At 35.5% G+C, this 72,089-nt stretch overlaps 2 protein-coding genes across 2 annotated transcripts; one reads left to right on the plus strand and one right to left on the minus strand.

Moving 5' to 3' along the window:
• Positions 1 to 14,175: 14,175 nt before the first annotated feature.
• LOC100368580 (squalene synthase-like) lies at positions 14,176 to 36,828 on the minus strand. Its single transcript, XM_085500046.1, has 8 exons — positions 36,581 to 36,828; positions 35,609 to 35,706; positions 34,140 to 34,323; positions 31,681 to 31,809; positions 28,200 to 28,391; positions 26,979 to 27,155; positions 14,939 to 15,091; positions 14,176 to 14,667 (listed from the first exon to the last, which is right to left on the minus strand). Exons 1-8 carry the CDS (start codon positions 36,677 to 36,679, stop codon positions 14,464 to 14,466), a joined length of 1,236 nt encoding a protein of 411 aa, XP_085356172.1. The 5' UTR covers positions 36,680 to 36,828; the 3' UTR covers positions 14,176 to 14,463.
• Positions 36,829 to 51,318: 14,490 nt separating this feature from the next.
• LOC100372735 (uncharacterized) lies at positions 51,319 to 60,428 on the plus strand. The gene is made up of 3 exons (XM_085500047.1): positions 51,319 to 51,331; positions 56,775 to 57,383; positions 57,671 to 60,428. Exons 2-3 carry the CDS (start codon positions 56,796 to 56,798, stop codon positions 58,856 to 58,858), a joined length of 1,776 nt encoding a protein of 591 aa, XP_085356173.1. The 5' UTR covers positions 51,319 to 51,331; positions 56,775 to 56,795; the 3' UTR covers positions 58,859 to 60,428.
• The last annotated feature ends 11,661 nt before the right edge of the window (positions 60,429 to 72,089 follow it).

The raw sequence follows: 72,089 nt of genomic DNA on the forward strand, positions 1-72,089 counted from the left end.
TGTGTGTTAACAGACCCACACAATTGACCATGTATTTTATAATGTATTTAAAAAGCCAAACATTGTAAATACTGTATCGTTTATGCTTGTGTGTTAACAGACTCACACAATTGACCATGTATTTTAAAATGTATTAAAAAAGCCAGACATTGTAAATACTGTATCGTTTATGCTTGTGTGTGTGTTAACGGGCCCACACAATTGACCATGTATTTTAAAATGTATTAAAAAAACGAAACATTGTAAATACTGTATCGTTTATGCTTGTGTGTGTGACAACAGACCCACACAATTGACCATGTATTTTAAAATGTATTAAAAAGCCAAACATTGTAAATACGGTATCGTTTATGCTTGTATGTGTGTTAACGGACCCACACAATTGACCATGTATTTTAAAATGTATTAAAAAGCCAAACATTGTAAATACTGTATCGTTTATGCTTGTGTGTGTGTGACAACAGACCCACACAATTGACCATGTATTTTAAAATGTATTAAAAAAGCCAAACATTGTAAATACTGTATCGTGCATGCTTGTGTGTGTGTGCCAACAGACCCACACAATTGACTATGTATTTTAAAATGTATTAAAAAAGCCAAACATTGTAAATACTGTATCGTTTATGCTTGTGTGTTAACAGACCCACACAATTGACCATGTATTTTAAAATGTATTAAAAAGCCAAACATTGTATACACTGTATCGTTTATGCTTGTGTGTTAACAGACCCACACAATTGACCATGTATTTTAAAATGTATTAAAAAGCCAAACATTGTAAATACTGTATCGTTTATGCTTGTGTGTTAATAGACCCACACAATTGACCATGTATTTTAAAATGTATTTAAAAAGCCAAACACTGTAAATACTGTATCGTTTATGCTAGTGTGTTAACAGACCCACACAACTGACCATGTATTTTAAAATGTATTAAAAAAGCCAGACATTGTAAATACTGTATCGTTTATGCTTGTGTGTGTGTTAACAGGCCCACACAATTGAACATGTATTTTAAAATGTATCAAAAAAGCCAAACATTGCAAATACTGTATCGTGTATGCTTGTGTGTTAACAGACCCACACAATTGACCATGTATTTTAAAATGTATTTAAAAAGCCAAACATTGTAAATACTGTATCGTTTATGCTTGTGTGTTAACAGACCCACACAATTGACCATGTATTTTAAAATGTATTATAAAAGCCAAACATTGTAAATACTGTATCGTTTATGCTTGTATGTGTGTTAACAGACCCACACAATTGACCATGTATTTTAAAATGTATTAAAAAAGCCAGACATTGTAAATACTGTATCGTTTATGCTTGTGTGTGTGTTAACGGGCCCACACAATTGACCGTGTATTTTAAAATGTATTAAAAAAACCAAACATTGTAAATACTGTATCGTTTATGCTTGTGTGTGTGTGACAACAGACCCACACAATTGACCATGTATTTTAAAATGTATTAAAAAGCCAAACATTGTAAATACGGTATCGTTTATGCTTGTATGTGTGTTAACGGACTCACACAATTGACCATGTATTTTAAAATGTATTAAAAAGCCAAACATTGTAAATACTGTATCGTTTATGCTTGTGTGTGTGTGACAACAGACCCACACAATTGACCATGTATTTTAAAATGTATTAAAAAAGCTAAACATTGTAAATACTGTATCGTGCATGCTTGTGTGTGTGTGACAACAGACCCACACAATTGACCATGTATTTTAAAATGTATTTAAAAAGCCAAACATTGTAAATACTGTATCGTGCATGCTTGTGTGTGTGTGACAACAGACCCACACAATTGACAATGTATTTTAAAATGTATTAAAAAAGCCAAACATTGTAAATACTGTATCGTTTATGCTTGTGTGTTAACAGACTCATCACACAATTGACCATGTATTTTAAAACGTATTAAAAAGCCAAACATTGTATATACTGTATCGTTTATGCTTGTGTGTTAACAGACCCACACAATTGACCATGTATTTTAAAATGTATTAAAAAGCCAAACATTGTAAATACTGTATCGTTTATGCTTCTGTGTTAACAGACCCACACAATTGACCATGTATTTTAAAATGTATTAAAAAAGCCAAACATTGTAAATACTGTATCGTGCATGCGTGTGTGTTAACAGACCCACACAATTGACCATGTATTTTAAAATGTATTAAAAAAGCCAAACATTGTAAATACTGTATCGTGCATGCGTGTGTGTTAACAGACCCACACAATTGACCATGTATTTTAAAATGTATTAAAAAGCCAAACATTGTAAATACTGTATCGTTTATGCTTGTGTGTTAACAGACCCACACAATTGACCATGTATTTTAAAATGTATTTAAACAGCCAAACATTGTAAATACTGTATCGTTTATGCTAGTGTGTTAACAGACCCACACAATTGACCATGTATTTTAAAATGTATTTAAAAAGCCAAACATTGTAAATACTGTATCGTGCATGCGTGTGTGTTAACAGACCCACACAATTGACCATGTATTTTAAAATGTATTAAAAAGCCAAACATTGTAAATACTGTATCGTTTATGCTTGTGTGTTAACAGACCCACACAATTGACCATGTATTTTAAAATGTATTTAAAAAGCCAAACATTGTAAATACTGTATCGTTTATGCTTGTGTGTTAACAGACCCACACAATTGACCATGTATTTTATAATGTATTTAAAAAGCCAAACATTGTAAATACTGTATCGTTTATGCTTGTGTGTTAACAGACTCACACAATTGACCATGTATTTTAAAATGTATTAAAAAAGCCAGACATTGTAAATACTGTATCGTTTATGCTTGTGTGTGTGTTAACAGGCCCACGCAATTGACCATGTATTTTAAAATGTATCAAAAAAGCCAAACATTGCAAATACTGTATCGTTTATGCTTGTGTATGTGTGTTGGCAGACCCACACAATTGACCATGTATTTTAAAATGTATTTAAAAAGCCAAACATTGTAAATACTGTATCGTTTATGCTTGTGTGTTAACAGACCCACACAATTGACCATGTATTTTAAAATGTATTAAAAAAGCCAGACATTGTAAATACTGTATCGTTTATGCTTGTGTGTGTGTTAACGGGCCCACACAATTGACCATGTATTTTAAAATGTATTAAAAAAGCCAAACATTGTAAATACTGTATCGTTTATGCTTGTGTGGCAACAGACCCAGACAATTGACCATGTATTTTAAAATGTATTAAAAAAGCCAAACATTGTAAATACTGTATCGTTTATGCTTGTGTGTGTGTTAACAGACCCAGACAATTGACCATGCATTTTAAAATGTATTAAAAAAGCCAAACATTGTAAATACTGTATCGTTTATGCTTGTATGTGTGACAACAGACCCACACAATTGACCATGTATTTTAAAATGTCTTAAAAAAGCCAAACATTGTATATACTGTATCGTTTATGCTTGTGTATGTGTGTTAACAGACCCACACAATTGACCATGTATTTTAAAATGTATTAAAAAGCCAAACATTGTAAATACTGTATCGTACTGTCTACCAAGATAACTGTTCCGAGTATCGTCAATATTATGTTGCAACTACACGTGGTGCATGATGTATCCGGGTTTACAATATATACTCATGTGTATAGAACAAGTTCATGGCAACTATTTCCGGTAGTGCCCAAGACGTATAATAGAATGAATGATTGGGGAGACGATGATGTCACTTTTTTGATGTCAATTATTAATATCTAGAATTAAGCGAATAATAAATATAGTCGCCAACAAAATCTATCCCAGCGGCGGCGGCACGGGGAGGGGTGGGCAGAGGACCCTCGTAAATCAAGCTGAAATCGTTTGTATCAGCAAAATTTGCCCCTCAAAATGCAGAAAATAGCGTTTCAGAGGGTATAGATTTCAAAATTTTCAAGCGGGAGCATACCCCCGGACCCCCTAGTAAGGTCAGGGCAGATCTCGTCCCTCCATGCACAATTTCGTACCACCGCCTCTGTATCCAACAGGTATAGGTTCTTTCAATTTTCATATTTTTTAATTGTTATTTTTGCTAGATTATGAGTATTTTTTTAATAATTTCGCCGTTATTGGGGTTGTTTTTATGCCTTGGTCACCTTAGCTACGTCATATCACAGTCCCTCAACACCTGTGGTCAGATGTAGTTAAGGCGACCAAGATATAAAAAAAACAATAATAGCATTTCTGAATCAAATCACGAAAGAAACTGACATACACCTGTAACACGTCGCGTGTGGTGTTCATAATATCGAGTTTTAGTACAATCTGAGCACGTCTGAGAAATGATGTCGGAATTACGAACACACAGACGCAATCTAAAACGTAAGTCTTTATTTTAAGCTTCGTGCGATAGAGACTAAAACTTTACTAGGGTATTCATAAACTACAGTGTTACATCTATTTTATTCCGTCTTCACATTGGTAATACACTCTTCAAGTACCCCTTGTACTAATGACCATCCTGTATCACATAACCCCTATATTTTACACTCTCTCCCCAAACTATGTATGTTATGTATGGAACAGATAATGAAATAATTATCCATCGCCATGTAAGTTTAGAATTGTGTTCGCAAAACAAAAAGTCAGATCATTTTCAATCGGTGTGTTGTGCTGAACGCTGGGTTGTATACTAGTAGTACATAACTATTTAAGTATAGTTTGGATGGCAGCGCGGAGTTTACGCGACTGTCAGTACTTGGTGGTCGCCGACAAGAATCCAAGGAAACTATTTAAGTATAGTTTGGATGACAGCGCGGAGTTTACGCGACTGTTGTAGGAGTTTATTCAATGTTCTCTACTTGGTGGTCGCCGACAAGAACCCTGAAGGAATCTTGAAGTCAAGTTCACCACGAACAGCAAGAATAGAAATGTAATCAATTTCACTTCTTGTAATTCCGCAACAAGTTTGGGTCAGTGTGTTTTAAACTATCCATCTAGGAAGGCCAATGAATTAGCAATATCCCATCATGCACTAGGTACTGATTCAGAATGAATACCACCTGGATGTGGGTATTTAATGATTTCAACCTCTTACAATTACACTCTATGCTCCAACCAAGGTCTTGTTTACTATCCATATAACTGTCATAGGAAAAAGTCGATTACGTCACACGGAACTTGTTATAATTCCCATTGATAACGCTTGCATTTTCTCATGTTGTATGTGGGTGTCATAGTCACCGCATTGTTACACACAACAATACATGATAGAAAAGCTTTTAACACCTCCGTGCTATGTAGTGATGTAACGGACACATTACCAGTAACACGGCCATTCATTACACACTAAATGTGACAATTCATTAATGTATTTCTACACAGTTTATTGGGCGTGACGTGTCGAAATAGAATCCAATCTGATCCTTCATTTTCAATCATGTGATACTCTGTATCTGTATCACGTGATTTGTGGTATATATAAAGTTAGTTCTTCTCGCCAGATAACACAAAGCTACATTTTAAATACCGAAATTACCTCAATTCTTCAAGGACTGCATCACAACTGGACTCTACAATGTAGAGGTCACTCCTCTAGAACATTATCTTTCTGTTTATTACATCTCGTAAATGTAATAAAAAATACAGATACAACCAGTATGTTGCTCGTCCACATTGTAATTTGAAATCACAGGAATTCTAACCTGTGCGTCACCCTGCAGAGTTTACAACTCCTGCAACTGAGAACCATACAACGTAACTTCAACCAGTTATTATCTGATCACTAGTTGCTGACCCCATGAGCTAGACTTGAAGATCACGGACTCTCGCAAATAAAAAAAAAAAACACCCATTTGCATTATATCTAGATTAACTGGCCTTCACTGTGCAACCAAAATATAATATTATTTTGGCACCGTATCAATACTTGGCACAACTGTTTTCAACTTCACTAGTAGGCATGATCATCACTTTCATTTTATATGTAAAACCTCGTTGCCAGGGCAGGCACATACAACAGCTAACATTGACTATTGCCTCTACCAAAGTCATTTAGAGTTTTATTATTTAGATTTCAAATTTCCAAAAAAATTTATATTTAATTTTAGAACACACCTCCAAATGCCCCACAGAGTCACAGAATCACTACTACCCTGATTTTGTCACCATAATTAGACATTTTCGTACCCCGATTTTGTTCATTTTAGAAAAAAATCATGACTGTGGCATTTTCTATACCCAGTGAAAATTATGACCGCAAAACTTCAATTGTCATTGAACTCTCCTAGAGGGACCATCATGCTATGGGTTAGGAGTGGATCGTACCTATACACCATCTCAAATCTATGTATTTTGGCAAGACCCTGAAACTCACATTGATGAATCAGTCACTGAAAAATCCACCTCCATCATATATATTCCAATACCTTTTTTGCTTTATCAAGACAACACTATTGTAAATTCCTCATTTCACTCTCGCCTTCATTTTCAGTAATCTCCATCTCAGATGAACACATTCCAACAAATCAAAAACATTACAATATCTTACTATTCCCTAAGAATATATAATAATAATAACTTTATTGCATCCTTATAAATACCAGTTAATAGCAATGAAGATTAGTTGTGATAACTACTACTACAAAAAGAAAGTTAGTTGTTAATAGGATAAAGCAAGTGTTACATATCAAATGGCATTTTCATTCCTTGATTGAAATGTGTTATGAATATAGATGCCAATCTTTTTTATTATTACATCATCTTTTGAAGTCATCAAGAAATTAAATTTCTGGAGATCATCCTGTGTTTCTTGTGGAAATGTAGTCTTGTATGATTTGTTGGTGTATTATATTGTGGACATATCATAACAAAGTGCAGTTCATCTTCTATTTCATTCTGTGTACATTGTTTGCAAATTCTATTTTCAGTAGGTATTTTTGGTTGCATATGCCTCCTTTTTTTCTATTGCTAAATTGTGATTACTAGACTGAAATTTTGTCATTGAAATTCTTCGTTTTAAATTCAACACATCCAAGTATTTTTCAAAATTATAAGAGTCTTTGAATTTTTCATAAGTTCTCAGCTTTGTTTTTTCAGCTATATTTTTTCTCCAGAAAATTTTGTTTGACAACTTTGCCAATTTGCTGTATGTTTTGTTAACAAATCATTCTGTTGTTCTCGTGAAAAAAAATCATGTCAATTCATGTTATATGATTTCAACACTTTTTATATTATGATTTACTTCCCAGGTTTCAAAGAATAAAACTTCATGATTGTTTTGTTTTGTTTAATGAATTACGTTTTTAATCAAATAATACATGTATAGCTCCTTACTTTAGCCAATGCCAGACAATGTAACTGTTTTTATTAAGTATCCTTTTAACAGAGTCTGACAGGAAATCTAATGCTGCTCAGACAATCTAGTACTATTAGTGTAATTACGAAATTTGTTGCCCGCTGTAATATCTACAGTACTGAAAACAGTAAGGTTGGAAATGCACAAAAATATGTGTTCTCTCACGTCTTGTTCTTATACATGTGCAGAGGAATCTGATACATACAAGTATGCAGGATACTGAATGCAATGGTCATCCATAGATAAATAATATTTTCAGTTAACTATATAATTTGAGTGCGCATGCGTGAGTAGTAGAAACATCGGTACCGATCTGCTCCACCAAAATAAGAAAAAATCTATCGAAAACCTCATCAACCAGAAAAATGTAATACACCATGGCAAGTAATAAGACCAGCTACAAGAACAAAGATAGAAGAGTAGACCAAATGATATCAGGATCGACCAGAAATACAAGGCGAACAACACCGGACCGAGGAGAGGAACAAGATGGCGGTACGGAAAGCGGCAATAGCCAGCAAGATCTTAAAACACTCGTGAACCTGCCTACAGAACAAAAAATAACGATAATCCTAAAGAAAATCTTCGAAATAAAGTCTGATGTCGAGCAGATCGCACCATTAACTAAGAAAATAGAAGAGATGGAAGGAAGAGTGAAAGATATAGAAACATCGATCGAAAATGTCCACGAGAAAATGGAAGAAATTACGAAAGACACAGCCACCAAACATGAATTGACTGAATTAGAAGAAAAACTACGAGAAGCCGAAAAAGAAATAGAAAGACTAAAATGGAAACAAGACGATCAAGAAAATAGAGGAAGACGGATGAATATTAATTTCAGAAACATACCAGAGGGGTCAGAACAAGGAAGCAAGGGATGTATAGAATTTATACGAACATTTATGGAACAACACATGGGGTTAGAATCAGTAAAGAACATAGCGCTACAGAGGGCGCACAGAGACCCGCCATTTTTGAACCCGTCGAAAGGAAAAACAACAAACAACAGACCAATAAAAGTGGCATTTGTAAATGCAGGCGAGGCCAGAAATATACTTATGTCGGCACCACGCATTCTGAGAAATCACCCATATAAAGGTAATCATATATTTATCACTGATGACGTCAGCTTAACAGTGCAAGCCGAACGAAGACGTCTACTCGAGTACAAGAAGCAGTTGAAGGCTGAACAACCCCAAAAACGATGTTTTGTGGCTTGGCGTGTACCCGCTACATTAATGGTCGAAGGGGACGACGGCAAGATGAAGCAGATGACAGTTAAGGACATTAAATGAGTAATACTACATTAAATGGAACTAAAATTGATTTGAGCTTCGATGAGGTTTACATGTGAGTAACTGTCATTTTGGGGCCGGAGGTAAGATAGGTGTTTTTTTGTAAGTAATTTGTTTCTACCAACATGGTAACACCTGCACTCCACCTTTTGGTTAACTCAATCTCTTGTTATGTATTTATGTGTGGATTATTTGTTTTAGCTTTTATATGTTTTTATTTAAGTTATGTTGTTGTTATACTTCAAAAATGGGCAAAATATTTCAACTTGAAACCTGATTATATGTATAATTATGTGATTGATGGAACTTAGTATTTTAACCTTCAATGCCAGGGGGTTGCGGGATTACAAGAAAAGGAAAAAGATTTCAATCTGGCTGAACAAGAAAAACGCTAACCTAATTTTATTACAAGAAACACATAGCACCCCATCAGATGAACAGTTTTGGTCATTACAATTCAAAGGCCAGTGCTGGTTCGCCCATGGTACAAGCGCTAGCAGGGGGGTGATGGTGATAGCTAAAGATTTGAATTTATCCATTAAAAAATGCATTATTGACCGGGAGGATGGTAGGTATGTTCTGCTCCATGCTGTATGTGGTGGAAGATCCTTTATAATTTTAAACACATATGCTCCTAACAGAGAAATAGAACATAACCACTTTTTGTCACAAATTGACCAGTTGCTGTTGGACAATCCCTTTGAACCACAAAGCGAGATAATTTGGGGAGGGGATCTAAATTTTGCAATGAACTTAAAATTAGATAGAGGAGGAGGTAACCCCAAATTTTGGCAAAAATCAGCAAACCAAATGAACGACATTATGGAAAAATACAATGTAGTAGATATCTGGCGTCTATTGAACCCAGAGGTACAGCGATTCACATGGCGGAGAGGTAAACCTTATGTAATACAAAGTAGGCTAGATTACATTTTCATATCGAATGACCTGCAAAGCCTGGTGAATAAAGTTGAGATTATTCCAGGAGTGCAATCAGACCATTCTGCAGTTCAACTTATACTTAACTTAGTCGAATTAAATCGAGGTCCATCACACTGGAAATTCAATGCTAGCCTTGTAAATGACGAAGTCTTTGTAAAAAGTTTAACAGAAAAAATTTCAGTGTGGAAAATGGAAGTAGAAAACAAGGACAAGGGACTTATTTGGGACTACATAAAATATAAAACAAGAGAATTCTCTATAAAATACTGTAAAAAAAAGGCCAAAAGCCGTAAAGATAAAATTAAAGAATGTGAAAAGGAAATTATACTCCTGGAAAAATTATGTTGCAACACCCCAACTGAAAATAATTTAAATAATTTAGAGGAAGCCAGACATGAACTAGAAAAAGGATACAACTACATCACAGAAGGGCAAATAATTAGATCTAGAGCAAGCTGGTATGAAAAAGGCGAAAAGAATAATAAATACTTCCTGGGTTTATTAAAAACAAAAAAAAGTAGATCGGTTATAACGCGACTTAAAAAGAACAATAGAACTATAGAAAATCATAAAGAGGTACTTCTGGAAATAAAATCATTTTATGAAGATCTCTATAGGGCAATCACTAAAGAGAACCCAAACCTGCAGGAATTTTTAAATGACAAAATACCCAAACTGGAGGAAAAATCAAAAAATGTTTGTGAGGGACTACTATCCATTGGGGAGGTATTCAATGTGTTGAAATCACTTCCAAAAAATAAGAGCCCGGGAAATGATGGATTGACTTCAGAGTTCTACAAGACCTTTTGGCCCATAGTGGGAAAAATGGTTGTTGATTCCCTAAATTCTGGGTACCATAAAGGGGAATTCTCAGTCTCACAACGTCAAGGTATAATAACTTTAATTGAAAAACAAGGGAGAGACCAACAGCAACTTAAAAACTGGCGGCCAATCACACTTTTAAACGTGGACATGAAACTTGCATCAAAATGTTTAGCAAAAAGAGTTGAACAAATCTTGCTGGAGATAATTGGTTTATCTCAGGTTGCTTTTGTGAAGGGAAGAATAGCAGGAGATTATATAAGACTGATAGACGAAATTTACAACTATACACTGGAGCAGGGTTTGCCTGGCATCTTGTTGGCAATAGACTTTGAAAAGGCCTTCGACACCGTCAATTGGAAATTTCTTTTACATGTTTTAGAAAAATTTGGATTTGGGGAAAATTTCAGTAGATGGGTCAAAGTAATGTACACAAACATTCAAAGCAGCATAATGAATAATGGTTATAGCACAGGATATTTTGAAGTCCAAAGAGGGGTGAGACAAGGGGACCCTTTGTCGCCAGCTTTATTTATATTGGTACTGGAAACATTACTTATTGCAATAAGGGAAGACAAAAATATTATTGGTATTTCAGTGGCAGGGCAGCATGTTAAGGAATCCGCATTTGCGGATGATATGACATGCTGTCTCTCTGACTGTAAATCTGTGGAAGTTTTATTATGCAAGATGAAAAAATTTCAGACATGCTCTGGGTTGAAAATAAACAAAGAAAAAACGGAAGCGGTCTGGCTGGGAAAATGGAGAAACAAAAAAGATGAGAAATTCGGGGTAAAGTGGCCCACCTAGCCTATTAAGATTGTAGGAGTATACTATTCATACGATAGAGTGGAAATGAGAGAAAAAAATATAGAAAAACCTATGGAAGTGTAGAAAACTTTCCCTGTTTGGGAAGATTCAAATAATCAAAACATTTGGGTTATCTCAATTTACATATATTCTATCTAATACATACGTGCAAAATAATGTTTTGAAACAAGTTCAAAAACTAATATACAATTTTATATGGGAAGGTACAGACCGAATAGCAAGAAAAACTATGATAGGGGAGGTGGGCAGTGGGGGCATAGGAATGTTAGATATATTCATCACAAAGAAAACTCAAAGGATTCTTTGGATAAAACGTTTAATAAATGACAAATTACACCATCCCTGGAAATTCTTTGTACAAGACAAAATTAATAAAATTGGAGGGTACATATTATTAAAATGCAACTTCTCAGCCAGACTGCTCTCAGTGAAATTTACGGAATTTATTTTAGATTGTTTAAACATATGGCAAGAAATAAACGAGCATAGAGGAATAGATCAGATTTTATGGAACAATAAATTAATCAAAATTGGGGGAAAATCAATATATTACCGCAAGTTTGATGAACTAGGAATTAGATACATATCTGATCTATACAGTGGTAAAAGAATGAAACCTTGGGTTGATTTTCAGAGGAGAGGTCTAACAATGATTGACAAACTAAAATGGATTGGATTGTGTAACACTATCCCAGAAGAATTAAAACTGGCAAGTAATCTGGAACGTAAAGAAATAACAATTAGAGTTGAAAATAAACAAATTCACCTAGAAAATATAACAAGAAAATCTTTAAAAAGAGAGCTAATCAACAGAATTTTTATGAAACCCAGAAGTCAGTCAATAATTGAAAATAGATTCACTGATGTAATAGAATGGAACCAAATGTATAAAATGGTCATCAACTTAACAACAGACACGAAAACCAGAGAATTTCAATTCAAACTGTTACACAATATTCTGTACACTAATTATCAACTGCACAAAATTAACCCACAACGCTTCCCAGAAGAAAAATGTACCTTTTGCAATGATCACCCAGAAACGCTTGAACACCTCTTTATGTTATGTAAGTATGTGGTGTCCCTATGGCAAGATATCTTTGTAAATCTAGGGGAAGCACTTCAGCTCAGTAGTGTGCCAAATAAACTTTGTTTGATATTGGGGAATCCTGAATATAGTTGGCAAGTGAACTTTATAAGTCTACTTGCTAGAAAACATATCTATTTCTCAAAATTCAAAAAAACAGTGCCAAACTACCTAAATTTCAAGCATTTGCTGAAAAGATATTTTGAAATTGAAAGACAAATTGCAAGACAAAATAATAAACAAGAGGCACACTACAAGAAGTGGTCCCCCTTGATTCCTTGTATCACATAATGTACACTTAGAAAATACTAAGGTTTCATAAGTTTTATATGCTATGTAACTTCATTAAAGAAGCCCAATAAAAAAATGTTGTAAACACAAAAAAAAAAAACTATATAATTTTGTTTTTCATATTTATTAGCTCCACTGTCGTCTTCGTCGAGCAGAGTGAGTGATTGTCTCTCGCCGTCCATTGTCGTCAGTCATCCATGTCAACTTTTTCTACTTCTTGAAAACTACCTTGGGCAGACCTCTTAGATTTGTTCATTTTGTGATGATATCTTCAATTCTCTAATTTTGATTTTGAGTTTACGACTCTAATTGAAGCAATTATTGGTAGATCGATACCTTGTTTATTTAATAATTTACATATAAGTTAATAATGTATCAGCAGTATATTACAGTACAACAAAGTATAAATAAGCAGTTTACAGTACATTATCATGCTGTACAATCTTTCATAGTTGTGCCATCACGTGTGAAATTACCACTTCTGATATAATATGGACAATATTGACATGATTTTACCCATCTTCAAACAGGAGAAAATAAATCACATGATGTTATCATTTTTACCACAGCAATATACTAATTTCAGACTGCATAACAAATACAGATGCATTATGCATTGACTGTTAATTTGAAATAATGACTGAAAAACCTTCATGGATGTAACTAAAGCTTATATAATTAAAAATACAACACGTAATTCTGGTAGAACATCACCAAGAGAGCCATTTCCTGACTGAGAAGGGTTTTGACAACGATGCACACAGGGTCAAGAGGTTCTAACATCAGGAAAGTTATATAACTTCCCAAAATTTAAACCCTGATATTTAAAATCCCGGAATGATCACTCTTAACAGGGGATTGGTAGCCTGGCTACCTTCCAATTATATTGCAGGTCCTTTGTCCATTTCTATACGAGTCTTGAAATTTTGCCTCGATTCTACTCATTAATCAAATATATAGTTATCGCAACATCACAAAGAGTGAAACCCGTTGACGGTGCTGAACGTTATGTTGCAAGTAACGTAAATTTCAATTGACCTCGCTGTGACGATGTATGCGTTGTTGAATACAGAAAAGGAGCCTGAAGCATGCGCACTGCGTACACAATATGCTAATAACCTTTACGAGGTTATGACGTAGACATATCTCATGAATGTTACTTGAAAGTGAAATTAATAGAAAGCATTTAGTATGAAATGCCTGAATCATATATATTCAGTCTTGACCCCCACTCTGTCTATTGTGGTTATTTGAAGACTGTAAACGCTTTCTATCATACTAAACTGGTCATCAAATTTAACATCTACTTTTTCGTTTTACAATAAAATCTAAATGAGCTACGGCAAGCTGAAATAGGTCACAATTATATACAGCGCCACCAGTGGCTGTTCCCGACTCCATGCATCCAGACTAGGATGGAGAGGGCCAAAAAACCCACGAAATGTGATTTGTAAAGGAATGCAATAAATTGCCCATGATTATATATACACAAATTTGTCAGATATGTTGTGTACACTGATTTTGTTACATAACACACATATACATGGCAATGATCATTCAAGACAATATGTAAATAAGTACTGATTATTTCAAACAAGGAGTGATACTGACAAAATCTTGCTGAAACAACCATTCTCTGTTAGAAGAGTGCTCTGGCAATGATAGCCTATTGAAACAGGAAATAGCATTGGATAGAGATTATTTGGTTTAGGTCAGATAACTGTTGCTTCCTCAGGATTTCTGACTTAGAATCACATTGGGCGTTGCGCTCGGTGATTCTTAACCAGAGGCTCCCCTAAGAGTTGGCTGTTATTTATTACATAATTCATTTCATTATCAACACAGTGCTATTCTTAGACACAATCATCATAGATTTGTACAATATTTGTCCAATACTGGTACACTATAGCAGTCAACATCATTCCACAGGAAACATATATCGGTATGAATGGACTGCATCGTCTTACTTGACCACCCTTACTCAATTCCATGATTTCTGTTGTTATTGTTGTTGTCTCATCACTTGATGGATCACAAGGGGGAATCATCTTCTGTATCTGCAATGACATTAATGAATCATTATGTCATGGTTGGGACCTTTTTTTAAAAACTATAATTGTGCAAGGTTGTTGTTGAAATTGGAACACAGTTACATTTCTGCCAGCAGCACAAGTGCATGTGTTAGTAATAGACAATATAATTTGCATTAGAAGCCATATCTGTAATAGAAGCCACACCCATATCTTTTTGCAGCATTGTTGCATTCTACCATTTTAATTTAGAGTACAATTAAAGCGAAAAAATTATTGCAAATTTTGTATAACTTACCTGCTTAGCATAATTATACATAATACTCTTCAGGTTCTCCATGTTTGTTGCCTGCATCATTAGACTTACAGCTTGGCCTTTTCTTATCTTCACTACTTTCTTGAAGACATCCTGATTATCATAACAGCTAGCTAGTGTAGCAATGGCCATCACCTGCATAATATGCACTTATTATTATTATACTTTATTTCAGACTCAAAGGTCCATAGAGAAATTACAACAGAAATAACATTATTTATAAAGAAGGCGTCTATAATTGCGCCAAAAACTAGACCTTAGGAATAAATCACTATTTATACAACTATCAATTATACTATTGTCACTCTGAAACAATCGCTGTTTAAAATTGTACAATGATTTTCTATGAAGTGTTGAAAAATTGAAAATATTTCTTCTGACACAATTACCACTTGCACTACTCGACCTCTCTAATTTAAAAATCAACCGAAGTGCATTGTTGTACGCTACATGCAGAGCACGCATCTGCTTAACAGTATAATTGCTCCATACATTTAAGCAATAGTTACTATATAAAAATGAGCGAAAAAGAGTACATTTCACATGTTTCGAGCACTTCTCAAAGTTTCTCAAAATAAGATTTGCCCTTGCATAAATTGACCTGAGTTGTCTACGCATGTCTGTAGCATCATCTCCAGAGGCTGACACTATGTATCCAAGGTACTTTATATCATCAACAAATTGTAATGGTTTGTTATACAAATAACAAGTCATTGAAAATGACACAGTTCCCGTTCAAACTGTTAAAATTGATCTTCATGTTCTAAACTTGGTCTTGACAATTTTCAAGTATTTACAAAGTGCTAAAAAACCCTTCAAATACAGGTTATGCCTGTATAAATACTTGAAACTGACTACTGGGTGCAATGACATGAAAAAACACCAAATTTGGTTCACAGTGATCAAGTTTGAAGGCAAATTACAGGGAGGTAGTCGTCGTGTTGTGCATGTGCGACATTAGTGTGGATAAACAGATTTTTCCAAAATCCAATGCGCAAGTATGAACTTTGACCTGGTCGCCAGACTTGTACTAATTATTGCCAGTGACTTCTTTGATACCTTAAATCCAACCACCTAAAAAATACCCAAATAAAGCTTGGTAACGTCTCAGTTTGTACTCTTTGATCTGCACATCAGTCAAAGTCACCATCTTTGTTTATATGAGACCCATATATATCGTGCATGCGTGGTGCGACAATTATCACACTTTAAATCAGACTTCCAAATGTATAGCTTACTTTATTCTTCAGTGTATACAGCAATGTACTTAAAGGGACGTTTATGATTGGAATGTAATATGGCAGTGTATTGATAGTTTAGTAAGCATTAGAAACACAAGGAGAAAGTGTAGGTTTTCAGGTAAAAATCCTGTGTTAGCAGACAAAAACTGTAAACCTATACTTTAAAGCAAGTACGAGAACAAATTTTTGATTTGCAATCGGTCACATTGCCAAACTTAATTTACATAAAAAACAAGACTTTTTCATTTGCTCATAACTATTCAATGCATACCACTTTAGGTCAATATGACCATTTTTCCCCCCCAAAAATCGCAATATCTCGTTAGAGGCTGTAGCTGTTCTGGTTGTGAGTGCAAACCCCCTTCTTTTTCCAATTTTTGAAAGTTAAGAGAAAACTCCATCTCCTCATCAACTTCCGCGTTAAGTTGGTCAATTTGAGAGGTCTGTTTTTAATAGCAGTTAATAAACGTGCTGGTGAGAGTGTGCAAGTGGCACCCTCACTGATCCTCACCCTGCTTCTCCAGTTTTAAAATTACGTGCACCTCTTCAGTACAAGTATAGTTATCTGGAGGGGCCAAAAAAATGGTCACATGACCAAAAGTGGTACAATTAGTAATCTTTCAGGTGAAAGGCTTCACGTAGCATCAAATCTTTCAACTAGCTGTCCAGGGATATATGGTGGTTTGGGTTATTTCATTATGTAACAGGTATGCATACTATTTCGTTTTAGAATTTCAGATAACTATTGATGACAGATTGCAACTTAAGTTTGAGCGACTGTTCAACTTATTAAGTTGGAATGGGGTAATTTCAAAAGCTACGACATCAAGAGATTGTTTGGTTAAAGTGGTGGTTAAGTGTTGGATATGGGCAGCAACTTGAATTAAATTATGAAGAACAACCAAAACAGCATTTCCATCACTATCCATGTAACCTTGGCCATTTCTGCTATGTGAATCAAAAACATAGAACATAGTCTTATAGGTAAATATGCCCAACCCATGGTCTTTGACAATAATAATGGCATGAGCAGTACTTTCAAAAACATGTTTTAATGCACTGTCAATGTCAAAGTCAACTTCAGCAAGGCACCCAACAATTGATGTGCATGGAATACAGCTAAAATGATATGGTCCAAATGAAATGCAACTATTTAAATCAGCAACCTGTAAATACGTACTAGAATCTTTGGTATGCCTGTTAGGATAAAGTTTTAAATGCAACAATTGCCCTATATCTATATGTTATCAATATTCGCACTGTTCCAGTTAGCAGCATCCATAATCATTGAATATACCAGGGCTACAAGACTGTTTGTCATGCATGTACTGGCTTCAGATGTGGTACCCAAATATTTAGGTGAACCTTGATTAACATTACCTGCAATCACTAATTTACCTTGACCTGTTATGTCACAGTTTGAAGTAGGACCAGGATTGCTTTCTATATCACCACTTAGCAACAGAATCATTCTCATATAGTACAAATAAAGTTGCATAATCCACACAGGAAAAAATCTTTTTATTACAAACTTTAGTTTGTATACAATGACAAATTCAGAAGACCAAATACATACTTTTATATGCATGATTTCTCAGTCAGAAAGTCTTCTCTGTAATATAATATAATATTGGATATGGTACTGTTGTACGATAATTTATATGGTACTAATAGTATGGTAAAGATATGGTATATAATGGTATAATGTATACTGGTTCAATCTGGAGTACTTTGGTAAGCAGTGTATGTGACAGTACGTTAACAACTGACACCTGCAAGCCTCTCTAAAACAGTTGGTGAGAGGAGTACAGTACTAAACAAAGAAAAAATTAAAAGACAAAAAAATCTTCTTTTAAACACAGATCCTGTAAAAAAGCAAAAAAAATGTACATTTAAACAAATAGGTTCAAACAAGTCACATTGGACGTAGATGGCGCTGTGACAGCAACAAGACGGACTTAAAATATTAAAGATGGCCGTGTTCACGAAAAGCACTGAAGGTCTCATGCCACTAATTAACCAATGGCTGCTCGTAGCCCTCAATTTAAATGCCCAGCAAGAACCAATGAAATTTTTTAAATATTATTTTTCTCAGGTGCTCCCTGTTTGAGGGCGTAATCACCTGGGTCAGAGGTGAGACCAACATGTGGTCTTTTGTTTACTACTTAGCGACTGTGTACCTGTGGGTTTATTCTGTGTGTTAATGGATGTTCTAATCTTGGTGTTTTTCCAGTGATTTCTCTTGGTGCAATCCAAATACAGTAGGTGTGTCTTGTTTACCTGAGATTTGCAAGAGTTTGAGCTGGCCAACATGTTAGTTTTTTTCATATGGTTGATTACTGGCATGTTGATTTCCCATTTTTGAGCCATATTTTCAACTTTCTTCGTCATTTTCATATAGCAATCTCGTCATATGTTAACATTGTCGTCTATGGAAATTCAATTAGTGGTATGAGCCCTGAAGTAACAGTTTGCCTAGGACCACCTGAGGTTGTTGTTTTAACCATAATTATGGCTCTATTCACTGGAATTTAGTCATTTTTGGCAGATCTCATCTTACATAACCAAAGTTTACTTTGACCTAATTATTATAAGTTTTGACCTCTCCTGACCTTGCATAGATCTGATAATTATGAGGTTGTGTGTTCAAGCACACATTTCATGAGATCAGCTCCATTTATTTGGCAGGTATAGTGCAAAGTAACTGGGAATCTTTTTTATTTTTATTTTACCACTTTTCTTGCTTTGTATTCAACTATTTAGACACAATGGAGTAATTTTTTATCCAGAAATGTTATATTTTGCTATGCGTTTCACCCATTTCTGTCAATCTCTTATATCTTGGTTGAAGATTTTGAAAATTTGTAATTCGGTATATTTTTTGCCCTAATCTTATTAATTGGCTGTGGTTGGGCTGTGGTCTGTAAATATAAATGTTTTTATTAAACTGGTCCAAAAATTTTATTCATTCATCAATGAATTATTCATGTCACCACTATTTTCAATGGCTCTAGGAATTCTGAGAAAAATGCTTAACCCCATTTTATGGGTTTTTTGTCTTATTTTCATATTATGGCAGACAAATTTAACAATTTGTAGTGCGGTCATTTCTAATGTACCCTATTCAAAGTTTAATGAGGTCAAAATCCCAAATATTTAAATAAATTCTCAAAATTGTGTTGTGTATCTTGTCACTGACAAGAGATTTGCATACTGTCAGTATATTAGCCAAGTATTACAACTCTTTCAATTTCACAATTATTGCTCTTTTCTCTCAGAATTTTTGTGAATAGTTAGCTAATTAATCCCATCTTGAGTTTATTATTGAACAGTGCATGTAACCCCCCCCCCCCCCAATTAATCAGAAATCCTGTTGATTTGAATTTAATTTGATCAGGGATGTGTAATACGAGTATTTTATATTTAGATCCTTTTCTTGTTTGTATATTTTTATTTTTATTTCTTTTTAAATCATAAAATTGTTTCGTTGAACTACTTTTTTTCACATAAGATTTGAATAAGCTTTTTATGTTGAGCAAATTCTATGTGTGGCCATGGTAAATCAAACCACTGTTGTGTTTTGGTATATCCAAGGTTGCCCATCACAGGTCTCCGGCCTAAATGCAGATACCGTGGAATTGTTTTTTTGTTTTTAATTAATTGGAGAAATAATGAGCTGATGAATTGAGACTTTTGATTCAGTAGAATTTTTTTTTTTTTTTAAATTATAGTGATAAACTACTTTTAATTGTCATTATTCTATGTATTATTTCTAGAAATTAATTAAAATTACTAATCATGCCAAACGTTGGTCTGTACTTGTTTGTGGTGAATGAGAACATTATATTTTACAGTACTGCATCTAATAATCAGGCTTATATTCATTGCCTACCATCTATTTTGGTGTTATGCTGAGTGTGTATGTTGCCACTTTCTACAACTAATTGTCTGGGTATAGGGCGCCACCAAGTGGTAGATTTAGATAAATAACTCCCAGGGTTTAAATTTTGGGGATTTTTTTTGCACGGGAAATTACTCGTCTAATGATATTCCATCATATATAAGATCAACAAGAACTTTATTAAATCTTCTTATTTCTCTTAAGGTCTCATGCCACTAATTAACCAATGGCTGCTCGTAGCCCTCAATTTAAATGCCCAGCAAGAACCAATGAAATTTTTTAAATATTATTTTTCTCAGGTGCTCCCTGTTTGAGGGCGTAATCACCTGGGTCAGAGGTGAGACCAACATGTGGTCTTTTGTTTACTACTTAGCGGCTGTGTACCTGTGGGTTTATTCTGTGTGTTAATGGATGTTCTAATCTTGGTGTTTTTCCAGTGATTTCTCTTGGTGCAATCCAAATACAGTAGGTGTGTCTTGTTTACCTGAGATTTGCAAGAGTTTGAGCTGGCCAACATGTTAGTTTTTTTCATATGGTTGATTACTGGCATGTTGATTTCCCATTTTTGAGCCATATTTTCAACTTTCTTCGTCATTTTCATATAGCAATCTCGTCATATGTTAACATTGTCGTCTATGGAAATTCAATTAGTGGTATGAGCCCTGAAGTAACAGTTTGCCTAGGACCACCTGAGGTTGTTGTTTTAACCATAATTATGGCTCTATTCACTGGAATTTAGTCATTTTTGGCAGATCTCATCTTACATAACCAAAGTTTACTTTGACCTAATTATTATAAGTTTTGACCTCTCCTGACCTTGCATAGATCTGATAATTATGAGGTTGTGTGTTCAAGCACACATTTCATGAGATCAGCTCCATTTATTTGGCAGGTATAGTGCAAAGTAACTGGGAATCTTTTTTATTTTTATTTTACCACTTTTCTTGCTTTGTATTCAACTATTTAGACACAATGGAGTAATTTTTTATCCAGAAATGTTATATTTTGCTATGCGTTTCACCCATTTCTGTCAATCTCTTATATCTTGGTTGAAGATTTTGAAAATTTGTAATTCGGTATATTTTTTGCCCTAATCTTATTAATTGGCTGTGGTTGGGCTGTGGTCTGTAAATATAAATGTTTTTATTAAACTGGTCCAAAAATTTTATTCATTCATCAATGAATTATTCATGTCACCACTATTTTCAATGGCTCTAGGAATTCTGAGAAAAATGCTTAACCCCATTTTATGGGTTTTTTGTCTTATTTTCATATTATGGCAGACAAATTTAACAATTTGTAGTGCGGTCATTTCTAATGTACCCTATTCAAAGTTTAATGAGGTCAAAATCCCAAATATTTAAATAAATTCTCAAAATTGTGTTGTGTATCTTGTCACTGACAAGAGATTTGCATACTGTCAGTATATTAGCCAAGTATTACAACTCTTTCAATTTCACAATTATTGCTCTTTTCTCTCAGAATTTTTGTGAATAGTTAGCTAATTAATCCCATCTTGAGTTTATTATTGAACAGTGCATGTAACCCCCCCCCCCCCAATTAATCAGAAATCCTGTTGATTTGAATTTAATTTGATCAGGGATGTGTAATACGAGTATTTTATATTTAGATCCTTTTCTTGTTTGTATATTTTTATTTCTTTTTAAATCATAAAATTGTTTCGTTGAACTACTTTTTTTCACATAAGATTTGAATAAGCTTTTTATGTTGAGCAAATTCTATGTGTGGCCATGGTAAATCAAACCACTGTTGTGTTTTGGTATATCCAAGGTTGCCCATCACAGGTCTCCGGCCTAAATGCAGATACCGTGGAATTGTTTTTTTGTTTTTAATTAATTGGAGAAATAATGAGCTGATGAATTGAGACTTTTGATTCAGTAGAATTTTTTTTTTTTTTTAAATTATAGTGATAAACTACTTTTAATTGTCATTATTCTATGTATTATTTCTAGAAATTAATTAAAATTACTAATCATGCCAAACGTTGGTCTGTACTTGTTTGTGGTGAATGAGAACATTATATTTTACAGTACTGCATCTAATAATCAGGCTTATATTCATTGCCTACCATCTATTTTGGTGTTATGCTGAGTGTGTATGTTGCCACTTTCTACAACTAATTGTCTGGGTATAGGGCGCCACCAAGTGGTAGATTTAGATAAATAACTCCCAGGGTTTAAATTTTGGGGATTTTTTTTGCACGGGAAATTACTCGTCTAATGATATTCCATCATATATAAGATCAACAAGAACTTTATTAAATCTTCTTATTTCTCTTAAGGTCTCATGCCACTAATTAACCAATGGCTGCTCGTAGCCCTCAATTTAAATGCCCAGCAAGAACCAATGAAATTTTTTAAATATTATTTTTCTCAGGTGCTCCCTGTTTGAGGGCGTAATCACCTGGGTCAGAGGTGAGACCAACATGTGGTCTTTTGTTTACTACTTAGCGGCTGTGTACCTGTGGGTTTATTCTGTGTGTTAATGGATGTTCTAATCTTGGTGTTTTTCCAGTGATTTCTCTTGGTGCAATCCAAATACAGTAGGTGTGTCTTGTTTACCTGAGATTTGCAAGAGTTTGAGCTGGCCAACATGTTAGTTTTTTTCATATGGTTGATTACTGGCATGTTGATTTCCCATTTTTGAGCCATATTTTCAACTTTCTTCGTCATTTTCATATAGCAATCTCGTCATATGTTAACATTGTCGTCTATGGAAATTCAATTAGTGGTATGAGCCCTGAAGGTCGTCACGATATTAACGTACACTAATTCAGGTCATTTAAAAATTGCAGTTAGATAAACACCCAGTTACATCGTCAAAATAATAAAATTTTAAACCATTCAGTTGTTCTGACGGTGTCATATATATTGACAGTGCATATTGAATAGTGTAGCCAGTCTTCGGGACGCGATGACGTGACGATACAAACCTCCAAGATCTTTCCAACTTGCTACGAAATTTCATTGTTCCATCACAGTGATTTTTTTTCAAATACAGCATTTGCCGATGTCAATTTCTACAAATCTGCCTGCTTTGCACATCCCTAAAATCACCTTGTAGACCGTTGCCGACTAACATCCAGAACATAGACTGTGACATGGCGAGACATCGTTAAAATGAGAATGTTGACAAAATATTCTCACATACATTCCACTCAAAATAAAAAAAATGCGCCCATCAGACAAAAAAATCGATCACAGAAAACTTATTATTTTTGAAAATAATTAACTTGTTAAAAGATAGATACCGGAATACCAGTAATTTCGATCGTTGACACAAATGACGGCCATCGCAGTGCAGTGATCACGGACATCGTCAAAATCTGAACAATTTACCTCTATAGATCGGCAAAGATACAAGTCCCAAACATTCATATATCATAGTACTTACAAATATATCATGTACTTACCAAATAATTTATTGATCTTCAAACTATTCAGTATCAGCGCGAAGTCACAGAGAGCATCCATAAAAAAATTATCCTACACGAGGTTTTTTTACCATTTACCTGATTGAAGCGAATTCGCTCCCATGATGCAACAGTAGAACACATTGCTTGAACCCGAAGATCATGCCCCGTTTAGCATGATCGAGGTACGTGGTAAAAATACTGATATCTTTATTGCAATCATAATCAAATCAGGATATCAAACAAATAACGAATAAAGGTAACATTCTGACAAACCAACATAATACTACTACTTTATTGACATTAATTTAACAACATAAAAACAACTTTGTATTAGATGCATGTAATTTATAGTTCATCTTAATCAGAATCTGCACATTTTCGGGTTTAAAATAGCTGCCAAACGCTCAAATTTGATCTAATCTCAAAACAACTTCACGTGCATATGTATACCTTCATGACATGTATGTGTACCAAATTTGAATGGAATCCATCAAAGTGTGTCTGAAATACACGCACGCACATAACCAAAAACACTACTTCCCGTTTCGGACTACTGTCCGAACGGGAACTAACAAATCATCAGTAGGGTAAAACTAACCTGTCTCACGACGGTCTAAACCCAGTTAGGTTTAGGTTAGGAACTCTGGCTTGTTTCCAATATTTTGGGAAAAAAGCCATACATTTTGTTTTTATTGGATGAAATATAATATCATAGCGTGTACCATACTTCTCACATATTTCAACCAATTTACGAAGTGCCTTCACCGACGGAGACATTAACATCAAGTCATCGGCGTAAAGTAAATGATTTATAGGCACACCTGCTAAATGGCATCCCACTTTTGCCAAACAAAGCTTATCACTGAGCTCGTCTACATACAACGCAAACAATTTTGGTGACAGAATACTTCCCTGGCGGACACCCTTAATCACATTAAAGCTACTTGTAACCACCATAGCCCACCGTACAAAGAAAAGCTGGCTGCTATACCAAACCATTAGAAAACGCACAATAAACAATGGAACACCTCTATTAATTAACTTACTGAACAATGTCCAATGTTGCATGTCAATTTGTAACAATTAAATATAGCAGATAATTGAATGCATAGCGCAAAACATGAGTAGCAGTTAACAAGCTGTCTAATCTCTCATCTGTTTTATGTCACAGAGAATTGTCGCCAATTAGATTTTATGGTCACCTATAAGTTGGCAACCTAGATATTTTCATTAATCACAGTTGCACAAATTTTGTCACCATGGCGACCAAAATGATTGCAATCTAGAGGCCTGATGACCATCACCTACATAATGAATCTCAACACAATATTTCATTCATATTTCATTATCTCCATATTTAGACATAACAATGCATTATACATTTCAGTGAACAGAAAAATCTTGATATCAAAAAAACAAGTCATTGTCAATGACATGTCCCCGTTCCGTTCATATTTGAGTGACATATACATTCAAAGCAGATCATGACCGAAATGCACCTGCATATGTACAACACATTGTGCTAAATCTGAACAAAATCCATCCATGCATGACTGAGATCCGGTTCTGGAATTGTGAAAATACGTGATTTTGATGCATTTTCGGCCTTAAATTGGCCATCATTCCGCTATTGTTAAGCAGATCATGAAACAAATGCACATATCTATTTGTGACATGATGTACCATGTGTGTGTGAAGTTTGAACTTGATCAATCCAGACATGTCTTGGATACGGATCCAGAACTGAATTCTTTAACAAAATGGCCGCCAGTCGGCCATTTCGAACTTGATCCGAAAAAAAAAAAGACGTGCATCAAGGTCCTATTATGTTTAATGTATGTACCAAATTTGAACAAAATCCATCCATGCATAACTGAGATATGGGTCCGGAATGGTAAAAATGTGCGATTTCAATGCATTTTCGGCCTTAAAGCGGCCCCCTTTTGGCTATCGTTAATGAGATCATGAAACAAATGCACATACATATTTGTGACATGATGTACCTTGTGTGTGTGAAGTTTGAACTTGATCAATCCAGACATGTCTCGGATACGGATCCAGAACTGAATTCTTTAAAACAAAATGGCCGCCAGTCGGCTATTTCGAACTTGATCCGAAAAAAAAAAATGACGTGCATCAAGGTCCTATTATGTTTAATGTATGTACCAAATTTGAACAAAATCCATCCATGCATAACTGAGATATGGGTCCGGAATGGTGAAAATGTGCGATTTCAATGCATTTTCGGCCTTAAAGCGGCCCCCATTTGGCTATCGTTAATGAGATCATGAAACAAATGCACATACATATTTGTGACATGATGTACCTTGTGTGTGTGAAGTTTGAACTTGATCAATCCAGACATGTCTCGGATACGGATCCAGAACTGAATTCTTTAAAACAAAATGGCCGCCAGTCGGCTATTTCGAACTTGATCCGAAAAAAAAATGACGTGCATCAAGGTCCTATTATGTCTAATGTATGTACCAAATTTGAACAAAATCCATCCATGCATAACTGAGATATGGGTCCGGAATGGTGAAAATGTGCGATTTCAATGCATTTTCGGCCTTAAAGCGGCCCCCATTTGGCTATCGTTAATGAGATCATGAAACAAATGCACATACATATTTGTGACATGATGTACCTTGTGTGTGTGAAGTTTGAACTTGATCAATCCAGACATGTCTCGGATACGGATCCAGAACTGAATTCTTTAAAACAAAATGGCCGCCAGTCGGCTATTTCGAACTTGATCCGAAAAAAAAAATGACGTGCATCAAGGTCCTATTATGTTTAATGTATGTACCAAATTTGAATGAAATCCGTCCATGCATAACTGAGATCCGGGTCCGGAATGGTGAAAATGTGCGATTTCAATGCATTTTCGGCCTTAAAGCGGCTGCCATTTGGCTATCGTTAATGAGATCATGAAACAAATGCACATACATATTTGTGACATGATGTATCTTGTGTGTGTGAAGTTTGAACTCGATCAATCCAAGCATGTCTCAGATACGGATCCAGAACTGAATTCTTTAAAACAAAATGGCCGCCAGTCGGCCATTTCGAACCCGATCTAAAAAAAAAAATGACGTGCATCAAGGTCCTATTATGTTTAATGTATGTACCAAATTTGAACAAAATCCGTCCATGCATAACTGAGATCCGGGTCCGGAATGGTGAAAATGTGCGATTTTGATGCATTTTCGGCCTTAAAATGGCCGCTATTCGGCTATCGTTAATCGGATCATGAAAAAAATGCATGTGCATATGTCCCATATAATGTGTGATGTATGAGTGAAGTTTGAACTTAATCGGTCCATGCATGTTCGAGATACAGGTGATCACGGGCGCACGGACGGACGGACGCACACAGGGCAAAACATAAGTCCCCGTTTTCGGACTGCGTCCGAACGGGGACTAAAAAGTTATACATCTTACCTGGGGTATTGCACAGAAATTAAAGACACTTTGATTGTGAATTCTTGACATGTATTGGAGTACATCTGGCACATGCTTCAAAGCATTAGTGACTAAATCATTTAGACAATTAACTGACTTCTCAAAATGTTCACTCTTCTTCAAATCTTCAAGATTCTCAGTGTATTTGCTCCAAGTCTGTGAAGTAATTTAACAACATTGTTTACATTAAAGTAACTTTAATAGTAACATGATATAAACCATTGTATTTTGAATCAAGTCAGTTTCACCATCAGTAAAATGACTGTGAGGATTGTTGCAACATAAATGGCTGCCAGTAGGCCATATTAACTATATTTTTTGAGCAGAGTTTCAATCAAATCGTTCAATGAAAAAATGTCTGATAAATGTACACAAAAAATGAGATGAAACAAGTGCTTTTTTCTTCTCTTCTTTTTTCCCAGTCTTTATATCAGCAAACTCCATTTCAGTCAAAAAATAAAGTGTATTTTGCTTCCACAAGCTAGGTGGGCAGGCTTAAATTGTGAAGTTTGTTGAGCTATGAATTAGTCATTTAGTTCTCCCAGAACTTATGTGTTACCATTGTTAGTGACACTAACTACAGTTTCACTTTTAATACATTGCCTGTCCATTCACATATAGATTTGAATTTGTATGACCTTTGTACTATGAACTAGCAGCCAATCACAGACCAGACAAATAAATTAGCTGAAAGACACTGGATATGGTAAAGTACATTATTGCTGTTTATTTGTTCTAGTAGGATAAACATTCGTCTTATGATTTTGTACTTTTCAACATACAAGATGAGCATAATGTACAGCAAATCTCTCCACCCAAATGCTAAAGTGACGTGCATATGGTAATATTACCTGCTCAATAAGTTAAACATTCAAATTAAAAACACTAGTCTTGCATGGTACTATTTATTAAATCCCATTTCTCAAGGTTTGTGATTGACACTCAACTCATTAATAATGCCACCAATCAAACAGCTTTGTTCATTTCATAAACATAGAGAAACAGTAACATTAGTTTGACATTACCTTTTAAACTCACTTAAAATTTGGAAATGTATGTCGTCAATTAAATCATACAATCCCAGGCTATTTACTCCTAAACTTTTAAATGTCCGCAGTATAGCAATAAAGCTGCAGTCATTATCACTAATACATTATCACATGTAACATTTTGAGATAAATTAAAATTTTACCACTGTACCTCTTTTGGCCAAAATTTTCTTCCTTCCAAAATATCTTCAAGGTAATCTCTGATAATGTTAGTTTTTTGTAGAAATAATCCCATAGAATTAGATAAATAAGTGTCTTCTCCTACAACTTTGTCTTCTAGCTTGGAAGCTGAGAACAACCTTGATAGACCAATACCAACCAGACCAGCTACATAATGGCAGTACTACCACAAAAAGCGATAAAAATCATTAAAATAAATAAAATTCAAAAACGTGTGACCTGTCAGTCATATATGTGTATATATATCTGTCATTGGCAAGCCTGTGTTTGCGCTACCCATTCACCACATTCGCATTCACGAAATTTATCGCCAAATGGCAAAGATTTTTTCGGAAACATTAGCCGCGTTGGCGAATAAAAACCGTGATCGCAATATGCAGTCAAAATCATGAAGTCTGCTGGTGTTTCTTTCGTGAATATTCCATGGACGCCGCCATCTTGGTTCACATGTTTACTTATTGCGTGCATCGAGAATTGCGTTAATACATACAAATACGTCACATGTGCACAGTTGAGGTTAGCAGACGTTATGACAGAAAATAAGAGAAAAACGCCCGGCAGATGTACGGGACATTTCATCATATTTTGGTGGAAAATCGTCCTTATTAAGTTGCGATGAAGAACAAACTTCTAAAAGATGTTGGGTGAAGTACGACAGAAATGAATCACGATCGATTCAAAGTGCATGATTTAAGGAATTTCCGTGGCTGATTCACGACAAGGCGAACGGCCTAGTTTTGTATCGATGCTAAAATGAATAACGCGTTCACTTCAGGAAAATCTGATAAAGCGCCCAAAAAGGATGATACAACTAAACATTCAAACAACAAGGATCATGGGTAAGGATGTTCTTAAGTATACTGTGGCTATTTTTTTTTACCGAAACTTTGATAATTTCTCTTAGACTTGACGAAATGTTTTTGCTTCAACTTGTAACACGCGTGACCTGTAAATACGCACCTATTTATTTATTTTTGTGTGTTATTTTAATTAATAAACTGGTTTATTTTTCATAATGGCTGTAGAGCGACCAACCTTCCAAAAGGAGTTCAAAAGTGCTACTACAACAGCCTATGGCAAGATAAAAGATGCTATAATAGCACAGATGAGGACTGTGTATACAATGGCAAAAGAACATATGTCAACTAGAAAAATGATGCCATTGATAGAGATGCAGATACTAAATGTATATATATAGTATGTTTTATATTATTATTTAAAAAAAAATTATTCCCATTTACTGATACATTCTGTTATTACTGCTATATATCTAAAGTTAAGATAGGTACTTTTCTTTCTGTTATAAGAACTGTGGAAATAACTACAATTAATGTAATTGTTAGAAATTGAATTTATTCATTAAATTGTATACATAAAATAAAAATAAATCAGTATCATTAAATTTAAATGTTAATTAAGTCATTATGCTTTCATTACAGGGGTCCACCTAAGCTAACCGCATACCAAGAATCAACGCAACCAGGCTAGCACTTTTAAAGAAAAAGACCAAAATATAATTTGACAAAATAACAAACATTTTCACTAAAAATAAAACATTGAGCAAATCTGATATAGGTCCATCCAAGGTACCTACATATCAATTTCAAAGTTACTGAGTCTGGTTTTCAAGAAAAACATCATTTATAGCAAAAGTTGACACTAAAAATCACCTACTGAATATGAACAGCTCCACTTTGTCATCTCAATTACATTATCAAAATTACATACAGAAAATACATTTGATTTTTCATCCATGGTTTTTAGTTTAATTAATTAGAGTACCTCTGTGATGCATTCAATTTAAGATATCAGGAATAGGCTAATAATAGATAAACAATATGTATGTTTATCAAGATTAAACTAATCACGTCTGTGGACTACCTCAATGAACCAAATGAATCATTATACAAATTAATCAATTATTATGCATAGATTTCGGTCTGTATATTGTTTCAGGGCGCACATGTACAAAGTTTCATTACATTGTGATGATTAATCCTAACTAAATTAGTGGAAAGCTGAAAAGTAAATTATTATGCAAATTAGGTAATTATTATAGATGTATATAAACCTAAACTAATTAGATCATCACATTATTTAACAAGCAGCCTATCGGCTGAGATAGCTCCGCTGTTAGAAATGCACATTTCAATTAAAGAACTGAAGACATCATCAGAAAGTGAACAATATGTCTAGTATCAAAGCAGTCGGACTTACAGTTTTTAACAAGAAGTCGAAAATATCACTTTCTACCAAAAATGACCAAAATATTCACCAAAATTAGAGAATTGAAGATATCATCACGAAATGAACAAATCTGAGAAAGGTCTACATGTAGTATCTATATATGTAATATCAAAGCAATTGAACTTTTGGTTTTTAACAAGAAGTCGAAAATATCACTTTTTACCAAATATGACAAAAATATATTCACCAAAATTATAGAATCCAAGATATCATCACGAAATGAACAAATCTGAGAAAGGTCTACATGTAGTATCTATATATGTAATATCAAAGCAATTGAACTATTGGTTTTTAACAAGAAGTCGAAAATATCACTTTTTACCAAAAATTACAAAAATATTCACGAAAATTAGAGAATTGAAGACATCATCACAAAATGAACAAATCTGAGAGAGGTCCACATGTAGTACCTATATATGTAATATCAAAGTAATCGGACTTGTGGTTTTTAACAAGAAGTCGAAAATATCACTTTTTACCAAAAATTACAAAAATATTCACGAAAATTAGAGAATTGAGGATATCATCACAAAATGAACAAATCTGAGAAAGGTCCACATGTAGTACCTATATATGTAATATCAAAGCAATTGGACTATTGGTTTTCAACAAGAAGTCGAAAATAGCACTTTTTACCAAAAATGATAAAAATATTCACCAAAATTAGAGAATTAAAGATATCATTACAAAATGAACAATTCTGAGAGAGGTCCACATGTAGTACCTATATATGTAATATCAAAGCAATTGCACTTGCGGTTTTTAACAAGAAGTTGAAAATATCACTTTTTACCAAAAATGACAAAAATATTCACCAAAATTAGAGAATTAAAGATATCATTACAAAATGAACAAATCTGAGAGAGGTCCACATGTAGTACCTATATATGTAATATCAAAGCAATTGCACTTGCGGTTTTTAACAAGAAGTTGAAAATATCACTTTTTACCAAAAATGACAAAAATATTCACCAAAATTAGAGAATTGAAGATATCAACATGAAATGAACAAACCTAAGAGAGGTCTACCCAAGGTACATATACACCAAGTATCAAAGCATTCAGGCTTGTAGTTTTCAAGAAGAAGTCGAAAAAGTAAAACATTGACACGGACGACGACGACGGACAATCACTCATATGATAAGCTCCGCTCGACAAAGTCGACAGCGGAGCTAAAAAGGAGCATTGCAATATTGTTGCCTTACCTCATCCCAGTCTGCATTTGTCAGCACTTCCTTCTGTAAGTAAAGAGTCATTCCAGCACCCATTTCACGACAAATATCACGTATAACATCTTGGTAAATAGGATCAAGTGATCGAAATTCAGCTGATATCTGCAATTAGAAATATTCCAAGATGGATTACCCTGCTACAGTGTGACAGGCGTTAAATCAGAAGCTCCACAACACACAAAATGACCTGCCTACTTCAATTTTTTAACCAAGATGAAAACTTGGAATAAATAAAATTGACAATGAAAGTTTCTTTCCATACTTTTAAAAATTCAATCACCTACTAACCAAGACAATCAAAAAATATTTTAATCTAGTTCAAATACTCATAAATTCACAAACATGCTGTTTTAGAATTTAACAAATTCAACTAATTTTGAACTTACATAGTAGATCTTTTAGGGTCTGGGATCTAGGGTCTGGGATCTAGGGTCTAACCATAAATGCTGCACAGTAATTTTCAAGATATAATAAACACAGATAACACAGAGAATTATTCATGGCCATTGTGAATGTCAAAAACAACACAGTTTTAATTTTAAACATAGTTGAACTCTGGTGACCTTGCCCTTTGTTATATAATATAATTCCCTTTATCATAGTTTGTTTCAATATAAATATGCATTGTCATAATAAATTTTGAATACAAACAAGTTTTGGGGTTGAACCAACAGTGGGGAATCAGTCTACCGAATGTCCTTAAAAGATGTAAATATCTTACAAAAACATTGGTGCCTTATTTGTTTAATTATTTTAAGGGACATAATTTCCAGCTTTCTTCAAAGTAATTCAGATATTTTAGTATAAAAACAAATGTCTCATTGAAAAAAAAAAGTGCTGCATTTAGATGTGAATAGATTCATAAAACATGCAAGATAACAGAAAATTTTAGCTGGCTTTAGTCCAAGTATTTTGTACAGGTGTCTGTCAAAAATTAATGATTCACTGAGACTAATATGAACTGCCTCATTGTGTGACTACTGTATTATATGAAAAGTAAAAAAAAACACCCTTTATGAATAGCTATCATGTTGCAAGCTCTGCTTTGTATGCAAATCAACTTAAATAGTTAGTTGGTGTCCAGTGGAGGGAGAAGTCAACAGTACTGGTGCCTCCTGAGAATCTACATCTTCAAACACTGCAATCTTTAAAGTGCGTTTTTAAACTAGTATTATAAAAACTCTATCATTCTGTTCTAATAGCTGAAACATATTCCTGTGAGTTTTCATTTGTCGAATGAACTGTTTGTCAAATACAGAATACATATATTTTAGAATAATTTTCTTTTTAAAATGTGGATGAAATGTTTTGCTTTTAATGTATTTTTTATGTATTGTTTTTGATTTGATAACTTTGAACTAAACAGATTTTCTATTAGCTTCAGATCTTGATCAAAGTTAGGCACCCAGTTCATAGGAGTGCTTATATTGATTTTCTGACATCTTGTTTTCTGTAAAGATTTTATTGGTAGGTTTGCAAATGTGTATCAGACTGTGCCATCTCTCCATGAGTTGGTTTTGAAACCCAGTATGGGATTCTGAGATACATTACCAAGGATATTATTACAAGATAAATCATTTGCTTCATTGAACACATACAACAATGCATATTTTCACTGAGATCAGTGACCTTTGATGTGTATCGCCAGTGATCAGTCAAGTAGAAACAGTCAAAATATTTTATCAGATTTTCTCAATTTTTGCATGATATTTTCATACAGGACATCTGTTGTTCAAACTCAGGGAAGACTTTATACTGATGAATAAGGTGACCAAGTTTGATAAAGTTTGGAATAGAATTAGTAAAGTTATTATGCACACAATAACAATTATTAACGACAACCACGACGACAACAACGACAACGCCGGACAAAATTTTTCCCTTAATATACCTTTCCCTTCCATCTTTGATGGTACGGGCAAGGTAATAAAATTAGTGAATTTAGAAATGATTGAAGTCAAGTTCAGTTTGGATGCAGGAAGAATAATCAAATAATTACAGCATTTATTTGTGGCAGACAACACGAGTAACTGTTATTATATGAATTGCTAGTAAATTGGTATATCCTTTTATTTCAGTTTCATGGTCTGACTTACTGGGGATATTTGAGTTACATATAACATTCTGGGAACACAGACAATAAATATACTGACTCCTGTTAACTTGAATTTATGTAGTTAAATCCATTGAAGATTACATTTTTTATAGCATTTTTAAGAATTCTGACACTTGTTTTCATAATTTTAGAATTAGAGTGGCCAGTCTATACGTCTACAATGTAGACCTTTCTTTAAGTTAGAACTAAACCCTTATTATGAGAGACTTTGTTTATAGCTTAGCTAATTCTCTGAATTTGCCGATATATAATTATCTTAAGCTACTAGTAACAAAACAAATAACTCACAAAGACAAAATAGATAAATCATACTCACTGTGGGGAAGTCTTCCAATACAATTTTATCCTTTTCTTGACTTTCCATAAACCTCCATTCTGGTTCATTGAGATATTTATAAAATGCTTTGAGCATTGGTATTTTCCTGTCTAGTGGTATAGTCATATCGTCTTCCACCGTGTCCAATGCCCTTAGTACTAAGTAAAATATGCATACAGCATGTCTGTGAATATAATAACATAAATGGAAATGGAAAAATAGTTTTGACAGGGGTTAATATTAATCAACGTTGAATGGGTCACTGCAGTCACAATGTACAAAATTGTATTTATGGACCTGTTCACAGAGAAAGAAGCCAGCACCTTGATCTGATTCTATATGCTATATCATGCATAAGTGGAAGTTAATGGGTCACACATTGTATAGCTATGCCAAAAATAAGCCCTCATTTATTTGTGACAAAACTACCCAATGTTGACAACTGCAATTTTCTTACGATCTTCATACGCTTTCATTTTTGACCTTTCACAAGTAAAATACACCACAATTTAATTCATTTTAAAAGTTTTTTTTTTAAAAAGACACTCCTGTATACGTAATTAGCAAACAAATGACACAGAATTCCTGAGCACTGTGATTGCCTTAACACATGTACCTGTACTAATGTTAAGATACTATGCAAAGTATTTCAGCAATAACAAGGTACGGGGAAATAACTAAGTACGTTTACATCAGATGAAGTAACAATGTGTAGCACATGAGAGAAATAGAATCCTGTCAATGTGATCCTGTACTGACTGAGTGCATTCTTTGTTGTATTCTCGTAATAAACTCATAAAATGAACTTTGACAAATACTAGAAGTTCAAGTAGATTTAAATGTATAACTCAACTGTTTTTTATTACATGCCTTTTAATACCAGATACCAACTTTTGTCACCTTTTCAAAGACTTACAACCATCTAATAAGAAATAGCCCCTATCTGGTCTAAAATTATCAAAGAATTCATTTAAAAAAAAAACATAAAAATATGGAAAATGTAGAACTAAAATTTTGGCAGGAAAAATGATGCTGTTTGCAGTGTCCTGATCTCAACTATTTCAATCAATTTTGGTTGTGTGCTATATAGATGGATGTCAGCTCATAAACTTTCATCCTAGTTCAGAGTTTTTTTGTTTGTTTTTTTGTTTTTTAGAAGTTCATGATTGGCTGAACAGTTCACATCTCGTGACTTGACAGTATATACCCAACTTTGGTACAGTGTATTTTTAAAAAGCAACATTCATCATGAATTTTATTTTCATCACAGTAATAAATAGCATATGTACTATTTACAGCCAGTGAGCGCAATGTATGTATTCAATATTGAACACACATTAGCACTGTTGCCTTTGAAAACAGAATGAGTAGTCTAGTACCATAAACAAAATGTTTTGATTTTTTAAACTGTTAAATAATTTATGTTTTAACAATGGATATAATATAGTAGGCTATGGTGTATTTCTCACCTTAAATCCCCCTCCAGGGCCTGGATAACGGCCGCAAAACTCCTGCTTGTCTGGCTCAAATAGTTATAGCATTGCTTGGCAGACGGTGTCATCAAATTCTGAAATTTCAAAGGTTAACATAAAAATTTAATTATGTAATCATGGTATTATATTTTTATTATCATTAAGACAGCTGATATCAGTATCAATGCGGGTGGTGGATTGCGAACATCTAACCGACTGAGGGCAGTATTACATAAGCTAACAGATGTATTATTATATACCCTATATATAAAATATGTTTTTTTAAATTCAGTCTTTCACCCCCTTGGCAATTATCGCAGATTTGTGTTGCCGAAGAGATTTACATCGCAAACTTTTGGTTCCCCGGGCATCTCTAATAAATAACCTATCTAACCAATGTCGTTTTTGGCATCACTGTTTTTTTTCGCTCAAAAATGGAAGGGTGATAAGACTTGATTTTTAAGGACACAGGTTGTTAGGATCAAGCTTTTTCTTTTGTTTTGAGTTCGTCGTAAGTCTAGAAACATAGCAATGTTGATTTTTGGTGAATATGAAACATGTTCTGTTCCAATAAAAGATTTTGATATGCCAATCAAACAATTTTAACAATTCCTTTATACTGGGAGGTCTAGACTTCCTTAGTCGGCTCGAGCAAAGTTAGGCTCCAATAAACACTTGGGTTGAAGTCCGATACTATCGGGCCAAAATCACACCCTCAATCGTCTTCTTCAAGTAACCTCTCATTTCAATATGGCGGAGACAACATCGTTTGTAATTTCACGTAATTTTTGCCTTGGGGAAGAGGTACGTGCCCTAATATCTACTTGGCAGAGTAAAGAAATACTGCTATAGATGTATAGCTACTGAGTACGATCGAAGAAAGCCTATGTCAAGAGACAGACTACAATGTCAACAAAAGGTCACCCGGAATACAAACGACGGCGATTATATCCTGTGAACAGTACTCACATAGTCTAGTTTAGGAATTATAGACTGACATCGTCCCAGTCTAAATTTCAGTAAGGCATACGTCTCGCCAGGACGGACAATCGAACGCAGGAAATCCATCTCTGAGTTGATCGGCCTAGCTCAGATGTTGTTGTTGGTTCCCGGTCCCTGGTGGCGAGTAATACCTATCGTATGGGTTGATCCATCGGCACGACAAACTTGACCAGTCTGTTGATTATCGGCGATAGCGATGACCTGATATTACCCCAATCATACGCTCCGCCATTTTGTCGAAAGCATGATTTCATTGGTTCGTTTCCAACAGCCGACAAATTACTGACCAATCACGACATAGTGGAACATTATATCTGTGTCGAGGGTAAGGAACGCGTCTCGAACAACGACCGAGTGTTTAACCTGCAAACCACACCAGTAATTCCACCGTCCGCACATTTCTCTTTACACAAACGTAGCCAAATGCATTCACAGTGGAAGAATTCGAGTGCACGGCGACTCAACGGAGTACAACCCGTCATAGTCGTCCGCTTTGCGGCAACGTATACAGTACCGATATTCGTAGTTACTTACTCAAAATTTGTAACATTGCAACATGCACTTGGATATTAATTAGTTCTACTTTTCGTGGAATGAATGAATGAATGAATGTGTTATAATACGCAAACTATGAGATAATTCTAAAGCTTTATTATTCGCGGGGAATAATGGCTGAACGTTCATTTTTCAGTGTTTGTCAATGCATCTTAATGTTGGCTTCGTTTCTAATGCGTGGCTAGACGGTCGCGACCATTGCATTATAAAAATAATATTGGTTGGACCAATAAAAGGGTTGAAATACATATTACTTTGTTTTTTAGTTTTGAGTTAGATTTTGTTCAGAATTATTTAGCTGTAATGTTGCCCCCTCCGAGATTTTAATGGACAACCCCTGCTAGAATACATATCGCCACGCGTGTCGAGCGTGATTGTGATTGCTCAAAAGGGTAAATGACGTCACGTGATACGTTATGTCAAATATTCGTGGTTCATATATGGTGCCCCTATTCGTCACGCCTTCTACGGACTGGCTAAATGCGTCCATGTAACAAAATGATTTTTACACAATTTATTATACATTAACAATCCGTGACTAATCGCGTTATTTAAAAAAAAATATGTATACACCTGCAGGGTTCAAAAGGTTCATCTTGGGCAAATGTAATTGTTATACCAGATCAAATATTTATTTTTTCTCTTTCTCTAAATTGTTCTTTCCATATACATGTACCACTATGTAATGTAATATATAATATAATAAAAATAAGGATAGAGAATAATTAAGATCAAATATCGCGTAACGCACCATTTACTCTTTTGAGCGTTCTCAACATCAGTAACAAAATATCAATACGCGCTCATCTTTTACCCATTCCATGAATGTGCGTCTTTCCTAATCACAATATGCAAATAATCAGTCTTTATCTGTTAGGCATGACACTGTCAAGTTGGTTTTGCAGGGGGGTACATTTTGAAATGTTGTTTTACAACCGTAAACAAATTAGTTTCAAATAAAGTGCCGCTGTGCTACAGGTTGAGTTGACTTCCGGAAAAAACACGTTTCCTCTCTTTCAACCCAACTTAAACACGGCTATGACGCCTAGTTAACTGATCATTTGCATTGAAAGACCCATTTCGTCGCAAATATAAATTAGTCACAGTAATGGTATGTAGTTGATATGCCGTTACAGAGAATATGAACCAAGCCATGATGACACTATAGCAACAGAATAGAATGCATACAAGCGTGTTTTTGACACTACGTCTGGAGTCGCTCATTTGGCCCCTGACCGCATCAGTGTGTCCATTTTATTGAACCAACGGGTCCTGGAGGCTTACTTTCAATAGATCGCAGCGAAGCGGACGTAAACAACGAATCCAACGGGTCTTGGAGGTTTACGCAGCGAAGTGTTAGTGGGAGGTGAAAGAACAAAATGGGTATATTTACGGGGTTCAACAACCTGTTGGAGGCAAGATATGCGTTCGAACTAAAAGACGCACGAAGCTTCGTATACCACTGGCAACATTTACTATACAACATCTGATTTTATATTTTGTTAGTTGTCATTTTTCTAAGCGGTATCGCGTTATTCAAAGTATCATTAGATGAGTTTGTATTGGTTTGATTCATTCTTATGGTTTTTTTTCAATATCATGTCCCGTAATTAGCGTTTTAAATTAATCAAAATAGGTGATTCTAGAAATTTAGAGAGACACAACCGGAGCAGAGTCGGCATAAAAATGTAAGAATTGTCTTCTGACAGTTTTCAAGAAATCCTACGCGCTGTGCCGGTTAGTAATTTTTATGCAAGTTTCACCATAGGTGGCGCTCTTCGCCAACCATAGCACTGACGTTGTCTTTCCCACATCATGAAGATACAAGTAACCTGTAGAAGGCTGTGTGGGTAATATTTTTATATTGATTTTTGTTGCATTTGCAGCAAATAGTTACCAAACAATGAGAAATCTATTGGATTGGATTTACCTCTCAGCTGGCTTCAAATACATAGTTCAAGCCTGCCTAACCGGTACTTATACCAGGATTTAGCTACAGAACATAGACAGTCTGTGGTTACAGCTTCATGTTCCGAGTAATCGCAAGAAATTGACATTACAATAGAAAAATAAAAGACTGGCACTCCAATGCAATTAATCCTCGGATTGAAACGTAGACTTTGAAGTCAATGGTGTAAGCAATGAATAACTTCAAGTTGGCATAGAGACGACATAGTTTATTTAACCAGTGCTGAACTAGAAGCTGAAATTATAATTAAGTTCGTTGTCATATAATTTGTTTATTTCAATTTCTCCTGAGAAGTCAAATAGAATACATCGGTGAATGGATGTTTTGGGGGTGTAGTTTACACTGTGTATGGAATGGTAGGGTTGGGTGTCATATAATTTGTTCATTTCCAACTCTCATGAAGTCACATAGAATTTCACTTAATTATTTTCGTTTTCAAGCATCACGTGTGAATCCAATTTTCACTGTGCTGTGTCAAGTCTCAATGGGGTATGTAGGAAATGGCATTTTCACTGGAATTTATTTTAGCGGAAAAATGTTTACAGTGAAAATGAAGTATTTCACATTATTACATATGTACTGCAGTTTATTTTGATTCGTCCCTGAAATCAAAATCGGTATTTCCACACCACATATGCAAATGAGGTCTTGGAGCAAACAAATTAGTCCTTTCAAGAGTAGCGTTTTTCGAAACATAGCAGAAATAAACAATATTTAGAAGTACGATATTTTACGCTTGGGTACATGGATATACTTGCCGAGTGAAATGAAATTTGAACAAGAATAATGGTACTTCTAGGCAGTCACTTATTTTGACTAAAACTATTAAATTTGCATATCACCCATGCAATAATGTTTTCGGTATTTTCACGGTCGATATGCAAATGAACATAGTATTGGCGATCCGCTCCACTGGGATTGCTCTTACAGCCAATACAAAGTCAGCTTGGACGTTCAGTTGCGAGACGTAACAAAAAAAATGCAGCCAGTGATACATTTTCAAAATAAAAATACAAAATAAACGCAATCAGAGGCGCCGACCACGCGCGTTGGCAATAAATAGAACGCGTTGTGACACAGTCTCACCAGCCTCTTTCACTGACGCAATATAATTATGCTATTTCCCAACGCACTTATATTTAATACATTGACAAAAAACACCCCAGGAAAAATGTAAATCAAGCTTGTAATTACAAGTAACTCAACTCGAATGCAATATTCATCACTGTAAAAGTGGATAAATTCGAACCAGCCAGCTCATGATTGGAGACGTCCCGTCGTCTTCGTTGATAACTCGCCAATTCACCATAATCGTGGTGGTGAACTGTTTTAATAGCTGATTTGTAAAAGATTGACATTCAATTCATATTCATCCCAACTTATTTGAATATTCTTTCGGAAATTTGAGACATTGTTAAAAAATCCTGTACAGGGTTATCTGATGTAAACTAATAATACGCAATTATCCAGGCAGTACTAGAAATTATTGCTGATACTAAAAAAAAATGTATTGGGAAGTTGGATACTTGAACGTGTAGTCCCGGGGCATGTAGTAGACGAACATAATCGTACTGTCACATATTTTTCGTCTTAGCCTTGTCTTTTCGTCTTAACCGTCGCAGTCCGCTTCATTGAATGTTTAGTTTGATAATTTATAAACATATATTCAGTGTGAAACTGTTGCTTTCAAGTTGTGTTAATACAAAGATGATTTAAACTTGTCCCTTCCGTTGCCAACGTATTCAATATACGGAAATAGCATGTGTGTGCGTTTGCGTGAGTGAAAGATGCAGGCGAGATTACTCGTCGCAACGCGTTCTCTTTATTTCCAACGCGCGTGGTCGGCGCCTTTGATTGCGTTTATTTTGTTTTTTCATACTCGAAATCTATCACTGGCACCGTTTATTTTGTCATGTCTCACAACTGAACGTCCCATCTTGAATTTTCAAGGTGAATGTTCCGGCGAAGCACTCCACTATCACCTTGAAGTATTTCATTAGGACTACGTGTATGTGACAATGCCCTCACAGTTTAGAATCAGTTTACCAACAGCCAATCATATTGCTTCTTTCTTCAACGCGCTTGGCCAAGCTATCATAATCTTCGGGGCGGAACTAATTCACGAGACGCTCAACGTTGCTATTTAAGACGCGCACCACTCTACCTTGTATTTATATGGGCTCTGCGCGAGCTGCCGGGTGAGCTGCTGTGAAACACCGGTCGAAAAGCCGGTGAAAATAGCTAAAATCGAGAAAACAGCACAAACTTTGAAGACATCCTAAACAACCAAATTTAAATATGTTGCATATGTAGGGGTAATCTTGTTACACTGTTCAGGGGGGTGTCAACAACCATCCCAAAATACCGTTTTCTGAAAATTTGTTGTCGGGTGTGTTTAAAACGAAGAACGAAAAACAAAGAACGAAGACAGAATATTCATACTGTTTAATCATAACAGTTTAATACATTTACATGCACTCATCGTTCATACTGTTTAATCACAACATATATATACATTCTTCGTTCTTCGGTTTAAGCACACCCTTTGTTTTCACCATGATGGTTGCCAGGCGGTGAAAATGCCTGACCCGAGAATAAATGTCGCTGCACACAGTGGTAGCTGTGTTGGCTTAGATGTCGAGGCGCTTTCTGGCAGTCATTGTAACAAAGCTTTCTATTGGTCGGTAAACTTTCTATCGCGCAACCACGTGACATACACGGTTATGAATAGAATTACCGCACGGTGTTGTAGAGGGAGGAATGTCCGAACGGAACAACACCGTGCAGGCGGACGATGGGACGTCCAAGCTTTGTTGATAACTTCTCACTAAACGTATCTCCTGCTACAAATTTAGGATACGACACCCCAGACATAGCTTATTTTACTTAGCTTGAGTGTGGGCACAAAGTTACTTTTTGTAAAATCCGAAAACAAATTCTGACCACCGTTTCCATGGCAACATCCAAAAACTGATTCTTTTAATACCTTCACGCCAAATGTATTACACCTTACATTTCTTTAATTAAAAAGCACGGACATAGCTCATTCTACTCAGCTTGAGTGTAGGCAACAATTTACTGTTTTTTATATCTATTTTCATTACCGAGAAAATGGACCCCAACGTTGGGGTAACTTTTCACCAGCAACAGCTTCTAACTCCTCTCTTAGCTAATTTTGTTCATACATGACAGGCAGGTTGTACCGTCACTAATTGGAAAAAAACAATCCTGGCCCACAGCTACCATGGCAACAGTCAGAAACTGTTTTTTTGAATACTTTCGCGCCAACTTTATTACCTCCTACCAGTCTTGTGATAGCAGTGTTTAAATGATTATGTCTTTTATTTTGGTTACGTTGCACACCGGCGCCGACGGACATTGTTACACTGTATCAACGTAATCTCAACGCAACTTTGAACTTTGAATGAAATGTAAATACTGCCTCCAATCTAGAAAATACTATCGCAAAGCGGATGGAAATAATACATTTAACGGCAGAATACGTCCTAGCAATACAATTAAGTGACTTCTAAAGACTGAATGTTTTTTGCGAACTTCATATACGATGCCCGGTTTTAGTTAGGATGTTTCTGCTGGCGACGTTGCGACATTACCCAGTTACAAATAAAGATTACCAACGCCAAATGAACAACATTTTAACCGGTAATGAAGATTAATTCAATCCACGGCTAACAAGTTACATCACAAGCGAAGTTGTAGCGTGCGGCTCAGCGACGACCGCTGTCGACGAAAGTCATCCCGTCAGTGAAGTACCGCAGTAGCATGGCATGTTTGCCAATGCAAAATTCTGTGGAGAAACTTTTAACTTCAACATAAATTTGTGTCAACCCTTCACCATTGTATTCAAACGAATCACGTGGTGTGCCGTTCTTCTTCAAACCCGACATTCAATCAATAGGGGAGTTTCAGTTAAAAAAAACATCGCAAATCATGCAAATTCAACATTTTCAAATCAGTATACTAAAACAGAAATGCTAAGTAATGCAAAAGAAAGATAGATGTTACTTTTCAGTATACACATCTCTGTTGATACTATCCCTCACATATTCTACCCCCAATTATTCCTGCGTAAAATGGACTAGCCTCTTTCTTGTTGACATTCAGAGTAAAATCACGTGACAGGCTGTTAAAATTGGTTGTTGCATACACTTTCGCCGGTCTGGAAAATGTGTTTAATTAGCTCTCATTCAAGCAACAATGCAGATTTCCCAGTTGGGGTGAAACTATTGGACTATTGCCATTAAAAAATAGGGGTGTTTTGAGAAAAAAACGAATAACCCTGGAGTGCACACAACACACTGAATTTCGGAACAAATCTTGCATTATTTACAGCAGCAGAATACCACAGAAATATCAGACGAAACATGGAAACACTATACATTGTATTTCGGCCTGAACCCTCTCTATTGCAATTCCAGGAATTACACCCATATGTGCAACCATTTTCAACCTTGGTATCACCCAACCCTGAAAACAAATTCTTAATACCACGCTGAAGCGTTTGGTAATAACTATTTGTACCTGCATGCTCACATAAACGAACAGATAAAACAAGTCAAAAACAGGATAGACGTTCTTAATGTATTCAAATCAGTGGTCAAAATTGTTGATGAACCCGAAAAAGGTGAATCTTAACTGTACGTAATATTCAACAGGCGGGTATTCCACGAGGAGTCTTTATATACTATTGTAAAATACTTGATTTTCACTCGGAATTTATTTCCGCTATTTTCGCTGAGGGCATGATTTAGTGGGAACAAATCAAGCGAACAGACCTGTTTCCCTATATTTTGCATTCAACTCATCACAAATCAGTGGAAATAAACTCCATATAAAACAACCAAAAAGTCTTTTAACGAAAATTAACTTCAACTAAAATAAAGTACTTTACAGTACTTTGCCCACCCACACACACGGTGACACCCCACACACAGTTCCGCACCCAACTACACCAAAGAATATTTTCGCAAGTTGTAATCAATTGTTTTTATTCTCGTAATAATGTAATTTAAATAAATAAAAAACGTAAATTCGTAGACATGGGCAAGGTGTAAAATGTAATCAGCTATTTTATTCGTCCGTAATTGGTACAATGATCTTATTTTTTGTAAGCGTATAAAGCATTTTCCACATTAAATGTCGTAATTCTTACGCAATTTCCAATATTGATTCTTAAACACAAATTATCAAATATATTATAAAAAATGTAATTAGGAAAGCTTTATCTGTAAAGTGCAAAAAAAAATTTTTTACTGTACATTTTGAACTTTCATTTTATTTCCTGTAAAAACGTAAAATGCCTTTTTTATTTCCTGTAACCTGTACCAGCTATCCCCCCATAATATGAAGCCGGGCCCACATCTAGGTTTATTTTTCTCAATGAAGATCATATAAATACCAAGACGTTTCCCTGGACAAGCTATGTACAGCGTAACTTTAATCGGGTTCATAGTAGTCTACTTACAATGGCATGGCACTTTGTCTTGGTCGTGAGTTCGAATCGTGTGTGTGTGTGTGCGTGATTCTGTGACCGTAAATTGCATGTACGTACATTGATACCCATTCAACTTGTGGCGTAGCAAGTCCTGAATGGTGTCATATCGTACCATAGTCATACGTCTCTATACAAGTTGATTTAGTCATACAGTTCAAAATAAGCTCAGATGAAAAGAACACGGTGCAGTTTGTTAGGACAATGGCAATGCACTCCCCTGAAGATAAGGGCATCTTACCTTGGGTGGCCGAGGGAACTTTCAATGGTTTCAATAATATTAGTTTAATCCCAAACAGCACGAGCAGTTGTTATTCGACTCTATCTCGGGACTAGTTTACCGTTGATTTCACAAACTATGTTTTTTGTTATTGTCATTGATGTTTAGAATGCTCAAAATGGTGTTTAGATATCACTTTATAGCTGGGATGGGCGCGGAAGTGAAAACTAGTCTGTGCCTCAGGTAGTTTTGGCGATTTGTAATGCACAATGACGTGTTTTTCTTTAATTCTGCTCCCATGTTGTACTACATTGTGTAGTTAGAGGCGATGTTCTCCAGTCACCAAAGTTAAAATGATACGACCATGGCCACTGAGCTACCTGTATCGGATTGTAACCAGGTTTAACTAGTATACCATGGGGGTTTTATTGAACACATGTTAGTATTGTGTGTCATTAAATTGCTCACAACTATTTCAGTTCGCAGTTTTCTCAGTGACCTTGACCAATAGAGACGTACACTATCATACATCGATTGTTGACATTCCGTGCTTTTTTTCGTCACTGACTCATTGTTGCAATTTATTCTTATTTAAATTTGAATGAATATATTTATTAAACTGGCCCCAATACAATGTAACTTTGCGATCATGTGCCATTTTATTATCTTTTCTATTAGTTTGATTTGATGATCAACGCTAACGAGAGTTTGACACTACTTTTAGTTACTACAAACACGGACGCCGATCAAATACTAACGGTTTAAAAAGAAATTGACAACATGACTGGCGCCACCCATTGGTAATCGACATGGAATCTAGATATTACACTGATGGAATGACGTTGCTCGAAACGTCTGAATATATTATACCTTAGCAAGGACTACAATTACCTACTAGCATTTTTATATCGATAATAATTATTCATAAGAACTAAAAGTCCAGCCATGTGCACAATTAAACATACGTCACTCGTAAAGTTTTGAGGTCAAAGCTTACATGACAAAAAGAAAAGAAAACTGTGGAGTACGAAGCTATGAGAGGGGAAATGCGCAAGCTCACCCAAACAGTCCATGTTATATGGATTCTTGCTCGCCGTGAGATTGGTGAATTCATTTTGTGATAAATGCGTCAAAGTTTATGCAGCTGGAATTACTTTCAGGTACATATAATTTGTAAGATGATAATCTTTCAAATGAATTTACGGCGCTACCCCAATTTTAACAACGTTCAAGTTGGCAAACAATTCCCAGAAATCAACTATTTTTCACAAAAACACTTGGTTATCCGAAACCTCACAAATGCTGCAAAGACTAACAATATCTTTGGTTGACAAAAAAAATGGATGGACATCTTCAATAGCCTGTGTTTTAGCATGCCCCAAATATTGCTTCCGGTGAGATGGTCAGACCGTATATGCGCCGTATATCAAAAACAAGGCCGTGGTACGCGTATCTGGGTACCATACGAGTATATGCACATCGCTGACAAATACTTCTACATTTTAGGCGGTAGGTGAATGGTCGAGATGAGACGGAGTGAGTAAAAGATATGATCATATTAGATTCCAATGGCCTCTTTATACCTACCGTGGTCACTAAATTTATAGTTAATATTGTTTTCATCCTAAAACTTATATCCCACAGAACACGTTTTATACTCCGTCTCTGTATGTTTATACTACCCCGACGATATGTTATCAGTACTTCCGGTACACGCAATGTTGCGTGAAATATACACTAATCCCTTTTTGTCATTTGTTCGGCAATTTATGAGCCATTTTCCTCCTTCAAAAATAAATAGCGATTTGTTTTAACAGGTTTTAGGTTGGTTTTCAAAAAAATAATTTCAGCTAAAGATAAAATGTAAATAACTTCATTACAGAGACACAATGATTCTATTTTTCGGCCCGGGTACTGTGATGATTTATTTTGCGACTTTATAATTTTCTATACTGGTGTGCGTATAGCTACTACACTTAGAGATGTAATGTAACTTTAGTGAGTGGGATTTACGCCACCGACTTCTAAATGTATCCAGTGAAATAAGGTGCAGTTCATTTCATCGAATGCCTATTTCGTCGAAAGTTGAATATATAATTATTTAAGAATCCAATTATCATCAAACGTGGCATTGATTGATGAAGATACCGCGTGCAATTGACGTAATACTCATCTATTTGGATATTCACTGGAATACATACTAAATATATGTGTTTCCTATGACGTAGCATTATAACACATGGGGTAAGTAAGATTTACACAAGATATCGCGGGCTGACATCCCTACACTGTATCGAAATACACTTGTATGACGGAGGTGTGGCATGTTCCGATAATAGGTAATATGTGCAGTGCACACCCGACACGTTAACCACATGGCTGCACCTCTCAAAAATACGGAAACTAGTACCCGAACACACACTAAGTCCGCCAATGTTCAATGATGCTCGGTGATCATTCCTGCCCCCCCCCTTTTACAAGACATCATCGGGAATTCATTTTTTTTTGTCAGACCAAAATACGGAATTTGGTCTAACTTTTGTCACAGTCCAAAATTTATAACAAATGTTAGATATTTCAATAAAAAAGAACGTGAATCATGGTGTTATTGAAGTTATTAAAGAATTCGAGCCACACATATTATACCCGCCCCAATGTATAGCTGTCAAGTCCTAGTAAGGTAAGTGTGATGATAGAAAAAAAGAAAGAAATAATTTAATTCATAATTCCAGCAAACACGAGTTGCCCATAATAATTGTTGTTAATATGATTTGTACAATAAAACACGTTATAGGAGAAAACATAATTTGTGAGTCATTTGGTAGCAATACGTCATTTCTTTAATCCGCGCTTTCTGGTGACAGGGCGCTTCTCTGACATCAGCATGATGTACTAGTATACTAGTGACGGCGATGTCATTTAATTCGACCAGAAATAATTTTGCAGATCAAAACGATATCGACGGTTTAAGCAACCTTTGCAAAGTCAAAGGAGCGCTTTGTCGCTATAGGATGTGGTGTAGAATAGAAACGGTTATTCCATTGCCTAAAGTGACAGCCAGCAGCCGCCCCCGCCACCCCATGTAAGACATTAGAACTCACTTTGGATTAGCTGGACGAGATAAAGAGAACTCTGTTCAATGTAGTGGAATGTTTCCAAAGAATACAGTTTAAATTATGTATTCTATTAAACTAAAAAGAAACTATGTCAATCCTGTGCGTTTTAGACATTCATACAATTGTATACATACACATTTAGTAATACTATTCAAGTTTGAAAAAAAGCGTCAACAAAAACATTCCAATACATGTGTACGTAAAACATATTATAACTACCACCCTACCACGACTCCATTTTCAAATGGTCAAATGATTTCTTGTATGTGTGATTTAGTTGACTGACTTTTATTACGCACTCACATTGTACCCACCAACATAACTGGGGTTGTATTGGGTTATGGGTCACCATTAATTGGATACTCGGTGGCTCAAATCTGTAAAACTGATGGGAATGGGCGGCGCTACGAACTGAAGTCCGCTTCCGGGTATCTTTTGTGGGTTTTATATATTAGTACAAACTTCAAAACAATTGACTGTGTTTTTCTTTCACGTGTACATCTTTATACGACAAGGAACGATTTTGCTGGAGAAATAGATGTCACCTCGCTTTTACAAAATCAGATCAGTTTGTGTGTATGTGTATACCACATGTATTTATACTAAACAGGATCCGACCATACCGCACTGATATATGGGAGCTCAAATGGTTACGGAGTATGAATACACTCCTCGCAGGAATTACATTACCAAGAGGAACAATTATATAATTACAACAAAATATTCGGATCACTATCCGAATAGTGTAGCATTGTATATCATGTACTATAAGTATTATTGGCGGAATGGACGTGTTCAACAAAACATCTAAACCGAACAGCTATGAAAATTGTTGGATTTACAGACCAGTTAATTTTGTACACGCAAGCTTATGGTGGGAGGAAATAAAGTTCATTGTTTCGGGGAGTGTTTCCTTTTTAGGCAAGGGTCAGATAGAGTCTAGACAGGGGTGTGGCAGCTGCGTACGACTAGTCAACCGTTTTTCAAATTTTCATTCAACCAACTCTTACTTATTTGCATAAAGGCAGGTGTCACATGACAAAGGGTGTGAGAACACCTGCGTAATAGCGACAATGTTATTGTGTTATAAAAGAAAAGTTGATATGAAAAAAAATAAATATCCGATGTCTCGCCCCCTCGACGGAACGCACGACATTCACTAGCAAAATTTGTTTCACATTTATGTCAGAGATAAACATGTCCAGGGCGTGGTTGTATTCACTGGGGTGGAATGGGATGGAATGTGGCGTTGGTTACATTAACTGAATTGTATTGGTTTTATAGTGAACGAATTTTGGACAAATATGAAATATATAAAGTCGATTTCCGGTCACACCATTTTCTTCAGTCAGTTTTAATCCCCCCCCCCCCCAAATTCTCACTTCGCGGAGAAAAAAAGTAATGTACGAAAAAAGTAACTTCGGCAGCATATTATCTCTATGTGCTGCCTTTTAAGTCACACAAACACTTCTCGCGCGAATACCAGCCAATGGTCCGCATCATGGTGAAATATACTCACGAACGACGCGGTCCTGTACGTTATCTAATTATTACCAGTGATTCATTTGCAATATATCTTGGTATGCGCCTTGTCTAAAAAAAAAATCGCGGTCATATTGTTATGCTATACACGGGAACCACTCCCAACGAGCAAATGTACTTCAGAAGTATCGCCACTGGCTGTCCGACAATTCAATAGCGTTTTACATATCAATGAAGAAAACACCTCCCGGCAAGGGACGCCACGCATGTCGACGTCAATACTATTTGGTCTATTCGCAGTCAACGTTCGGAGCAGTTGAGATTCAAACCGCCACAAAGACCATAACCGTATTGGCATTTCTGCCGGTACTAACGTCGTGGCGACAAGGGAGAGAGGGAATATTGTTCTAACAACCTGGTAAGTTTATATTTTTCACATGTACGTAATCGAGGTGCTTTTCTTGAGTAGCTCTTCCGAACTCGCACACCATGCAGTATACATAATCTATGATGATATACATACGTATTGTATTAAGTCACGTGTCAGAATATTAAGCCATTATCTGTGTCATGTATTTGATTATGGAGCTGATATAAATATGAATATAAATGAAAATGAATGATATCATTGGATAAACATCATTGAGTGGTATATTGACCTCAAGCATTTCAGGGTCACGAGTTATAATGTATGCGGGTCATGTTTTATGCGCTATTTTAGTTGGCACTCACAAAGTTTAGACACTGCACTGCACAGGGTCGTTAAGTTGGTAATGTATGTCTTCGACTATGATGTGTATCTCAGTACAACAGTAGAACGTTTAATTTTGCATCGCTCGTACGCATTGGACTTTCGTTTTCAACTGAGTCGCCGCCGTGGTTCACACCAAAAACAGGTCGAAACAGCGGGAATGTCGAGGGTCATTACAAACGACCCATCTCTATCACGTTATGGAATTTAGCGACCTCACGCTGTCTTGGTACCTGGTTATTAGATGCGAATGGATTCTTTATTTTAGAAGACAAATAGTCTTTGTATTCAAAACATTCTCGCGTACACTGGTCGAGAATGCAATGTTTCAACACGTCATTGACGGGAGGACAGTGCGGAAAGATTTACAATCAGTATAAACCAATGAAGCATAAGGTGACGTCATTGACAGGTATTCACTGTTCATATAATTACTTGGTAGCGACACTATAACGATATCTGCTATGACAACTACATGCTTAGAAGCAAGTGATTGTCTATGTATTATTAGTATCTTTATTTCTTTGCTAGTAATGTCATCATTCCGACCAATTAACTAGGTGTCCATTCACGCATGCACGAGCATGTCGTCTTATCACTCGTTTGATATATTGAGAAACTCTTCGAGTGATATAGTACTGGCATACTGTAACAGAAGGGGAGAGGAATATATTGTTTTATTGCTTTCAGTGATTTAATCGAAAGATAAATTGTTTCAAACTGAAAACTTATAGGTAAATGGGTTGTCGTGTTAAAAAGGGCTCTTATATTGTTAGTATTGCGTCATGTTTACTACATTTCTGTGTATTTGGATGACCATATTCCTATATTCTGCGTCTAAATACGCGTGCGATATAATTACCTATTGTTATTTTTAGACCGGAAAACGGTCCGGAAGAATAAAAACATAAATCGGGAGTGGGGACATGTTGTTTGTTTACTGTTGCGATGGCGACCGGGTTACTCCTTTGTTTTTTGTTCCGATGAATTTCACTTTTTTTTCGTACACAATTGAGTGAGTCATGCTTCCGGTGGGACGGAGGGCGCAGTTTCTTTTTATATATAAAAGTGTGGCATATTACCAGTGCCATTTAATGAACTAGGTCCGTTCAGGTGAGTCAGTGACAATCTTATGTAAACACTCATTCGTGTATAATGCCCCACTTTACCTTACCTTCAGTAGACCTGGTTGGTCACCAGTACCAATATGACATTTTTTCTCGAATCTGCTTAAGGTATTTAAACACTATTCCTGTAGAAACCTTTTTTGCCAACGTGTTCACTGAAAAAGAAGTAAATGTACAAACACATCGTGCTCAGTTTAAAGCTTTTCTTTGATGGTGTCATTTTAACATACAGTTTCGGCCAAGTAGAGTAGTCGGGCTGTTTACAATGAAATCGCGTAACGGCATCGTGTTTTAGTGAGTAACGGATTACGTGTAATCAACACGGGCAGTCGAGTGTCTACATGTTAACCCTTCCATTCTTTACACGTAATTACCGCTGTTAATTCTAACTCGTATTAATTTAACCCATTGTAGAATACCGTTATATATATTATTATTATTTTATTCAGAAAAATGGTAAGATTTGGCTTTATTTTGAAATATTATTAAATTGCTAGGGGCTGTGGTGATAAAACCATACGAACTTGAAGTCATATATAATAACAATTTACAAACTTTTTAATTTTGTTGTTATATTTGCATGGTTGTATTTTGTACTCGGTTAGCAGCTCAATGTCCGAGTTTCACCTCCCCACGGATTCCAGTGCAAACGTTTATAACCCTCATTATTAAAGTGGACCAAACGCCATGGCAACCGTCTCTCGCTCCTATAATGGTATAGTGCAAGAGAAAAAACAAGGATCAACAATCAACTCGTGCTTTTTGCACTGATGATTGGAACCTACAAAATGCGGTTTCATTAAAAGCTATTGGACTATAACGGTAAACAATAGGAAAGGTAGTCACACCCGTGCAGTTTATCGAGGCAATATTTACTTCGGATGAACGACTAGTGCAACCGTTAAGCGTGTTTATTTTCTGACTTGACTATTTCACCGCTATTTTGTCACTCAGATATTTGGATTCAGTTTCCAATTTTCAGTGTATTCTACATCTGAGGACCTAGATTGCTGGTCAATACTTTTCTATATCCAATTTATAAATGTAGTTTAACATCACCCTCAAAATGAACGCATGTTAAATAAAACTGGTCTATGTTCCAGATCCATGCATATGCAAATACGTAGTTGCGTGGGTTCAAAACACATATAAAGGATATCATTGAACAAGTTGAACGTAATAGTTTTTAGGGGTGGACCATTTGAACTTTTGCTGGAGGGTAGTGTCATTGGTTATACTATGGAGTGATCTCTCCCCCCGTTTTTTTGGAAGGAATGCAAAGATTGCTTCTTCAGTTTTTACAATTAACAATACAAGCACGACAGCACAACCGACTATGCACGGTTACTTTTAGTAACCGTGGACTATGTATAAACATTTTAACAGTTTTAGAATTCTATCCCATAATTTCAAACCGCTCAACCATGTCAAATGTGGTTGTCTATTTCACACCACCCTTTGTACAAGTCATTAGGTTTTAAATCTATTTAGTTTATACAACTTACATCATTTATAGGGTATTGCATGTTCGGTTGCTACAACCGAAATAAATATTTATATCAACAACACGTGCTGTTATAGCAACTGATGATAAATTAAAATCTAAGTGTACTAGTTACATTCCCTTTCTTATCTGTGATTACTTTATACAACTTAAATGTACACATTTATGAATGATCAAAACTATTCCCCCAAATGATGCGAAATTATTCCCAGTGACCGACTTTTTGAAATACAAAGGACAATGTGAACTAGTTTCATTTTTTTTAAATAAACCTCAATTTTAAGTTTTTCAACAGTTTTTCCAATTCAAAATGGTGCCCACAAGAGGGTACATCGCTACGGGAATGTGATCGTTTACATGCTAACTGTCATCTGTTATGAACAATATTCAGTCAAATGCAATAGCAACTGCACTCTCGTAACTATGACGTTGTGAAAGAAGGAAATTGTTTATTTATACACCGATGATAGTAATCCTATGCATCCATTAAAATCGATGGTATCTATGTTAAACGAGACCATAATACGGCAATACTCTCTCACGTGATAGTCGATAGTCGCGCCAGTGTATTTTTTTTAAATGACTGTGCCAGGCGACAGTTACGGACATTGAGTGTCACTGTTGTCTCTCTTGACTGTATGTGCAAATTGCAAGTGCTAGTGACGACACATTGTGCATTTTGCCACAGAAGTCATATTCATGTTTGGGACTACATGACAGGGCTGTGTGGCCATCTCTCTATCAAATGGCAATTTGTAATGCGCTATCCTGGTGTCAACACACTCACCCGGTCGATCACAAGCACCTGCGGACCTTGACCAAGGTTCCCCCAAAGTCGCATTCGTTAGTGAATGAATCTCGGCCAGTGGAATTGGCCTGCCCATTGAGTCTGTGGCACACTCACCCAGGGTAGAGGTCGACCCTTTGATGTTCAGCCTAATGTAGGATTTGAACTTGGGTCTACCGATCATGAGTCTGGTGCGACAACCACTATGCTACCATTGACCGATCGCCGAAGTAATATTTACAGAATTTGGGTTGAGTGAAAAATTCATCCGTTGAACACGTGCGTAAATAAAAACATTATGTTTAGTGCCTTTATTTTCTGACTTCGGAACGTATCGCTATTGTACCGACAATTTCACTCGGATACATATATTATGCTTCACTCTTGATACCCCACTGTAGCGTATTCTAAATCTGAAACGAATAATTTCTACGTCAAATTTATAAACGCAGTTTGAAACCACTATCAAAGTGGAAGTGTTAACGACAAATGGTGATTTGGAGTACATGCATATGCAAATACATGATGGAAGTTGCATGGTTTCAAAACATATAAACAACGTGAGGTAATTCCTGTCACTTATACATAATTTATAGTTGGCATTTAATTGTTAATACCAACAACACGTGTTGTTATAGCAACTAATGTTAAAGCTCAGATAACAAAGAAAAAGTTTTTGACTTTCCATAAATTATATAACTATATATAAGTATATATAACTAAATTGAAAATAATAACATTAGCAGATATACATAGTGATTGGACATACGTCTTATAGTATTGTGATTTGTTGATCCCCCGCTCTCTGGTACAGTTCATATTTACCAACTTATATGGATGAATACGACTCACTTAAATTTCTTGTGTGAATAAACCACCTTGATATTATATTACGAATATTCTTGATTTGATATTTATTTTTCAATGACAAACCCACAATACTACTCTCGAAGTCCAATGTTATTTGACAATTTAAAACCCTGCTCAAAATCTCTGTGTCTATGTTTGTACGTATCATTGGCTTTACAACGTGACTACAGAGCTGAGTCGATTCTGCTTTATTTGAAAAGATTTAGATTGATTTGTAATCTATGCACAGTGACTTTCCAATGAAAATCATGTAACTTAATGTTTGGAGTAATATTGTTTTGCAAAGAGCCAGATATTGCCAACAAAGGCAATGAAACACTTCATCTTCTCATAATTTGATTTTATCTGAATTTTTTCAGTAAAAACTTATAATCAATACTTTGATTTTCTATATAACGTATTCCAATTATTCTCTACTACCAAATATTGAATTTACTTAAATATTTTCTACAATGGATTACAAACCAATTGCTTCTGCCATTTTCAATGCATAGACGCATACATTTTAGAGTAAGCGACAATTCATTGAAATTGGGGACACAATAAAGGAAATCATAAAAAAAGACTGTCGACTCCATCGACAATCATCAATAGTACGTCAAACACCAAAGCCAAATGGATTACATTAGATTACTTGTAACTTTCCAATATACGTTATTTCCCAGGAATTACACATATTTTCCTGCTTTTTCAAATTCGGTTCCCAGTTTCATGCATTACATTTATCTTCGTCCGACGTAAACACCTAGAACATTAAATGGTTAAATAGCCTATTTTAAATAACCACTTTATGTTTCGACTTCCTGTGGCTACCAATCGGATTTTTCCCACTCCACCTTCAGTCCGGGCAAGCTCTCAAAACCCTTCATAATATTTAGAACTTTAACAACGGATTCATTGTTTTTAAACAAAAAATAATTGTATCATCTGTTGATGATTGTTGTATTTCTTAGTGCCTTTTATTTCTGGATAAATAATGTTTGTACCGAGGGAGCATCCATGTCGTACACCTCTTTCTAGATTTAAAAAAAGGTGTTATTGTTATATGTGTAATGAGGCATGCCAGGAGTTTCGTCTCAGAGGTCGTCTGATCTTCTTTTATAACTTTGACTATTTTACACAACTTAAATGTATACATCATTTAGGAATGCCCAAGACAATTACATTTTTTTCAAATGCTGCCAAGTTATTCCTGGCGACTGGCTTCTTGAAATCCAAAGAACACTTCTAACTATTTTGTCTGAAATATAAACCTCAGTTTTATGTATTTTAACCACTTTTCAAATTCAAAATTGTGCATGTGATGAGGTCACTGCTACGGGAAGTGATTGCTTGGATGATATCATGTTCTATTACGGTACTGTATTATGTTCGGTAAAAGTTAGACAGTCCGTTCTTAAAACCGTTAAAATATGAACATACACCCTCTAATTTAAAATAGACAAATACACGCACTTATACAAATTATTACGGCTAAGAGGTAGGTGGAATGAAGAGACAGAGCGCAACAGTCTGTTCGGGCCAAAAAAAAATAACTTGAATACAAAATAATTCCCATACATACTCTGTGTACAAGAACACCATGTCCAAGTACAACGTTGACAGAGTCCGAATTCTAAAAACACAGCGAAGCTTATTTCTAACATACTGAAAATGTGATTTGTAGCACAAATATTTCACAAACTTGCGTAGTACTCGTTCTAATGTGTCAGCGTGTGTTTTATTCCATGATGTACCATACGGCTGATGAACACTCTAATCTACTGCGAACAAGTCTCTAATGTTGCATATTCGAGGTGTTGATCCGAATGAAAATGTTAGCATTACAACCAAGCCGGAAAACTGAGTTTTCTTACTATAATATTCATATGATCTTCATAAGATAATGGATCATGGATAATCTATGCTAAAATACTTTCGTTCATTACATAATCTAATCTGGTTGGTAAATTATATCACATTATATTTGGCTGAATTTAATGAAAGTTTCCAATGATCGTATAACAAATAAATGTTGTGTATTGTGCCTGCAAATCTACGCAGTCTGAAATTGTTGACAGGCTTATACAATTAATGAAGGTCGCAGGCAAACATTGGCAAATCATAAATTATAAATCACAAAAAAACAAAATATGAGCCGAGAAAAGAGCCCTAAGACACTCCTGATTTAACTTGGTCTGCATAATAGTTGTAACGACTCATTGTTTGTAATCGGGTACTCTCGAAGTTAATTACACAACTCTTATTTTTTGTATATTTTATTTGCAGTGCTCATTGTGGACTGGAAACATGCATACCAAACGCATTACAACTCTCGTCATAGTAGTCTGTATTCTATTTGCTGTTACTGATGGAAGACCACGCAACTACTCTCGGATCAAACGGGATTTTGCTGATGCATTGTGGAGCAAAATGACGGAGAGGAACGAAGACTTCAAAACTCAAAACAACAAGCTGCCCACGGTCACGGATAAGGAGGTCAGCACCGAATTGGACGCAAAAGAAGAGACACTGCTCAACAACCTGGATGCATTAATCGACGAATTGCGTGAGGTCAATCAAATGACGCGGCAAGATGAGGATCTGCCTAATCGTCAGACCGACGATGACGATTATAACAAACAGGAAAGCGAATCTTCTCAAAGTGCCAATGTGACTGAATCGGACAGTTCATCGTGGTCGGGATTGGATATCAGTTCGTCAGAATTGGACGAGGTGTATTCCTTCTCATACGTGTCACCAACGCCATCATTACCATCTTCATCATTACCATCTTCATCAATACCATCTGGTGATGATGACGATAATCAAGAATCCGAACAAAATATGGATAACAATTGGGATTCATTGTTGAAGTTAGTTCAATTATTACAACATGTAAGTATCGAAATACAAAATGACACGTCATTTGAATGACACTTTTACTACTTCATTCCCATGTGTTCAATGCATTCTTTCACAGAAAACTCCAATTCACGTGTACATTTTAATTATCGAACATCCTACGTACAGTCGATTGTATATACATATACATATAAGTCGTTATTCAGTTTTTTTACCGAAAGATCTTATCTTGGTTCAAATATATAGCAATGTAATATCCCATGTCCCTTTATTTATCCCATCGTGCAAACTTATGGCCAAGTATTTCATGTTTACTTCAGGGTTATGGAAAAAAAGATGTATACCAGAAACCGCCACTAAATATGAGAAACGATGCTGACCTAGTTCCTCCAAATAAAACCCCGCCAAATATGAGAAACGATGCCGACCTGGCTCCTCCGAATAGAACCCCACCAAATATGAGAAACGATGAGGACCTGACTCCTCCGAATAGAACCCCGCCAAATATGAGAAACGATGCCGACCTAGCTCCTCCAAATAGAACCCCACCAAATATGAAAGATACTAGTTGGCATGGGCTCGAGGCTACAGACGATGCCGAAAATCCACTAAACGTTAGAGAACTTTATAAGTTGTTGTTGTCAGAAAAGGAACAAAGGCAAAGCTATAAACCACCCCCAAATATGAAAAACGAAGACGCCAGACCACCTCCAAATATGAAAAATGAAGACTCCAGACCACCCCCAAATATGAAAAACGAAAACTCCAGACCACCCCCAAATATGAAAAGCGAAAACTCCAGACCACCCCCAAATATGAAAGATACCAGTTGGCATGGGCACGAGGCTACAGACGATGCCGAAAATCCACTAAACGTTAGAGAACTTTATAATCTCTACAAGTTGTTGTTGTCGAAAAAAGAACAAATGGAAGACGCCAGACCACCCCCAAATATGAAAAACGCAGACGCCAGACCACCCCCAAATATGAAAAACGCAGACTCCAGACCACCCCCAAATATGAAAAACGCAGACTCCAGACCACCCCCAAATATGAAAAACGCAGACTCCAAACCAACCCCAAATATGAAAAACGCAGACGCCAGACCACCCCCAAATATGAAAAAGGCAGACTCCAGACCACTCCCAAATATGAAAAACGCAGACTCCAGACCACCCCCAAATATGAAAAATGAAGACTCCAGACCACCCCCAAATATGAAAAACGCAGACTCCAGACCACCCCCAAATATGAAAAACGCAGACTCCAGACCACCCCCAAATATGAAAGCCGAAGACTCCAGACCACCCCCAAATATGAAAGCTGAAGACTCCAGACCACCCCCAAATATGAAAAGCGAAGATACAAGTTGGTATAAGAACGAGGCCCTCAACGATGGCAAAATACCACCAAACGTGAGAGAACTTTATAAACTTTACAAATTGATCTTATCAGAAAAAGAACCAGGAAAAGACGACAGACCACCCCCAAACATGAGATCCGAGTAGACACAAAGATGTACGTCGCAACGAAAGCTGAAGGTACAGCACAACATTGGATAATATGCCTACAGTATCCAAAGAGGCCGGAGAACGGAGCTTTACCAATATATTCGTCGTATTCAGTATCAAAATAAATGACAAATGTGCTGCGGGACATAGTTAAAGTTCATATTTACAGTTTTAATGCTTTGCGTAGTTTGAATACATGTTAATTACATTATTGGTGGTCATTGCACATGAATCTACTGGGCGACCAGCTAACCAACTGCTCAGCCCGTTATTAGAACACCATGTGTAAACAATTCCCCCAGTTATAATAAACACACACGGTACACGGATTGCCGCGTCATATTTGTAAACGTTCACTTGACCTTGTCCAATAGAAAACATCGCACAGATTCGTAAGATTCGACAGCCTCGCACGAACCCTCCGATGTAACAATAACATTTTTGAGCTATACAGATACCCACCCACCCCCGTTATTGTTAGACCGCCACTAACAAATTTCAACTATTGCTCCGATTTATGCCTTACGATCACTGCCACGTAACGGCTTTGACGTCGCTTGTTTTAGTAACAAAATCACATTATTCTCATAATTTGAAATAACCGAAACATTTCTAACATACAGATATGTAAAATATAGTTATGCTTTCGATAATCTGTGACCATGTCACGTGATCTACTGCCGCCATGTTTTCCATAAATTGGACTTATTAAGTAAATCATACAAAATTTTGCAAATGACAAAAGCATTGACACATTCCTTTTTTTCTAGGAATATTTCCAATTATGATATTTTGGAAGAAAATGAAATATCAGAATTTGTCATCCTTAAATATTCGGCACGAGTCTGGACAGTGTGCTATGACGGGAATGTGCTCATTGTGGTCACCTGTATTTAATTATATTACATTATTTATAAGAATATCGTATTTTACATCTCAAAGTTTGGAAACTGTTTTTTTTTTTACAATTGGCTGATTATATAAATAAATTTGCGGCGATATCCCAATATATCACGTGACTATTGTACCCTAACTTAATTTAATAATAATAACTGAAATGTGACGACTTCTAATTATCGACTAGCCATTTAAAAGTATTGATATTATAAAAAAGATTAGTTATTAATTATATTGTATGTGTAAACCAGTGTGCTAAAATTATCATTGTATTTTCGAAAAAGCTTGGAATGTATTTGATTTATAATTTTACAGTCAGTTCGAAATTTGTAATTGTGGGACGTGACGAAATTGGTGATATTGTACTTTGAGTATAATGTTGATTAGTTAATGATTGGAACAAATTGTTATAAACAAATCTACATGTTTTATTTAGTATAGTGTATTGACAAACTGACGCAACTTCAAAAGTCACGTGACAACAACAAATATTTAAAACATATGCCAGATTCTTACCTTGTAATGTTATGTAATTTTTTGTTGAAAAACTTAGTAACCCGGTAATTTTCATAAAAAGTGCTTTATTTAGAAAAACAACAACAACAACATAAATCTACTTTGTAATCAGGAAATGATTGACTAAATAAAGCAGTGGTCTACTGAATTATAATTGTATTTCTATATCATTTATTTATCCCGGATGTAGTATTCACATATCCCGGATGTTGGGCACGCATATATCTTGAACTGACTACAAAGTATGATGGTACCGGAAGTACTTCATTAGACTGACACAATGGAAATGTTGAGCCCACTCGAAGCTTAAATTGCGATATTCTATATCACAATAATATACTCCCGCAGTACTATATTTGAACCCCATAATAATACACTAGTACTCGAATCCAACAATGCTATTTTCGAATCCCACATTGTCTTTCCCGAATACCACAATATTATTCTTGAACCCCCAAAGTACTATACTCGAACCCCACAGTACTATACTCGAATCCCATAAAACTATACTCTAATCCCACAATACTATTCTTGAACCCCAAAGTACTATACTCTAATCCCACAATACTATTCTCGAACCCCACAATACTATACTCTAATCCCACAATACTATTCTCGAAACCCATAATGCTATAATCTAATCCCACAGCACTATACTCTAATCCCACAGTACTATTCTCGAATCCCATAATACTATAATCTAACCCCACAGCACTATACTCTAATCCCAGAGTACTATTCTCGAATTCCACAATACTATACCCTAATCCCACAATACTATTCTCGAACCCCATAATACTATACTCTAATCCCACAATACTATACTCTAATCCCCCAATACTATTCTCGAACCCCATAATACTATACTTTAATCCCACAATACTATACTCTAATCCCACAGTACTATACTCGAATTCCACAATAGTATACACTAATCCCACAATACTATACTCTAATTCCACAGTACTATACTCGAATCCCACAATAATATACTCTAATCCCACAATACCATATTCTAATCCCACAATACTATTCTCGAATCCCACACTACTATACTCTAATCCCACAATACTATTGTCGAACCCCATAATACTATACTTTAATCCCACAATACTACACTCTAATCACACAATACTATTCTCGAACCCCATAATACTATAATTTAATCCCACAATACTATACTCTAATCCCAAAGTACTATACTCGAATCCCACAATAATATACTCTAATCCCACAATACTATATTCTAATCCCACAACACTATTCTCGAACCCCATAATACTATACTCTAAAACCCACAGTACTATACTCGAATCCCACAATAATGTACTCTAATCCCACAATACTATACTCTAATCCCACAATACTATTGTCGAACCCCATAATACTATACTTTAATCCCACATTACTATATTCTAATCCCACAACACTATTCTCGAACCCCATAATACTATACTCTAAATCCCACAGTACTATACTCTAATCCCACAATACCATACTCTAATACCACAATACTATACTCTAATCCCACAATACTATTCTCGAACCCATAATACTATAATCTAATCCCACAGCACTATACTCTAATCCCACATTACTATTCTCGAATCCCATAATACTATAATCTAATCCCACAGCACTATACTCTAATCCCACAGTACTATTCTCGAATCCCACAATACTATACCCTAATCCCACAATACTATTCTCGAACCCCATAATACTATACTCTAATCCCACAGTACTATACTCTAATCCCACAATACTATTCTCGAATCCTACACTACTATACTCTAATCCCACAATACTATACTCTAATCCCACAATACTATTGTCGAACCCCATAATACTATACTTTAATCCCACAATACTATACTCTAATCCCACAGTACTATACTCGAATCCCACAATAATATTCTCTAATCCCACAATACTATACTCTAATCCCACAGTACTATACTCGAATCCCACAATAATATACTCTAATCCCACAATACTATATTCTAATCCCACAATACTATTCTCGAATCCCACACTACTATACTCTAATCCCACAATACTATACTCTAATCCCACAATACTATTGTCGAACCCCATAATACTATACTTTAATCCCACAATACTACACTCTAATCACACAATACTATTCTCGAACCCCATAATACTATACTTTAATCCCACAATACTATACTCTAATCCCACAGTACTATACTCGAATCCCACAATAATATACTGTAATCCCACAATACTATATTCTAATCCCACAACACTATTCTCGAACCCCATAATACTATACTCTAAATCCCACAGTACTATACTCTAATCCCAAAATACTACACTCTAATCCCACAGTACTATACTCGAATCCCACAATAATGTACTCTAATCCCACAATACTATTGTCGAACCCCATAATACTATATTTTAATCCCACAATACTATATTCTAATCCCACAACACTATTCTCGAACCCCATAATACTATACTCTGAATCCCACAGTACTATACTCTAATCCCACAATACTATACTCTAATCCCACAGTACTATACTCGAATCCCACAATAATATACTCTAATCCCACAATACTATACTCTAATCCCACAATACTATTGTCGAACCCCATAATACTATACTTTAATCCCACAATACTATACTCTAATCCCACAATACTATTGTCGAACCCCATAATACTATACTCTAAATCCCACAGTACTATACTCTAATCCCACAATACTATTGTCGAACCCCATAATACTATACGTTAATCCCACAATACTATACTCTAATCCCACAGTACTATACTCGAATCCCACAATATATACTCTAATCCCACAATACTATTCTCGAACCCCATAATACTATACTTTAATCCCACAATACTATACTCTAATCCCACAGTACTATACTCGAATCCCACAATACTATACTCTAATCCCACAACACTATTCTCGAACCCCATAATATTATACTCTAAATCCCACAATACTATACTCTAATCCCACAATAATATACTCCAATCCCACAATAATATACTCCAATCCCACAATACTATTCTCGATTCCCACAATACTATACTCTAATCCCACAATACTATACTCGAATCCCACAATAATATACTCTAATCCCACAATACTATACTCTAATCCCACAATACTATTGTCGAACCCCATAATACTATACTTTAATCCCACAATACTATACTCTAATCCCACAATACTATTGTCGAACCCCATAATACTATACTCTAAATCCCACAGTACTATACTCTAATCCCACAATACTATTGTCGAACCCCATAATACTATACGTTAATCCCACAATACTATACTCTAATCCCACAGTACTATACTCGAATCCCACAATATATACTCTAATCCCACAATACTATTCTCGAACCCCATAATACTATACTTTAATCCCACAATACTATACTCTAATCCCACAGTACTATACTCGAATCCCACAATACTATACTCTAATCCCACAACACTATTCTCGAACCCCATAATATTATACTCTAAATCCCACAATACTATACTCTAATCCCACAATAATATACTCCAATCCCACAATAATATACTCCAATCCCACAATACTATTCTCGATTCCCACAATACTATACTCTAATCCCACAATACTATACTCGAATCCCACAATAATATACTCCAATCCCACAACACTATTCTCGAATCCCACAATACTATACTCTAATCCCACAATACTATACTCGAATCCCACAATAATATACCCTAATCCCACAATACTATACTCGAATCCCACAATAATATACTCGAATCCCACAATACTATACTCTAATCCCACAATACTACACTCTAATCACACAATACTATTCTCGAACCCCATAATACTATACTTTAATCCCACAATACTATACTCTAATCCAACAGTACTATACTCGAATCCCACAATAATATACTCTAATCCCACAATACTATATTCTAATCCCACAACACTATTCTCGAACCCCATAATACTATACTCTAAATCCCATAGTACTATACTCTAATCCCAAAATACTATACTCTAATCCCACAGTACTATACTCGAATCCCACAATAATGTACTCTAATCCCACAATACTATACTCTAATCCCACAATACTATTGTCGAACCCCATAATACTATACTTTAATCCCACAATACTATATTCTAATCCCACAACACTATTCTCGAACCCCATAATACTATACTCTGAATCCCACAGTACTATACTCGAATCCCACAATAATATACTCTAATCCCACAATACTATACTCTAATCCCACAATACTATTGTCGAACCCCATAATACTATACTTTAATCCCACAATACTATACTCTAATCCCACAATACTATTGTCGAACCCCATAATACTAAACTCTAAATCCCACAGTACTATACTCTAATCCCACAATACTATTGTCGAACCCCATAATACTATACGTTAATCCCACAATACTATACTCTAATCCCACAGTACTATACTCGAATCCCACAATACTATACTCTAACTCCACAATACTATACTCGAATCCCACAATAATATACTCTAATCCCACAATACTATTCTCGATCCCCATAATACTATACTTTAATCTCACAATACTATACTCTAATCCCACAGTACTATACTCGAATCCCACAATACTATACTCTAATCCCACAACACTATTCTCGAACCCCATAATATTATACTCTAAATCCCACAATACTATACTCTAATCCCAAAATAATATACTCCAATCCCACAATAATAAACTCCAATCCCACAATACTATTCTCGATTCCCACAATACTATACTCTAATCCCACAATACTATACTCGAATCCCACAATAATATACTCCAATCCCACAACACTATTCTCGAATCCCACAATACTATACTCTAATCCCACAATACTATACTCGAATCCCACAATAATATACCCTAATCCCACAATACTATACTCTAATCCCACAATACTATACTCGAATCCCACAATAATATACTCCAATCCCACAATACTATTCTCGATTCCCACAATACTATACTCTAATCCCACAATACTATACACGAATCCCACAATAATATACTCCAATCCCACAACACTATTCTCGAATCCCACAATACTATACTCGAATCCCACAATACTATACTCGAATCCCACAATAATATACTTTAATCCCACAATACTATACTCTAATCCCACAGTACTATACTCTAATCCCACAATACTATACTCGAATCCCACAATAATATACTCCAATCCCACAACACTATTCTCGAATCCCACAATACTATACTCTAATCCCACAATACTATACTCGAATCCCACAATAATATACTCCAATCCCACAATACTATTCTCGATTCCCACAATAATATACTCTAATCCCACAGTACTATTCTCGATTCCCACAATAATATACTCTAATCCCACAGTACTATACTCTAACCCCACAGTACTATACTCTAATCCCAAATTAATATACTCTAATCCCACAATACTATACTCTAATTCCACAATACTATTCTCGAACCCCATAATAATATACTCTAATCCCACAGTACTATACTCTAACCCCACAGTACTATACTCTAATCCCACAATAATATACTCTAATCCCAAAATACTATACTCTAATCCCACAGTACTATACTCGAATCCCACAATAATGTACTCTAATCCCACAATACTATACTCTAATTCCACAGTACTATTGTCGAACCCCATAATACTATACTTTAATCCCACAATACTATACTCTAATCCCACAGTACTGTACTCGAATCCCACAATTATATACTCTAATCCCACAATACTATATTCTAATCCCACAACACTATTCTCGAACCCCATAATACTATACTCTAAATCCCACAGTACTATACTCTAATCCCACAATACTATACTCTAATCCCACAGTACTATACTCGAATCCCACAATAATATACTCTAATCCCACAATACTATACTCTAATCCCACAATACTATTGTCGAACCCCATAATACTATACTTTAATCCCACAATACTATACTCTAATCCCACAATACTATTCTCGAACCCCATAATACTATACTCTAAATCCCACAGTACTATACTCTAATCCCACAATACTATTGTCGAACCACATATTACTATACTTTAATCCCACAATACTATACTCTAATCCCACAGTACTATACTCGAATCCCACAATACTATACTCTAATCCCACAGTACTATACTCTAACCCCACAGTACTATACTCTAATCCCACAATAATATACTCTAATCCCACAAAACTGTACTCTAATTCCACAATACTATTCTCGAACCCCAGAATAATATACTCTAAATCCCACAGTACTATACTCGAATCCCACAATACTATACTCGAATCCCACAATAATATACTCCAATCCCACAATACTCTTCTCGATTCCCACAATAATATACTCTAATCCCACAATACTATACTCGAATCCCACAATAATATACTCCAATCCCACAATACTATTCTCGATTCCCACAATAATATACTCTAATCCCACAGTACTATTCTCGATTCCCACAATAATATACTCTAATCCCACAGTACTATACTCTAACCCCACAGTACTATACTCTAATCCCAAATTAATATACTCTAATCCCACAATACTATACTCTAATTCCACAATACTATTCTCGAACCCCATAATAATATACTCTAATCCCACAGTACTATACTCTAACCCCACAGTACTATACTCTAATCCCACAATAATATACTCTAATCCCAAAATACTATACTCTAATCCCACAGTACTATACTCGAATCCCACAATAATGTACTCTAATCCCACAATACTATACTCTAATTCCACAGTACTATTGTCGAACCCCATAATACTATACTTTAATCCCACAATACTATACTCTAATCCCACAGTACTGTACTCGAATCCCACAATTATATACTCTAATCCCACAATACTATATTCTAATCCCACAACACTATTCTCGAACCCCATAATACTATACTCTAAATCCCACAGTACTATACTCTAATCCCACAATACTATACTCTAATCCCACAGTACTATACTCGAATCCCACAATAATATACTCTAATCCCACAATACTATACTCTAATCCCACAATACTATTGTCGAACCCCATAATACTATACTTTAATCCCACAATACTATACTCTAATCCCACAATACTATTCTCGAACCCCATAATACTATACTCTAAATCCCACAGTACTATACTCTAATCCCACAATACTATTGTCGAACCACATATTACTATACTTTAATCCCACAATACTATACTCTAATCCCACAGTACTATACTCGAATCCCACAATACTATACTCTAATCCCACAGTACTATACTCTAACCCCACAGTACTATACTCTAATCCCACAATAATATACTCTAATCCCACAAAACTGTACTCTAATTCCACAATACTATTCTCGAACCCCAGAATAATATACTCTAAATCCCACAGTACTATACTCGAATCCCACAATACTATACTCGAATCCCACAATAATATACTCCAATCCCACAATACTCTTCTCGATTCCCACAATAATATACTCTAATCCCACAATACTATTCTCGATTCCCACAATAATATACTCTAATCCCACAGTACTATACTCTAACCCCACAGTACTATACTCTAATCCCACAATAATATACTCTAATCCCAAAATACTATACTCTAATCCCACAGTACTATACTCGAATCCCACAATAATGTACTCTAATCCCACAATACTATACTCTAATTCCACAGTACTATTGTCGAACCCCATAATACTATACTTTAATCCCACAATACTATACTCTAATCCCACAGTACTGTACTCGAATCCCACAATTATATACTCTAATCCCACAATACTATATTCTAATCCCACAACACTATTCTCGAACCCCATAATACTATACTCTAAATCCCACAGTACTATACTCTAATCCCACAATACTATACTCTAATCCCACAGTACTATACTCGAATCCCACAATACTATACTCTAATCCCACAGTACTATACTCTAACCCCACAGTACTATACTCTAATCCCACAATAATATACTCTAATCCCACAAAACTGTACTCTAATTCCACAATACTATTCTCGAACCCCAGAATAATATACTCTAAATCCCACAGTACTATACTCGAATCCCACAATACTATACTCCAATCCCACAATAATATACTCCAATCCCACAATACTATTCTCGATTCCCACAATAATATACTCTAATCCCACAATACTATTCTCGATTCCCACAATAATATACTCTAATCCCACAGTACTATACTCTAACTCGACAGTACTATACTCTAATCCCACAATAATATACTCTAATCCCACAATACTATACTCTAATTCCACAATACTATTCTCGAACCCCATAATAATACACTCTAAATCCCACAGTACTATACTCGAATCCCACAATACTATACTCTAATCCCACAATACTATACTCGAATCCCACAATAATATACTCGAATCCCACAATACTATACTCTAACCCCACAGTACTATACTCTAATCCCACAATACTATACTCTAATCCCACAATACTATACTCTAATCCCACAATAATATACTCTAATCAAACAATACTATACTCTAACCCCACAGTACTATACTCTAATCCCACAATACTATACTCTAATCCCACAATACTATACTCTAATCCCACAATAATATACTCTAATCCCACAGTACTATACTCTAATCCCACAATAATATACTCTAATCAAACAATACTATACTCTAACCCCACAGTACTATACTCTAATCCCACAATACTATACTCTAATCCCACAATACTATACTCTAATCCCACAATACTATATTCGATTCCCACAATAATATACTCTAATCCCACAGTACTATACTCTAATCCCACAATAATATACTCTATCCCACAATACTATACTCTAACCCCACAATAATATACTCTAATCCCACAATACTATACTCTAATTCCACAATACTATTCTCGAATCCCATAATAATATACTCTAATCCCACAGTACTATACTCGAATCCCTTAAAACTATTCTCGAATCCCATAATATTATACTCGAATCCCATAATATTATACTGGAATCCCACAATACTATACTGGAATCCCACAATGCTATACTGGAATCCTGCAATACTATACTGGAATCCCACAATGCTATACTGGAATCCCACAATGCTATACTGGAATCCTGCAATACTATACTTGAATCCCACAATGCTATACTGGAATCCCACAATGCAATACATTCGTTTTATGTATTACGCTAATTTCGTTATTATATTTAGGATTGATTTAAAAACACAAAATTCGTTAATCTGAAATATTTGTATTAAACATTTCAGTAGTTTAGTATGTATTAGTTCGTTTCATGACATCAATATCAAAAGTGTTTGTCGACATTTGGTTAAAATTGCCCAATGCCGATATATAAGAGTTAAATAAAGGCAGTTGGCTAACTTTCAATTATTAGTACAATGAGACAAAGCAAGGCACCGAACGTTTTATCGAATTTCTGTACGCACATATTGGCGTGGTAATATTCGCATTTAAAAGCATAACAAAAGGGGCATTTATTACGACCGTACGGTCTTCCGCATTTTCCTCAGTTACCTCTCACGCCTTTCCAAATGTATTGATATAGTATGCACTAAAATAGGTTGTCGCTGTTTTAATAGTGACGTTCATAACTATGATTAAATAATCAATTAACTAATTAATTGCCTAGAGCATAATTTCCAAGAGATGGCCAAGATAGTATATCTATACGTTACCACTGTTATCAAGATGTATTTATATTAAATACAGTTTTGAAAATAATAAAAATTCTCATTACAGCTACATTTATATATCCCAAAATAATTTACCTTTCTTCCACACATATGTAAGCTGAGATATTTTATATTACTCCCGTGCATGGGACGTTTATCTGTTGGCTTGATGTCAAATGACCTACTCGGGCTCGCTGGTGCCGACGGACAAGTAGTCAAACACATTTTAGACCAATCGTCCATATTGCAGCAGACTGGACAGTGCTACTAAGTCCGAATTAGTACACAATTATGTTTTATTATGCTATAAACTTGTACAATATTTGTTCAGATATTATCATTATTATTTACTCTTATCATAATGATAATAATAATTTTATTTACGTAAAAAAATGTCATACCATACATAAAATTGTACATGCAGTCTAGATAAAATGGAATCTGAAATAGCTTAAAAGCTAGTCGGGTCAGATCCCTATCAGAACTCAAAAGCTGGCTATACTATTGTAACTCATACAGGCTGTATGAATGCGAATTTCGTTTGGGGACCACGTTGCTTATATTTTATTCAAATACAATATGACTATAACAGCACTATAGCGTGAATTACGCCATGCAGTGCGCATATGCGTTACACGTGTGTACGAGTCTTCAGTGCGATGGAATGTGGTACATGTACCATTGTTCCCGTAACCTACTCAACTCATTATCATAGGTTAATGATAAAGTCATGAATATTCATTATCTACCTGTCAACATGATATAGTTCACACCATGATCGAGTTGCAGGTAGATCATGATACAAGGGGTACGCACCAATTTTCTTTCTGAGGTCTGAGATCAATAATATTTTTAGTAGTTTCTTCTTAGCACAGGTAATCTTGGTCAGGGTTGCCCTATAAAAGCCCTATGGTGATTACAAATAAGTGCATATGTATATACTTGATATTAAATTCCTAGAATTTGACCCTTGATGTGACCAGACTCAGAAAACAGGTCGCTGTCGCTCAGTGTATATAACGGAACATTGTGATTGGTCGGGAATTCACAGGTATATTTTCACTCCAATTTGAGCTTATTGAGGGCGCTAGTAAACTAGCAAAACTGTCATAACAAATTGAACGGTTTATAAGTGCGCATGTACATTGCCAATATATCAGTTTAGGAGCATTGTCGCAGATAAGTGCAGACATTATTGTACCACAGTAACCGTGGATTCACGTAATTGCTGCTGGCAACAGGTAGGTATATTATTCTAAAATACTGTGAACGTAAAATAATGGCCGTCAGGGTTTGTGTTAGCGATACTTACTAATCTCGGATGTCGTCAATCGATCAATGACGTAAGCATTGGGTATATACGTTACTCAGCGTATATTGCAATATTATACCAATATTTTGTTCCGAAATAGATTATAAATTACACCTTTTTCATATTATTTTTTGCAGTAGACAAGTTTAGTTGTAATACCAGCAAATTGCCAATGAATCTAAATATAATAGTAGCGCAGTTATTTTGGTTGATTTGTATAGCGGTGGATGATGTCTAAGTGCATAAACAAGACAACGTCAATGTAGACAGGTTCATCCATTGTTATCCCACAGGCGTCCAAATTAACCCCTGGCTGTCAAGCAAACGTAGATGATTATAGATAATAATAATGATATATATTAAATTGTAATTGACCATTCACAGACCAGTCACAGTTTATACGTATTGTGTACATCCGAGTACTCGGAAAATTCTACGCACGTCACGATGAAAGTGTGTGCAACATTATCCAGGTCATTTTGAAACAGCATACTTAGTGCTCTATTAAAAACTAAACTAAAATATAGCAATTTTTCTTGTTACTAAACCGTCAAAACTATGTTTGATTTGATTGAGCTCAACGTGCAAGTGTGTGTGTGCTTGCAGTGGATGCAGCTGACATTACAAAGTATATCTGATTCCTCTTTTGGTGGCCGAGAAATATGCCATGTACACACAAAGACGCGTCATGTATGGACAGTCACACTGATACAATC

Source organism: Saccoglossus kowalevskii, chromosome 6 (genome assembly GCF_978046115.1).
Source record: "Saccoglossus kowalevskii chromosome 6, keSacKowa6.1, whole genome shotgun sequence".
Classification (NCBI taxonomy): Eukaryota; Metazoa; Hemichordata; class Enteropneusta; family Harrimaniidae; genus Saccoglossus; species Saccoglossus kowalevskii.

Bases quoted from the DNA above. Each gene is read 5' to 3' on its own strand.
- LOC100368580 (XM_085500046.1), bottom strand. From the start codon at position 36,679: ATGGATTTCCTGCGTTCGATTGTCCGTCCTGGCGAGACGTATGCCTTA. The intron at 34,324-35,608 runs GTGAGAAATACA...TTATATTCACAG, and splicing joins GCCCTGGAGGGGGATTTAAG to ACATGCTGTATGCATATTTT. The intron at 15,092-26,978 runs GTAAGATGTATA...CATATTATGCAG, and splicing joins ATTTCTGTGCAATACCCCAG to GTGATGGCCATTGCTACACT.
- LOC100372735 (XM_085500047.1), top strand. From the start codon at position 56,796: ATGCATACCAAACGCATTACAACTCTCGTCATAGTAGTCTGTATTCTA. The intron at 57,384-57,670 runs GTAAGTATCGAA...TGTTTACTTCAG, and splicing joins TAGTTCAATTATTACAACAT to GGTTATGGAAAAAAAGATGT.